The sequence below is a fragment of the Rhineura floridana genome, chromosome 10, assembly GCF_030035675.1.
Source record: "Rhineura floridana isolate rRhiFlo1 chromosome 10, rRhiFlo1.hap2, whole genome shotgun sequence".
Lineage (NCBI taxonomy): Eukaryota > Metazoa > Chordata > Lepidosauria > Squamata > Rhineuridae > Rhineura > Rhineura floridana.
In genome coordinates, this window is record NC_084489.1 from 35,559,933 (window position 1) to 35,629,755 (window position 69,823).

At 41.5% G+C, this 69,823-nt stretch overlaps 1 protein-coding gene across 5 annotated transcripts; it reads left to right on the forward strand.

The window, feature by feature from the left end:
• The first annotated feature begins 15,933 nt into the window (after window positions 1-15,933).
• Window positions 15,934-38,776, forward strand: DAZL (deleted in azoospermia like). 5 transcript variants are annotated; one of them, XM_061587281.1, is made up of 11 exons: window positions 15,936-16,158; window positions 17,616-17,750; window positions 19,202-19,293; window positions 20,186-20,237; window positions 21,099-21,165; window positions 22,051-22,181; window positions 26,864-26,941; window positions 27,850-27,900; window positions 35,842-35,946; window positions 37,148-37,246; window positions 37,841-38,776. In XM_061587281.1, the coding sequence occupies exons 1-11, from the start codon at window positions 16,156-16,158 to the stop codon at window positions 37,892-37,894; spliced, it is 867 nt and encodes a 288-aa protein (XP_061443265.1). In that variant the 5' UTR covers window positions 15,936-16,155; the 3' UTR covers window positions 37,895-38,776. The 5 variants fall into 5 exon arrangements, with proteins under 5 accessions (XP_061443266.1, XP_061443265.1, XP_061443264.1 ...); XM_061587280.1 differs by lacking the exon at window positions 15,936-16,158 and adding an exon at window positions 16,442-16,586; XM_061587284.1 differs by lacking the exon at window positions 15,936-16,158 and adding an exon at window positions 16,590-16,667.
• Window positions 38,777-69,823: the final 31,047 nt, after the last annotated feature.

The following is a 69,823-nucleotide window of genomic DNA, read 5'->3' on the forward strand; positions in this document are numbered from 1 at the left end:
AAAGGATGGCTAGATACTTGAAAGGAACTATGGACTTTAAGCTGAGATTGCCAGCTAATAGTGATCCCAAGCTTGTGTGTTATACTGATGCTGACTGGGCTGGAGATAGCTCAGACTCCAAGTCAACTAGTGGCTTTCTGTTTATGTATGGAGATGGACTCCTGGGCTAGTCACAAGCAAGACATAACAGCATTTTCTTCCACATAATCTGAATATATAGCTGCTGCAGAAGCATGCAAAGAAGCCATTTGGCTCAACAGACTACTAAAGGACTTTGGAATAAGAGTGCAGAGTGTCAGCTCTGCACTGAGACAGCAGTGCCGGTGGGGGCTGGAAATTCCTGGGTGGAATTCCTGGGCGGGAAAGTCCTTAGCTGGCAGTCTGGTCGTAAATCTGCCAGGCTAACGAGGATGAAGCATGATAAGGGCAAGGCCCTTCCTAAGCTTACGTGCCAAGCCAGAAGTCCAGAAGCGAGGTCAGTAGAGGTCTGGGTTCAATTGCCAAGGGATCAGTCCAAGATAAGATTCAGGGAAACTAGAAACACACAAAGCCACGCCTGACATTGTAGTCAGCAACAAGCTGAAGCCAAGGTTTGACTTTTAAGGAGCAGGTTTGTCAGCAGGTGTGAGCCCTCAGCATTTTGGCCTTAAGTGGACAGGCCTGCCCCTCTTCTGCCTGACCTTCTGCTGTCTACGTTCTGCAGGTGAGGGGGGAGTATCCTGTTCACTGGCTGCGTCTGGCTGAAGGGCTTCAGCTGTGTCTGGGGTGCTCTGCAGCTGAGGGGGAGAAGGAGCTGGGTTCTCAGGAGTTTTCTCCGTTTCTCCTTCTGGGTCTGCTGCTTCTGGGTCTGCTGCTGTTACTCCCAAGTCATCCTCGTCTGATGAGTCCTCTGACGGGGCCATGACACAGAGACCCATCCAGATGATGGAAGACAACCAAAGTTGTATTAGACTTTCTCAGACTGAGAGAATCACAGCATGTACTAAACATATAGCTATAAAATTCCATATTATACGTGAGTTGACAGAGAAAGGATTCATCAAGATGAACTACTGTCCAACTGCAGAGATGGCAGCTGGCATCTTGACAAAGCCATTACCAAGAGAATGTTTCCAGAGACTTCATGTCAAAATGGGCCTGTTAGATTAATGCATGCAAATTTGAGGAGGAGTGTTGGAATAGGCAACTGTTGCATGTTCACTTTAAGGGATATTTGGGGAATATCCCATGTACCTGTTTTACCATGATGTAACTTCCTAGTGGGTGAGGTTAGTTACCTGGTTTCCTCTTCCTTTGTCCTGGGGGATTTCTTGCATATTCTCCATTGCTGATCAATCCACCATTGAGAGAGGCAATACCAAACAATAAAATGGACTGAATACCTTCTATTTTCTTTCATCTAAGCTACAGCCTATGTTTCTAACATATGAGGAGGTTGTGAGTAAATGTTTTTATTTTTTACCTAAGAAGATTGTGTCTGTTGTTATTTTGCATAGAGAAAGATGGGGCTGGTTACATTCTCACTCTGCTGCTTGTGTTTTTTATATCTCTGCTAAGAAATAGGACCAACCAAATTAGTTCCTATTTCTCTCTGGTATTTCTCGCATTCTAAAATTTCTGGTTCTTTATCATATGGTTCTTCCATGAATTAATCTGTCGTCCTGGTATCTCTTTTATAGAGTTCTTCAGTGTATTGCTTCCATTTTCCTTTTATTTCATCTCGGTCAGTCAGTGTGTTCCCCTGTTGATTATTCAACATCCTACCCTTGGTTTAAATTTTCCTTTCATTTCTCTAATATTTTGGAACAGGGCTCTTGTTCTACCCTTTTTGTTGTCCTCTTCTGTTTCTATACAGTAACTATTGTAATAGTTCTTTGTCCCTATGTACTAGTCGCTGTATTGTTGCATTTAGGGTTCTGACTGTGTTTCTATCTGCTGTTGCTTTCCTTCTCTCTTTAACCATTTTAAGAGTTTCTTCAGTCATCCATTGAGGTCTTTCTCTCTTTTTAACTAGAGGTATTGTCTTTTTGCATTCTTCTCTGATAACGTCTCTGACTTCATTCCATAGTACTTCTGGTTCTCTGTCAACTAAGTTTAAAGCCTCAAACCTGTTCCTTAATTGATCTTTATATGCTTCTGGGATGTTATTTAAATTGTATTTTGGCATTATGATTGCTTTGTTGGTCATCTTTAGCTTTACTCTGATTTTCGATATGACCAGTTCATGATCTGTACCGCAGTCTGCTCCTGGTCTTGTTTTTGCAGAAAGTATGGAACTTCTCTATCTTCTGCCAGCAATTATATACTCAATTTGATTCCTATATTGACCATTTGGTGATGTCCACATGTACAGTTGTCTTTTCGGTTGTTCTTAAAATGTGTTTGCAAGAAGCAAATTATTGGCTTCACAGAATTCAATAAGTCTGTCTCCTGCTTCATTTCTGTCTCCTAGGCCCCATTTCCCCACAATTCCTAATTCTTCTCTGTTCCCTACTTTTGCATTCCAATCCTCCATGATTATCAGCACATCTTGTTTTGGTGTGTGTCATGAATTTGAATGTTTTTATGACATGTTATATTGATTGTTAATATCATGGCTCAGTGCAAAGAACTCTAGGAGTTACATCTTGTCAGAAGACAGGCCTCCGGAAAGGCAAAAATGTTAAGTTTCGTTTTCCAGCTGAAGTCAGTTAGGGAGGCCTGTATAGAAACACCTGGTTATCTGTGCTAATAAGTGAGAGCCTGGTACTCAAGGCCATGCAGGCCTGTGAAGGTTGAGAACACCGCTGGGAGGGGGGCCTGCAAGGTGTGAAAAAGTGAAGAAGCATGGAGAAGTGATTACATCAGTAAGCCCCTGATTGCTTAATTAATCCTGGACCGTTGGGTTTCTTTTTCCTTAAGTATAGGGCTTGAGACCCATAGCCTTTGTTCCCTCTGGAAGGTTTCCCTGGATGATGCCTATGGGTTATGATGGTGGTTACCTAAGTAGGGTTCCATTGCTTTGTACCTGATGCTATTCTCTCTGAGGAGAGATGAGATTACAACCAACTACCTTATAAGTAAGTAGATAGGTTAGCTAAGTTGTTATTTTCTTGTTGTGTGTATGAATTCTCTTATGTTTACCTGAACCCTGATTGGGTGTGTGGTTTTGAGGAATTGTTTTGCTGCTGTATTTTAATGTGCACTTATATTTTGAATAAAGCAACTTTTATTTAACTTGGTGTGTTCATTGAGGGTAAGGGTAGTTCTGAATTCAGCACCTTGACCATTCGTCTACACAACTACCAAAGGGAAAAGGAGTTAAGCCTAATTCTAATTTGTGGGGTTTTACCAGAGGTTTCTTGACAAGGAGTGTAAGTTTGGCTCTTGTCTTTTAGGACCTTGGTTTACCTATTTTCTGGGCTCAGAGTTCCCCTAACTCTGAGTTGAACCAGTAAAGGGGTGGGTGGCAGCCTACTTTCTACCTTGCAGGGTTGGTGTTAGTTTGCACAGCCTTGGCAAGGGGAATTTGGTGTTTGGGTTCCAGAACAATTGCCCTAAGGGTGGGAATTGGGTCTGAAGCATGGTCCCCGTGCCTTGTGGGGGCGGTGGTCCATGACAGTGTGTGATCAATTTCTTCCTGTACTTCTGCGTAAAATCTCTCCAATTCCTCCTCTTCTGCATTTGCCGCCAGAGCATAGACTTGGATGATGGTTATGTTGATAGGTTTCCCATTTAATCTCACTGATATCACTCGCTCAGACCTTGCGTTTTAGCTCCTAATTGCTCTTGCTACATCACTTCTCACTATTAAAGCAACCCCATTTCTTCTTAATTTTTCATTTCCTGCATAAAATATCTTGTAGTTGCCCGATTGGAAATGTCCCATTCCTGTCCATTTAGTTCGTTCACACCAAGTATTGTAATGTTGATGTGTTCCATTTCTTGCTTGACAATTTCTTTTTCCTGGTTCATGCTTCTCACATTCCATGTTCCTATTGTGTGCATTGTACAGCTCCGGACTCTCCTTTCGCATCTGTGCGCATCAGCCTCTGGGCTTCCTTTCGGCTTTGACCCAGCTGCATCCTTAGTCACAACGCTACTCGTACTTGTCCTTTGTTCTTCCCCAGTAGCTCTGTGAGTGCCTTCTGACCTGGGGGTCTCATCTTCCAGCACTATCTCGTTTTGCATTTTGAATACTCTGTTCATAGGGTTTTCGTGGTAAAAGATATTCAGAGGTGGTTTACCATTGCCTATCCATCCGGAAGACCCTAGCCCTATCTTCCCTCTGGAGCTTAAACAAAAGAACAAAACAGGAGTTGCTCTTCCCTCACGTCCAACAGACACCAGGTGCAGACCCCCACAGGCAGCTCCAAGACAGAGTAGTTTCCTGGTGACAGAGATGGAAGTTCTGTAGACCATAGCAACTCCTCCCCCCCCCGTCCCTGCAGCCTGTGCTGGTGTTGTACCAAGTATCCAAGTAGGCAAAGCTGGGTTAGTTCAACTCCTCCCGGCTCACCCACCCAGGTCTTGGTAACGCACATCAAATTAGCACCTTCATCCATGAGCAAATCATGGATGAGTGAGGACTTATTGTGTACTGATCTGCTGTTAAGGAACAGCACACAAAGGCCAGTGGGCACAGCAGATGAGCAACGAGAAACCTGTCCTGCCTGAACTCGAAGAACACAGACGGGGCTGCATTTTTTTCTTTTATTGTAGTAAGTTTCAATTCAGTGCATTTCATGAATCTATGTTCCAACGTTTACCTGCTGTTTTTTCTACCAGTTAACTCAAACAAGATTTTCATATATCTATTTAGGGAGACCACCTCAACCACCTTTTAAAGATAGTAGAAAAGGCACATCTCCCAGTGCTGTCATTTATCCTAAAAACAAGCAACTTGTATGAAGAATATAACCTGAAAGCAGCAAAATAAATTTCACTTGCATCTTAAACATTATGCAGTTGTTCTCCCATCCACCTGTCTACTCTCTCCAACACATGAACATTATTGTCTGACACACACAAACAAATATTTCTGTCTATATATATCCTCTCCTTTTGTTTGACTTGACACCTCTAGCTGACTTTTAAGCCACCAAGAAGTGATGTCAAAAAGGATGGTGTTTCTTTGAGAACCTATGTACCTTGACACTGGTCATTGTTCCTTCTGAATTTAGAAGTTTCTTCTGCTTGTTCTTTTTACCAGGTTACTTAAACAGCTCTATTAATCTTCATATTTCCATTTAGGGAGACTATCCTTCCCAACCTCCTTTAAAGACAGTAGAAAAGTCACAACTCCTCATGTTGTCATGTATCTTAAAAGCAAGGAACATAACATTCTCCACAGTATATGAGGAGACGTTGCTGTCATAAAATGCCTTATAGAGAAGTCCTTTTTAAAATAATAATACAAGTATAAACATTCTGAATATAAAGGGAAGAAAATCTCTATAATAAAATCACTGGTGGTGCAATATAATTTGCCTCTATACTAAATGAAATAAACCTTTTAAAAAATAGGAACAATGAATAGCACTGTGCATGGAAACAAATTGGAAGGCAGTATAATTTTTTACGATTGCTACCCTATGCATACTTTCTTGAGAGTTAAGTCCCACTGAACACAGTGGGACCTTCTTCTGAATCAATGTGCATAGGATTGTGTCTTAAGTTCTTAACCTGAGCCCCTGCCTGCTAGATCCTGCTCAGCACTGGCATAATATGCTGTCACGTGTTAAACATCATGCTGTATACAATATAAACAGATTTAAAAACATAATATTAAAACTTAACCCCCCCCCCAAAAAAGGAATAACTAAAACAATCCACATCAAGGATCAAAGGCCTGAGTGAAAAGGAAGGTCTCTGCCAGGCATCTAAAGATGAATAAAGTAGTGCCTCTCTGGGAAGAACATTTCACAGCTGGGGACCACCAGTGAAAAGGCCCAATCTTGTGTTTCCACCTCCTGTGGAGGGGCACAAGAAGAAGGGCCTCGAAGATTGCACTGAACAACTCAATTTTGCCAGTTGGAATGGCTTGGTTCGCCACTTCGCAGCTGCTTTCCTTTTATTACCTATCCATACATCCAGTGGTGGCTGGTAATAACTGAGGTTGGTAGGGCAGAAGGCAAGGATACCAACAGCAGGTGGAGCCAGAGCCAGTGACAGACAGAGCCAATTCATTCTAGTTTTGTCCCCATCCTCCTCCCTGCTGAATTCTACAAGGGCAACTGAAACTGACACCCAGGGCCACCCCAGACTGGTTGTATGTAAGAAGACTGGTGGGTGGGGCTAGCTGAGGGCAGACTGAGATTGGTGGGGCAGTGACCCGCTTGTCCTAGTGCACCAGCCTCTACTGCATGCATCTGACATACCCAGCCAGGAAATCTCAGTGGATTGTTCTGTCTACCAGGAGGAGACTAGACACATTCTTCTAACTCTCTTTCCTTTATTTCTTCCCCTCATTTTATACTTGGAGGGTGCTGATTGCCCATCTCCAAAGAGTCAAGTATGTATGCACATGGCATGTCCAGTCAAAACTCTGCCTCAGAAGTAAGCTCCAGCCTTTCCATTGATGATGTTTGGGTGGGGTAACCTGTAGTTGCTGGACTGTAACTCCCATAATCTCTGACCACACTGACCAGGGCTGAACTCAACAACACGTTCCTCTTATTAAGAGTTTGCCCACAGAGGAAACATCCACATATACTTTTTAACCTCTTACTGCATTTGTTTAGGTTACACAGTTCAAGCAAGCACATCAAGAGAAAATGTACCGACTGTAATCCAAAACATCACAAGATCCAAATTCTGGCCTTTCTATAAACACAAATCAAGCAACTGGCTCAGACGCCTTTATTTTAACCACCTAATAGACTAATACTTTACATCAGTTGGGAATATGGTTTCTTATTTTGGCAAAGAAAGCAAAACAGAAGAGGAGGGCAAGAGAGGTAGGAGTGTAGCATGGACTCTTATTTACACAGGGAGGAAAATGTGATCTAATTCAAATCACTTTTAATCCTGGCACTTCTCTCTGTTGGGCCTGGCAGCAAGGGAGGATGTCAACTGATAACATTGCTGATGGGGAATTTGGGGATATAGACTTCTGTCTGCTAAGAACAAGCAGGAGGGCTCACCCTTTACAAGGAAAGCTGAGCAGGTGTCAGATAGCAACAGCATATTCAAAAGCTGGGCCAGTTAATCTAAATCAATCCAGGTACAATTATCACCAGACAAAAGTTTATGAAATCTATTTGCTAGTTGGAGGCTCAGAGCATGAGGCAAGCAAGAAGAGCAATATGTAGTCTAAATAATATTTATAAGTCCCAACGAATTCTGTAGAACTTATGTCTGTGCAAACATGTTTGGATCGTGCTCTAAATCAGGAAATACCTAATGTGGTGCCCTTCAGATCATTCCTGACCATTGGCCTTGCTGGCTGGGACTCATTGGAGTTATTATTTAATTTGTATCCCACCCTTCCTCCCAGCAGGAGCCCAGGGCGGCAAACAAGGCACTAAAAACACTTTAAAAGTTATGATCCAACAACATCTGGAGGGCACTATGTGGGCTACCCCCACTATAAATCAGTGTTGTATCATAACAGTGATGGTTCCTTGGGGACAGGAGCTAGCGGATCTTATATTAAACCAACTTCTGGGACCAATTCAAGGTCTTGACTATGACATATAAAACCTTAAATGATCTGCGTTCTAAATACCTGAAAGTCCGCCTGGGAGTTAAAATTGGCAAAGGAAGCCTTGTTAGCAATTCCATCATTCTAAGAGGTTTGTGATGCACTGACAGTCTATTTTAGCTGTTCCTTGAAACGAGTTTTCCATGGTACAGATGAGGTACTCACATTATTCATCATATAGATCTTTTCATAAGTGACTTATACAACATCCATTCTAAGTGGCACAGTTTTCAGAAAATCATTCATTAAATGGTTAAATTTATTCTCCACTACTACTTCAGAGGTTGTAGATTTTATAGTGCCAGTATAACACATGTGACATTTTCTACCCAGCATGGCAGATGGTATCTGACATTAAAGACATGCCTATCCTCTGAGTTGATCTGCAGGGCTGTTTTTACTCTTCTTTACGGCTTCACTGAGATGAGGCTATGCATCATCAGCTAAAAGTTTCCAAAGATGTTTGTTGGGATATGAATGCCAGTGAGAAAAAAAAAATCCTATTTGCTTAAAAAGAACATAGGAGGAGCCCTGCTGGATCAAGCCAAAGGCCCATCTAGTCCAGCATACTGTTATCACAGTGGTAAATCAGATGCCTATTGAAAGCCTTCAAGCAGGACCTGATTCCAACAGCACTCTTCTCACTTGTGATTCCCAGCAAGTGGTATTCAGAGATATACTGCCTCTGACAGTGGATGTACAACATACCATCATGGCTAGTATGTTGATAGCCTCATTCTTCATGCATTTTTCTAACCCTCTTTTAAAACCATCCAAATTGGTGGGATGCACTGTGACTGTGGACTACAAGACTATGTTGTTGCCATCGATTAATTCTGGGTCTCGTTTCATCTAGCTGCCTTTACTGGTGACATCCTGATAACAGCTTCTCTTCCATATCTATCAGCATTTGCACAGGAATCCAAGCAGTTGTAGTTTCTGTGTATACATGATCCAGATAGTTAGCCAGCTCTCTGATGCCATCTAGAACCCATACATGGGCACTATGAATTAATAGAAAGAGAGTTTCTGTTGGCATATTATTATAGAGCCACAAGAGTGGCTGTATACTATAGCCAGTGTGGATCTTTCACATTCCGCAGTGTTAAATTGAAAATACCCCCATGCCATTCTGATGCTTCCCATAAGCTCATTTCAAAACAAAACCTTACAAAACGTATAGTCCTGAACTCAGAAACATTTGCTTAATAACCCTGTAAATTTTCATGGAGATACACAAACCAGTCAGAATAGAGAGTTCAAAGTCTAAAAAGAGAGAAAAAAAACCCAGAGCCCTTTTGCACTTTTTTCTGTCAGAGTTCTCATAATCTGTGGAAATTCATTAAAAATCAGCCATGGTCACAGAGTACCTGTAATCCTATTACTGACCCTGCCCCATACTCTGACCTTCATCTTCTGCAGTTTAAAAGTTAAAAAAATGCCTGGTTGATTTTTAATTAATTTAAGAAACTTTGGCTAGAATTCAATGATAACGTGGGGCATGCTCAGTAAGAACAAACTGTCAGTGTTTTAAAAGCCTCACAGCTGCTGGGCTTGCCTAATCAGGGGGCCGCACCCACACCAGAGATTGATTTCATGTGAGACAGTCATGGCTTCCCCCAGAGAATTCTGGGAAGTGTAGTTTGTGAAGGGTGCTGAGAGGAGACTCCTATTCCCCTGACAGAGCCCCAGTAGCCAGATGGTTTAACAGTCACCCTCTCTGATTGAAGCTCTGTGAGGGGAACAGGGCATCTCCTAGCAACTCTCAGCACCCTTCACTAACTACACTTCCCAGGATTCTTTGAGAGAAGCCATGACTCTCCAAAGCGAACTAAAGGCCTGGCGTGGATGTGGCCAGGGACAGCTTTGGTTTACATTTGGGTGAGAGACTACATGTGCCTTCTGTAGAATAAAAAGGTGGGGGAAACACGGAAAAATGATACTGTTCAGTGTTTTGTTTTTTTTTAAAGGGGCTTCCCCTCTTCCCAGAGCCAATCAAGGAGAAGACGAGAATGTAACTTTTGAAAAGCAAATTACCAATGTTACAAGGAGGCATGATGTAGTAGTAATGGGGGACTTCAATTATCCCAATATCTGTTGGGAGGCAAATTCTACCAAATACAGCCCCTCCAAGAAATGTCTGACTTTTGTTGGAGATAACTTTCTCCTGCAGAAAGTGGAGAAAGCAACCAGAGGATCAGCTATCCTGGACTTGATTCTAACCTATGGAACTGATTTGGTGGATGAAGTGGCAGTTACGGGAACTCTGGGGGAAAGTAACCACACCATACTTGAATTCTTCATTTTAACAGAAGCAAAAGCTGAGTAGCCATACGCGCACCCTGGACTTCAGGAAAGCTGATTTTAATAAACTCAGAACAATTGTAAATACGGTTCCATGGCAAGTAACCCTAATGAGAAAAGGTGTCCAAGATGAGTGGGAGTTTCTAAAAAAGGAAATTGTAAAAGCGCAATGGCAAGCAATTGCAATAAGGAAAAAAGGGGGGAAACAACAGAAGAAGCCAGTGTTGCTTCACAAAAAGCTTAGAGAGGACCTGAAAACAAAAAAGGAGACATACAGGAAGTTGAAAGAAGGCCAGGCCACAAAGGAAGAGTACAGGCAGGTATCACGAAATTGCAGGGCTGGTGTCAGGAAGGCTAAAGCTGAGAATGAGCTGAGGTTAGCGAGAGATGCTAAAAGCAACAAAAAAGCTTTCTTCAGGTATGTCCATAGTAAAAGACAGAGGAAGAAATGGTGGCACAACTACTCAATGAGGATGGCAAAATAACAGATGACAAAGAAAAGGCAGAAGTGGTCAATTCCTACTTTGGCTCAGTCTTCTCCCAAAAAAGGATATGTGACCCTCCCGGGAAACATGAAGTAGAAGGGGCAGGATTGGAACTTGAGATTGATAGACAAATGGTCAAGGAATACCTAATCACTTTGAACGAGTTCAAATCAGTAGGGCCCGATAAACTGCATCCTAGAGTATTGAAGGAACTGGCTGAAGAACTCTCAGAACCGCTGTCTATTATCTTTGCGAAATCATGGAGGACCGGTGAAGTGCCAGATGACTGGAGAAGAGCTAATGTTGTCCCTATCTTCAAAAAGGGCAAGAAGGAGGAACTGGGGAACTACAGACCAGTCAGCCTAACATCAATCCCTGGAAAACCCCTGGAGCAGATTATAAAGCAGTCAATCTGCAAGCAGTGGCGTCACTAGGGTTGGTGTCACCCAGTGCAGGAGGGAGGGAGGGGCGTGGTTGCCAGGCACCAAGGAGTGCTCTTCCTCCCTCCCTCCCTGCCCCCCCACTCTTTTTATCTCTGACACAGACCTTCCCGGGCGGGCCAGTGCGGGTATCCCTTCATCTTGGCGAAGATGAGGTCTCCGGCCTTGAAGCCGTGCGGCATCTCGGCAGGTGGCAAGTGGCAAGCAGGCCCCAGCCAGACCTCAGGCTTCACCAGGCAACCGGGAGGGGGCGTGGACGCCGGCCTCGCAGGGGGAGGGAAGGGAGACTGAAGGTAAAATGGGAGGGTACAGCCAATTGGCCCCGCAGACTGCCTCTCCTCTGGGGGCGGGCCCTCATGGCTTATTGGCTGGGGGTCACTTATCTCTCTCTCTCTCCCCCTCTCTGGCACGCCCTTCGTCGTTGCTGCTGCTGCTACTTCCCTGGGTCCCTGGGTCCCTTCCTGGTGCCTAGGGGCAGGGCAACTCTGGGTGTCACCCCCTCAGATGGTGTCACCAGGTGCGGTCCACACACCCCGCACCCCCCTAGTGACGCCACTGTCTGTAAGCACCTTGAAAACAATGCAGTGATTACTAGGAGCCAGCATGGATTTATGAAGAACAAATCCTGCCAAACTAATCTTATCTCATTTTTTGATCGGGTAACCTCCCTTGTAGACTGTGGGAATGCTGTGGACATAATATACCTCAACTTCAGCAAAGTTTTTGACAAAGTGCCCCATGATATTCTGATTAGCAAGCTAGCTAAATGTGGGCTGGATGGAACAACTATCAGGTGGATCCACAGTTGGCTCTAGAATTGTACTCAAAGAGTGCTTATCAACAGTTCCTTCTCAAAAACTGGGCAGAAGTAACAAGTGGGGTACCACAGGGCATGGTCCTAGGCCCAGTGCTCTTCAACATTTTTATTAACGACTTGGATGAAGAGGTACAGAGCATGCTTATCAAATTTGCAGATGATACAAAATTGGGGGGCATAGCTAATACCATGGAAGACAGAAACAAAATTCAAAGGGACCTTGATAGGCTGGAGAATTGGGCTGAAAAAAACAGAGTTAAATTCAACAGGAATAAATGCAAAGTTCTACACTTAGGAACAAGAAACCTAATGTACAGTTATAAGATGGGGAATACTTGGCTCAGCAATACGACATGTGAGAAAGATCTTGGAATTGTCGCTGATCACAAGCTGAATATGAGCCAACAGTGTGATGTGGCTGCAAAAAAGGCAAATGCTATATTAGGCTGCATTAACAGAAATATAGTATTAGTTCCCATCTATTCAGCACTGGTTAGGCCTCATCTTGAATACTGTGTCCAGTTCTGGTCTCCGCACTTCAAGAAGGATGCAGACAAACTGGAATGGGTTCAGGGGAGGGCAACGAAGATGATCAGGGGATCGGAAACAAAGACCTATGAGGAGAGACTGAAAGAACTGGGCATGTTTAGCCTGGAGAAGAGAAGACTGAGAGGAGATATGATGATAGGACTCTTCAGGTACATGAAAGGTTGTCACACAGAGGGCCAGAATCTCTTCTCAATCATCCCAGAGTGCAGGACATGAAATAATGGGCTCAAGTTGCAGGAAGCCAGATTTCGACTGGTCATCAGGAAAAACTTCCTAACAGTTAGAGCCATACGACAACGGAATCAATTACCTAGAGAGGTAATGGGCTCTCTGACACTGGAGGCATTCAAGAGGCAGCTGGCCAGCCATTTGTCAGGAATGCTTTGATTTGGATTCCTGCATTGTGCAGGGGTTTGGACTTGATGGCCTTATGGGCCCCTTCCAACTTTACTATTCTATGATTCTATCAAACTTTAAAAAGCAAGGAAATTGGGCAGCTATAGTGAATGCACCAGGGGAGGAGGAGACCTGACTTCCTCTCTGAGATATTGTACAGTCCCACAAATTGGTCAAAATGCAAACACAATTTGGGTTGGTCTTTCACAGTCCAATCTGCTTGCTGTGTAGTTTGGAAGAATTTGGAAACATGTGCCTCTGAGCATATGGTGAGTGGTGGCAACACCTGCAATCAGCCCAAATAGAAAGAAGACATGTGTGGTGCTGAACTTGTTTTAGCAGGGAGGAAGCAACATTATTAAGACAGTTGATATAGTTCAGATGGTCACTTTAAATATGTCTGATTTACTTTGCAATTTTAGTGACGTTTCCTATAGTAGAACATTCTTGTTTGCTTCTGTTTCTGTGAACATGGGAAGTACAGCAAGACTTTGCAACACTAAAAGAAGCTCCAAAAACAATTGGGGAATAATGGCACTGACTGTTCTGCAGAATAGTTTCCAATGGCCATAAGGAATGTCTCAGTTTGCACCGGATCAAACAGTGGGAGGTGAAATATATTCTAGCAAAGTTCTAGGTGTGCTCTATGTTTTTAATTGACCGTGCCCACCTTGCCTTAAATAACGTGGTTTAAACAGAGCAGGCTGAAAACATGCATCCTCTTTTTTCCAACAGCTAGAGTAATTGCTGAAGTAGCAACATATTGTAATCAGTCTGATTTTACATTAAACTGCAGGTTCAGATTCAGCTGTTAATGCACCCAAAATAAAAAAGAACATAACCTCCAATTTGAAACACAAAAGGCTGTCTTCACCATCATATGACATTGACCAATGAAAAGGCTTTGAAATTAATAAAAATAAATTTGACACAGATTTCTAGGATGAATAATGAGGGAAATAAATTTTTCTAGATTAGATTCTGTGTAGAAACATTAGTAACACAAGAAAGAAGCAATGTAAGAAGAACACCAACATACAAAAATATAATTCTCCATCTTTGGAGATGGTAGGTGTTGCCACCACTCACCATAAGCTCAGGGGCACGTTTCTAAATTCTAAATTCTAAGCTACACAGCAAGCAGATTGGACTGTGAAAGACCAACCCAAATTGTGTTTGCATTTTGACAAATTTGTGGGGCAGTCCAATATCTCAGAGAGGTGGTCAGGTCTCCTGCTCCCCTGGTGTATTCACTATAGCAGACCAATTTCCCTGCTTTTTAAAGTTTGATAGAAATATCTGTGGGCTATAGGTACGTTCTTAAACCGCAAGGTTTTTTGCCTATTAGTGAATACATACGCTATAGTCAGTATTCAGTCTTAAAAGCTTTTTGTTTGGCTCAGTTTCATCCATGGCAATCCTAAACTGATTACCTGTAACACAATGTCTACCATTCAGACCAATAAATAATAATTATTCTTATAATACACATTTGGTTAAGTTACATCTACAAAGGAATTTGTTCCTGGGATGCTTCAAAAAGAGTAAGCTGCCCTTAATACAATAAATGTAAGTTGGGGGGGGGGAATCCTCTTCCAACTCTCCTCAAACAGCTTCTAAAGTACCTCCCTCAAACAACCCCTTTCCCTGCAGAGATTCTCGAAGCAACCTAACTCACAGCATTATTTTTCTTTTCCACTGATTGACACAGTTGAGATGATATTTATAAAGAAACACTGCAAAAAACATGGGTTTTCACTGCATTGTTTTGCACTTAGCATCTTAACAACTGTTCTCATCAATCCAAACCTAGTGCAAAACTATAGAGCATAAACTTTTGATTAATGCAAGTTTTGAATGGCTGTTATACAATCATAAATATGGGAGATACAGTATTGCCAATTTTCTTGATGGATAGCCAGCTATTTTGAATGCCCCCTCCTCCCTCAGAAACATTTGTGAGGCAACATATGGCTTCTGAACTATGAAGGGGGAACATATTTTAAAAAAAAACATACCACAATATTGTACCACAAACTTCCCACAGAACCCACAAATAGAATGAATTGCTCTTTAATTAGTAACTAACTGCACAAACCTGTGCATGTCTGCAGAAAAGTTCCACTGAACTCTATGAGATTTACTAACTTGAGAGTATGCATAAGACTGCATCCTAAAGCTATAGTCTCTACCATTTACCTTAAAATACGCTATGGTGCTCAGTGGGACTTACTTTCCAGTAGACATGCATAGGATTCCACTTTTTTTTTTCAGAATCACAGATAATAATGCCACCTGAAACTATTAAGATTGACCAAAAAAAAGCACCAAGCCACATAACGAGGAATACAGAAAGATGCTGCCACATATAAATCAGGCCAGATTACGTAAGAGACTGCAGCCTTGCAAATGAGGTGATGTTGATTTTATTAGACTAATAGCAGAAGAAATACTACAGGGACCGCTGTATTTTACACAGAGGAAAGGACTGCAGCAAATCTCTTGCAGAATATATAATATATAATTGCTCTGCTTTTTATTTAATGCTTGAGGGTTCAAATAACCGTTTTTGTTACATGCAAAAGTATCGAAGAAAACCCAACTCACCTGTTTCATGCCTATTAAAACAGCTTTGAAAGGAATGATTTTGGGATAAGAAGTCAACTGAAGGGAGGGTGGTGCTTAACCCTTTCCCAGCCTACTATGTGATCTGCTTAATATGCAAACTAGGTCACCAGGATTTGGGGGACTGGGATATGGCAACCCTATTGTTAATTCGTTTAGTCTACTGGACTTTTACACAGAAGCTGTGAAATACACAAGGATGTTTTTAAAATCCAGAATAGTATCTGTGTATCACCCCTACTGCTTCTATGATCTCACGAGGATTAAAATTATGAAAGGTAAATTAAAATTGTCTCGTGCCCATAGACTACTGTTAAGTTGTTCTGTGAAGGTAAGTAAGGAACGGCAGTTGGTATCTGTAAGATAGCGTACCTGATGAAAAATGGCGAAAAGCCCACCCTCAACAAATGAAATATTCGCAAAAATTTACCTCAGCGTGGAAAGGTAGGAAGCAAAATAACTGTGGCATGTCTCAAATAATTTATTTTGGAATAACCCACTTATACCAATAAATGATACTACTTTGAAGACTAACCAAAGAAAGCCAGTAAAGTTAAAAACAAAGTCAGTAAAACAAAGAATACCTCCCACCTCTATTTAAAAGAAAGAAGTCCCGGCTTCTTCTCTTTCACGCAAGGAGATCTGGGTGTGGCAAAACCTCAGTCGATAGCGTCCTCTGGGTGGGGTCTGTTCAACCTTCTACTAAAGCAGCCGCTGAGGGCCTTGGGCGCAAGACATGTTTTAAGGGGAGGGGGGAAAATTTGTGGCTTTGTGTGTGTGTGTGTGTTTTAAAGGGAAAAAACACCCTTCTTAATTATTTTTAGGAGTGAAAGGTTGACTCTGACGTGTGGCAAGATGGTAAGTTTTCCCTTAGGGTAGCCGCGTTTTATTTTAGTGATGAAATTGCTTTTGTAGGATGCGTATATGTATATAAGGTGCGTAGAAACAAATAGAGGGTAATGCTAGGTTTCCCTTAGGAAAAGCAAATGAGGGAAAGAATCGAGTCATGGTCTGTGAGGCGACCTGAAGTTTGGCTTAAGTTTAACGCGCATAAATCTGTGCTTGAGGGAGAGGCCCATTTGACTGGAGTAGAAATATCGGCTAGAAGAAGGGCCCAGTGAGGGTGGTTTTTTTTGGGGGGGGGGTAGTGGCACGGATTGTGTTCGGACGACGTGAAGTGAAAAGGAAAAAAGGCGGGAAGTTGTTTCCACGCCTGTGATTTGGGGTAGAAGGCGTGCATGAAGGTTTCTGGGCGCGTCGAAAGACTTATGTACAGCGCGTGTGGGGTGAGGAGGCCAAGCGACTGGCTTGTAAAAAACACTCCAGAGGCGCGGAGGAGAGGCTCACTCGACACAATTTGTCGTGCGGTAATTTTAACGGAAGGTGTTCATCTCGCACGATCAATATAAGGGGAGGGGAGAGGCATTCCTTGTAATGGAATGTTTATGGTCGAACACGATATTCTACTCCGCATTAGTTGACTGTATGGAAGCGAAGGTTCTTAACGGATCAACTAACACTGAATTCGTTTGACTGTAAATCAAGCAAACAGCTCCAAATTTGCAGGACTATGTGGCGCGGGCGGCCGCATGCCTATATGTTCCTGTAACTTTGGAACTAAGAGAACGGCATTGCCAACTCTTCATTTGTGTTCACTTGTAATACGATGGTTAGAGGTTAGTGAAGTATGTTCACTTTAGCATAGTTTGGTAACACATGGAAGGGGGGAGAGGAAGGGACGACTCTTCCCGTGATTATATGGGTTTCTCTAATGTATACTGAATTAAATTGGACTACTAGGTAAGGAGACAGACATATTTGATGTTGTAAAAACCCTGTGAGAACGACAGAATCACTGAAATGTAAGAGTTCTTAAATCGGGACACCAACGTTTAAAGAGTTTTCAAATCACTTATTTTATACCTGGATTGGCATGTGCGGCTTTGAGCCTCGATACTAGGTGAATCTACAACATGACCATAATTTTTATCTTTACATTCCATTACTTAAAGTTATGTATTGGTGTCTGGTTCTAAGTTTCTCATGCGATATGCAACTTCATAAAGCAGTAAAGATAATTAGTGCAGTTCTTTACATTCGTGTTACAGACAAACTTGACCTTCAAGGGGGGTAAAAAACCTGATATTAGCTGGAAAATGAACACTATTTCCCTTTGTATTCTGTAATCCATTTGTTCTGCATGTTAAACTTATCCACATAGAAGAGAAGCTCAAATGTGTTTTCAACACAAGTGTGAAAATGCCTTAAGTTGGAAGAGGAACAATTACAAAACAGTACATATAATTTGTTTGTAGTCTGCTGCAAATCAAGACTCTCAAAACATTACTCGGGAGGAAAGTGCTCAGTTGCCTGCAACGAGCCAAGGATATGTTCTGCCTGAAGGAAAAATCATGCCAAATACCATTTTTGTGGGTGGAATAGATATAAGGGTATGTACTCTTTTTATATTGAATTTATTAAGATTTGTGTCCTGGTCTATCCTGAGGGCTTGGGGCAGATGAGTTTATGCACAATAAAGGTTGCAATCCTATAAATGCTTACTTGGAATAAGTCTGTTTGAACTTAGTGGGACTGACTTCTTATATATGCATAGGATTGCTTTGAAAAACAACTCTTTATTTAATTACTTTATTATTTGATTTATATCCCGCCCTTTCTCCCACCAGGAGCCCAGGGCAGCAAACAAAAGAACTAAAAACACTTTAAAACATCATAAAAACAGACTTTAAAATACATTACAACAAAACAACTTTAAAACATTTTTTAAAAAGCTTTGAAGACATTTTAAAAAAAAGGTTTAAAAACAGTTTTAAAAAAAGTTTAAAAACAGAGGTTTTAAAAAAGAGTTTAAAAGCTCTGCCCAAATATTGAATCAAAATTAAGCTTTCCCATTTGGTTGTCTTACAAAGAGGGAAGAGAAGTGTTGTCATTCAGGTACCATTTTTTTTGCTTTCTAAGACCTCAGAATTTTCATCTCACCACAAGAAAAAAACTTCAGTAGTTGTCCATTGTGTTAGACAAATATATTTGGCACATTGTGATCACAAAATCTTTGAGGGAGTTTGGGGAGTGAGTAATTTCAGTAAAAACATTTCTGACTAGGTGTTCAAAAAACTGCTCAGCCTTTAAAAATGATTTTGTTTAACCCTTTTTTATCCATGAGAAAGGTCGTGTGTTCAAGATGCACTGGGAAAATCTATCTGTAATAAGCAATTGGATACCTCTTCGGAATTTTTCAGAGTGGTACTCCATCCACCTCCCCCCAATTCATAGCCTTAACTTGCTAAAGATAATTCCAATTACTTAACCATTTAAGCATTTCCCCATTACCTTCTTTTCTGGTTCTCTTATTTACTAAATCTAGCTATATAGATCTCCTTGTTTCAGTTTTAAGATACCCTCAGTCAGCATATTGTTTATCTGAACTGTTACCACATAAACATAATGTTTCATATGTCAATCTCCTACAATGGTCTCAAGGCGATATACAACAAAAATAGGAAAAACAGTTTAAAAACAAAAATAGCAGAAATAGTTAAAACAAAATTGACACCGTAGCAGAGACCCATTCATCCAGCTTGGAAAGCCTGTCGGAACAAAAATGTCTTCAGTTATTTCCGGAAAATAGAGGTAGTGGGTGCAGGCTGTATCTCGACAGGAATGCTATTCCACAGAACAGAGGCAGCTTGAATATTTGCTCTATTCAGCTTCTTTCATTTTTTAGAGCAACAAGAATGTATTAATGCTGGGGAAATATACTCTTCTGAGAGTTCACTATTTTGCTGCAAACACTTCTAAATAGGTTCGAAGCCTTACTTGTGAGATGATATTTGAATAATTTTCACTATGCGTTTGCTTGTATGGTATAATTTATCCATAGATGGATGAGACAGAAATTAAAACCTTCTTTGCAAGATATGGCACTGTTAAAGAAGTTAAAATAATTACGGATAGAACGGGTGTGTCCAAAGGGTAAGTAGTGCTTAGGTTGCCTAAGTAGAAATGACCATTAATAAGGTGTTAGTCGTATAATAACATATTAGAAGATATAGTAAATGTGGATATAGGAAGATGTACATGACAAGAATCAATTGCTTGTTAGGGATATTGATGTAACATAGTGTGAGCCGCGAACCTGTAAGTCACAGCCATGAACTTGCTCCTTGCTGCTGTAAATGGTTCAGTGTTGCTCTGATTTTCAGTTCTTTTGTATTTTACCGTGATGCTACTATGATTTTATATTGTGTGACTTTATATAGTATAAATATATTTGCCCAGGCCTTTTGAGAAGGATAAGTGTGGGTTGAAAGTAGCCAACTCCTTTATAGAATGCTGTTCAATTCTTTGTTTTTTAATGATGGTTTTAACTATTATGTTTGATGCTGTTGTGTGTATTCTGTTATATTTTATGTATGTGTCTCTCCCTGGACCATTTGGTTAAGGGTGGACTGTAATGCAATAAAGTAAGCAATATATATGTGCATCAATATTGTAAGCTACCTTGTGAGATCTTGTAGCCAAAAGGTGGGAGATGAATCTTCAAAATAAATGAATTGATATAGAAGTTTGGTGGCCAGCAGCGGGCCCACCTGTCTTTGGCTTTGCTTCTGACTGGTCTCTTTAATACTCATTACAAGAAGTGGCTATCTAGTTTAAGAGTTGAGCAATATGTTTTCTCCCCCCCCCCCCAAAAAAAAGCTTTCATGAACTGATCTCCTGTTTGGTTTCTTCATCTCTGTAATCCTGTTTGGCTTGGAATTCTACTTGCCTAGATACATTTTTCTTCTAGTATATGAAGTTCAGTTTAGGTTTGGTAATTCCGAAAGGTTACACTAGTGTATCTAATTTTGATTTACCTTTGTAGATACGGATTTGTGTCATTTTTGGACAACGTTGATGTACAGAAAATAGTAGAAGTAAGTTGTTAGTTTTGGGTTCTCTTAGTATGGTAATTCAATATCCAAGGGTTCCATTCTTGTTTGATATGGGAATTGTAAGGAAAGGGGTTGACCGTTTTGATAATACATTGGATTAGAGTGGGTGATTTTGGAGTCTGACAATGCAAATTGACTTTTTTCCCTAGTCTCCTCTATACTAAAGAGGACTTCTATTTCTAGATGTTCATATGTCAGAAAACACTTTTCTTCCTGTGCTGTGTTCCATTTGTTATACATCTGATTATAAATTGTTTACTCATAGCTTTTCAGCCTATGTAAAAATGGCTGTAGTATCAAACAATGCTTAGAGGTTTTAAACTTTTATAGAAAAATAACGATTTATTGATATACATACTTCATCCCTGAAGGTCTTGCCTTGATTTAAACATTAGAATTGTTCTTGAAGAAATGTGTAAGCTTCTATAGCTGATTTGCCACATCAAGGCACACCAAAATTCTTTGCCTCAAAGATTTGTTTTTAAAAAATAAACTCATTTTGGGAAATCTGTGTTCAGTGTATCAATAAATCATGATGTCTTAAGTACCAGTGTGAGGCTTTGTCTCTTTAAATCATTTTATGGTGCAGTTCCTCCCTTTTGCTTATTTTAATACTCTTATAAAGTTTTGAGGTTATAACAGGAAAAATACTAACTAGAATGTCATACAATGAAACGTGCATGCAGCTTCAAAAGCAATTGCAGATGTTTGTGGCCGTATGTATGTGTATGCATGTAGCTTGCACTGTTTAAAATAATTTAAATTTGATTTAAAGTATTGGTAATATGTTTACCAGTTCAGAAAATATATGGCTCAAACTTGCACATATGACTCTTTTTCCAGTCACAAATAAACTTTCATGGGAAGAAACTCAAACTAGGACCTGCAATAAGAAAACACCCAAACTTATGTGAGTACTGATAAACTTGCTCAACTGTATGAAGGGAAACTTTAAGCAATAGCAAACTTTAATGTTGTTACTCTAAAATAAGTTACCATGGCATTTAAATATAAGTAACTATTGCTATTTTGCACCATAGTGTATTGCTAGCTTGCTTATAAAACTGAATACTCTTACAGACCAATCTTAATTCTTCCCAGGGGACAGCAAGGCAGAGCTGCAGCTCTGCCATTGCATCCCAAGCCCTGCTGGCTTGTGCTGGCCATGGGAGAAGGTATGTGGGTGTTTCCTGGCTTTATTGGTAAATTAGGTCCAGGTTGGCATACGTGAAGGGTGCAAGGATCCATAGAGCTTTGAATTCAGAAGATCTCCAATGGCAACTTGTCCTAAAACACACCACTTCAGAGCTTTCTGATGGCAGGAGAACCATAAGTGATACTCTCTCCCCAGATGGTAGTGCTCCTCTCCACTAATAAGGCCAGTGGAGAGGTAACTATATGCCATCCTAGCCCTCTCCCCACCATTCACAAAGGAAGGGGTTATGATTGTTACTTAAGTACATAATCCTAAACATACTTAAAAGGAAGTAAGCCTCATTGAAGACAGTGAGACTTGCTATTTGACGAACATGTATCAGACCGCAGAGTAACTCTTGTGAATGGTGTAGTTCAGGTGCATGTCTGTCAGTACTAGCTGTGATTTATATGGAACTAGAAAAAATATTCTGTTTTGTACACTGCCCAGAGAGCTACTAGCTATGGGCGGTCTAGAAATGAAATAAATAAATAAATAAATAAATTCCAGTACTAGCTCTACAATTCCTTTGAGGTAAAAGTACCTAAATTTGTATTTTAAAATATATGAAAACTCTCAATAATTCCCTCGTCTCCCAAGGTACTTATCATGTGCCACCCAGACCGGTGCTGATTAATTCACCTACGCCTCAGTTCCACAGCGTTTGGAGTAACCAAGAGACATATATGCAGCCTCCAGCTGTAATGAGCCCTGTCACGCAATATGTTCAGGTAATGTTTTCTGAAGTGGGGTGTCGTTAATACTACTGAACAGCAGTCTATACCTAATCTTTTATGTTTCAGATGACTAAATAAAATCACATGATTCGATTTGGAGATTATAGTCAAGTATCTGACTTAATTTGGTCTTTTGTAACCTGTGATGCTTTAACTACTGTCTTCTGCATTAGTGGACTAATGTTGCTCTAAGTAGTTCTGTCATACAAGAATCTTGTATGTGTGTCATAACCATTATTCCTTGCTTACTGGTCTATCACAAATGCTTGGAATGGATTACAGTTAGCCATATTCAAATATTGCTGAGAATTATATGAGAACTGGCAAAAATAAAATAGACTGCTACCCATTTATTCATCCTCTGAGTATCAGTCACTGAAAGGCAGCCTGAATATATCTTACACCATCTCAAAGTTGCTCATGCTTTGAGTCTCAAGATGAGCAAGTATCACAACTGTATAGCAGCCCCTAAGAATAACTAACGTCTCTGTTCTCTTGAGTTGACAAGGTTTGGAATAGTAAAGAGTTATAAAACAAAGAAGGAGTATTCTAGGAATGCTGATCTAAAGCTATTAGAATATTAAGGATTACAACTGGATACAGAGGTATAAATTTTCTCGGTCTGTTTTTATCTACATTCAGCAAGCACACCTGTCCTGTCCAAGCCCCCTTCTCTTTTTCATATCATGTTTCTAGTATCTCTTTGTACTGACTGTAAGCCTGCAGATGTTGTATATGCAATTCTGTTTGTACGGTGCCTATTGTGTACATTAGGCACCTTTCAAGTACCACGTCATAAAAGGAATGATGCTGGGGAACTAATAGGGTGTTCTAGAGATTCTCTTTTTGGATACAGAGTAGCACTATTCTCTGCCGTGTACATCTTTGGGATAGTCTTCCATGAAAGTCCTATTTAAACTGTATTGCACCAACTGAACATTTGCATTACAAATTTTTAAATCTGAAAGTCTCAGCCTTCTCATAAGCCAAAGCTGGTAATAAGTTCTCCAGGGTTCTGCTGCAACAAGAAGGGTGTAGAACTCTGACCAAACAAAGTCAAACCTTGTCTCTTGAGCTCTCTTACCCAGTCAAGGTCAGCAGGCTCAGTGGTGCCTGTTGCCTACTACACCTGGTGGAGCAGCTGAGAGGTCATGGGGGTGTGGCCAAGTTATTCTGATTTTCTTCCCATTCTCCCTTGCAGATATATTGTAGACACTTAAGCATCACTGTTTTACAAATAGCATCAAACGTAGCTGAAAAATGTCTTACTTTGATTCAGAAGGGGGCCCTGCTGTCATAGTTAATTTTCTGCTGTGAAGAAAGTTGTGTGGCCTCCACCTGTTCTGTTTCTCTCTCTATCCTCCTCCTTTGCAAAGTAACACTGGATACTTAAAACATGGCAGTTTTATTAATACTTAGCACCTAAGTGTCTTATCTTGGGTGAGAAGGGGTCCCTGCTGTCTCAATTTCTAGTGTGAATTCATGTCACAATAACCATACATTACTTGGAGGTAAGCCCCCGCTGAATTCCATGGCGATTGCTCCCTGGTCGGTATGTACAGGATTGAAGCCTGGATTGTTCAGTCGGAAAGGTGTCCCACAAAGGGACCCTGTACATTTCCAGATCTATGGGGAAATAATACTCCTCTGCTAGCATTCCTACATTTTTATAGAATGTTGAATAAAATGCAGGGAGGTTTAATGGACTAGGCCCTGGGGAACCAGAATTAAAATCACCACTCAGCTATGAAAGTCACTATGTGACCTAGGGCCAGTCACTGTCTGTCAGCCTAACCTACCGCATAGGGTTGTTGTGAGGATAACATGGAGAAAAGAAGACCTATGAATGCTACTGTAAGCTCCTTGGAAGAAGGGTGGATATAAATACAATACTGATAAATAAGGAATAATCAAAATAAAAAAACAATCTATTTCTGACCTGCTTAACCCATGCTTGGAACCATAAAAAAAAACAAGTTACAAGCTCATTGTGTAATCCTAACCATATATACCCAAAAGTACAGCCATGAAGCTCACTGGGTGACCTTGGGCTAGTCACTGCCTCTTGGCCTCAGAGGAAGACAGTGGTAAACCCCCACTGAATACCGCCTACCATGAAAACCCTATTCATAGGGTCGCCGTAAGTCGGAATCAATTTGAAGTCAGTCTATTTCATTTTCATTTCTATAGGGAGTTACTCCTGAGGAAATGGGATTAGTATTGCAACCCTAGCAAGGGGAACAAAAACTGGACTGTAACAGTGATTCACCACCTCCCAACTTTCCAACAGCTCTGCTGGATAAACAAACTTACAGGGGAGGAAGGCAGCTAACCCCACCCTCCAAAAAATCTCAGGGCAAACAAACTTGACAAAGAGGAAGGTGATAAGACATGGGGAGCAGAGATTTCTGACCATAATATACTACCCCTTCCAACTTTATAAAAGCCCATGTAAGCTAACAAACATGCAGGAAGAAGAGTCCTGGTATTTACTGCAACCTCCTCCGACTAACTTCACAGAAGCTTTTGTAGGCAAATAAGCTTACAGAAGAGTCTTTAGTTCAGCAAGTCACCACCTTACAGTGAAACCCATGTCTACTTCATTCTAAGTCCTATTGAATTCAGTGGGGCTTACTTACATATATGCGGGATTCAGATTGCAACTTCAGTAAGGGAACAAAAGCTGGATTGGAACAATGGTCCGTCACCACCTCCTATCACCTTTCTATGTGGATAAGATTGCTGCCTGAAAGGTGGGTGGGGCATTAGGAGCTTCCTGCTCCCAACTTTACAAAACCTTTGGGAGTAAACACACTTGCAGAAGAGGACAACTGCCAAGCACATGGAGGATGAGCATGGAGGGAATTTGGATGATAACTCACCTTGACCAGCTAGCTCCTTCCCAACAGTCCATCAAGGGCTACAGTTCACCATTTATCCCAATTGTCCCTATAGTATTCCCCAGCCCATTCACAAAAGTAAATAAAATTAGCTTAAGAAATAAAAAATGGATAAAATTTGCTCTCTCTGTGTTTAATTAATTAATGGATTGATTGATTAGATTAGATTTATATCCCACCCTTTCTCCCAGCAGGAGCCCCAGGGCAACAAACAAAAACACAAAAAACACTTTAACACATCATAAAAACAGACTTTAAAATCTATTAACACAACCATTTAAAACATAACTTTTTTAAAAAAATAGTTTTAAAAGCTTTAAAAACATCTATTTTTAAAAAAAGTTTTCAAAACATTAAAAAGCAATTCCAGCACAAACGCAGACTGGGATAAAGTCTCTACTTAAAAGGCTTGTTGAAAGAGGAAGGTCTTCAGTAGGCACCAAAAAGATAACACAGATGGCACCTGTCTAATATTTAAGAGGAGGGAGTTCCAAAGGGTAGGTGCCACTGGGCTAAAGGTCCATTTCCTATGTTGTGCAGAACGGACAGGAGGTCCTCACCTGCAGAGTGCAGTGGTCTGTTAAATACTCATTGAAAAACACTAACTCACTCCCCACCCTAGTCTTCCAAGCAAAACAAGCTGTTGCAGCAAAGCATGCACAGATAGGCTGACATTTTTTCTTATCAACTGTTTCTCCATCCGTTCCCAAACAAAAATGGAAATAAAATAAAAAGTCTCATATTACAGAAAGACAAGATTTGAGAGTCCCACTGTTCAGTGTTTTACTCTCACAACTAAGAGCAGCTCAGCATCTATGTATGATTCTGATGTAGGCTAAGTCTACCAAATGGGATTATTCTTGAAGCAGCCTAGAATCCTCCCTGGGACCTCCCTAATTTGCTATAGTGCCTGTTTTAGATGGGGCTCATAACAACAGGTGGAGTAAGTGCTTTCCTCAGACGACTGACAAGCAAGCAGATGAAGTTGGGTGTTTTTTTTGCCATAGCTACACTTTTTAATTAAGATTGACTGAGTGATATACAGAGCTAATTGGCCAGAGAGCAGTAGATTGACAGAAATGTTTGCAGAGCTCCTCTGAGTTTAAATAGTATAAAATGTGTGTGAAATGAGAAAAGAGTGTGTGGTTTTGAGATTTTTGAGGATTTATTTTGGTTACTCTTAACTAAATTTGCTCAAGAAGGCTGTATTCTGGTGTGGTGTCTTGCTGTGAGACCTACAGATGTTTGCAGGTTCTTTCCACTTTAAGCCTGGTTTACCTAAGTTTATATTAGACATGTTCAGACATATACTGGGTTCAAACATAAATCCAGCATGGCTTCGGGCTCACACTCTCCTCCTGTTCACATGCAAGGGGAAAAGATTGAAAGCTTCCTGGCTTGTTGAGAAAACTTTTAGCAAATCATAATTTGCTGAGTTTGGACGCAGCAGTAACTAGCAAGTTTTAAATAGAAACACAAGAAGAACCTTGCTAGTATGGGCCAAAGGCAATATCATTCTCTCCTCTAGTGGTTCCCAGCAACTGGTATTTAGAGGCATACTGCCTCCTTTCTTCACGGATGATGGTGAGAGGGATGCATGAACCAGAGGCTCTGCCATAGTTAACCAGCCATGGTTTACTGTTGTGCATGCACCAAACCATGCAGCTAGACATTTACTGGCTGCATCTAGCTTTTTGCCTATGAGATTAGCCATGTAAGGATATACAACTAGTTGGAGAATGTGTCTAACAATACCTTTTTCTTTTTTACTTTTAGGCATATCCTTATGGTTCTCCAGCTTTATTAATTCAACAGCAAGTTCCTGTTGGATATCAAGCAACTTACAATTATCAGGTTGTGTTAAATATATCACAAGTCTAATATTTAAATATGGAAGCCAAATTTTGACCTTGATGTCTAATTTTAGCTGAATATTTTACTTTGTTTAAATAAGTCTGGCAGATTGCTCGCATTGATTTAGATAAAATAAAAGTAATAACCAAAAGGAAAGTAGTCTTAAGTGTTGTGGTGATAATATGTCTTAATGAATATATGATTGAATTTACCCTTGTGGTCACTGAGATGTTTAGATATGGGACTTTTTTTTCCTATTGGTAATAACCCTGGAAATACTTACATTAAAGAGTAGTATACATACTTTAAAAAATAAAATGCTAGCTACAGGGATGGATGTTTTTTAAGTAACTGAACCCAATTTCATAGTATTTTTTTCAGCACTTGGGATTGTAGCCAACAAAGTTATCCCGTTAGCTCAAACATGTCTGCCTGCATAATGGAACTTTTTTTCCTCTTCCTATACACCCCCAAATCTGTTCTAGAGGTTTCCAAAGCCTTTTGTAGCAGATTTGGGGGAGGTCACTCAACTCAGGGAGAGAAAGTCCCATTATGGAGGTGGAAATCCTTGCACTAACAAGGCAACTTAATTGGATACAACCCTTGGTGCTCTATTTTATTGTGCAACTCTATCGCTGAGATGGCTTCTCTCTTTTCTCTCTTCCTCCCCCCTGCCCCTTTAAGAGTGATTGATTATCCATTCTGCTCATAGCATCCTATCTTGTATAAGTGGTCTTCGTTGTTAATCTTGGTGCAATAGAATCTCATAAACTTGGTGGAAAAACGTTCAGACTTATAAAAACTATTTTCATACATGGCATTATTCTGAACCTTAGTATTTAACTTGTTGAACTGTCCTCTGCTAAAAGTGTTTGCATGTTGAAGCATCATCTTATTTATTTTTTAAGGTCCCACCACAATGGCCACCTGGAGAGCCCAGAAATTACATTGTGCCTCCGGTAAGAGAGTCACATTTTATTTAATCTTTATTGCTCACAGCTAAATTGTCAAAGAAGAATTCAGATGATGAAGTACTGCCCCAGTAGTGGCTCATTAAAAATGGAAGAACTTTTACAGTGGAAGTGAACCCTGGAAAATTTCCCTCTTCTATTTTTTTGGAGCAGCTGCTGAATTTGTGCATCTGTACACATTAAGGTTAGAAGTTCATTTTAGATCCCATCCTATATGCTAAATAGAAATTAAAATAAATCCATAAAATCTATGAACTCAACTACCAAATTAAACATATTCTTAAATGCAATTAAAACAACAATAATTAAATAAAATCATGGAAATGAAAGGTAAAAATATGATCCACTGTTACCATCAAGATAACGGCTAACAACTTTGGCACTGAAAATAAAAGAAAAATGGAACCAAGCAAACATATCTCAGGAGGGGTTCTGTCATAGGGCCTGTAGTAGTTGGGCCTTGATATTGGTCAGATGTGCACAACACAATAAGCCAAACTGGCTTACTGTAACACCGTGCGAACATTCAGGCTCACAGAGAGGCGCTTGCAGTTGCTTTGTTCCTGGTTCTTTTTATTCTGCTACACTAAACTAAGCCAAGATTAACAATGCAGGCTTGTTAACCATGAGCTGTAGCCAAGGGTTGATTCTTGGCTACAGCTCATGAATAATATGGAGAGAGCTTACCCATGGGTTCAGACAACACATTAAGCCAAACCTTGGCTTAACTCAGTGCAACATAGGAGTAAAAAAGTTTGGTGAGGAGCAAAGCAACTGCGAGTTTTTTTGGGAGGGCACATGTTTGCAAAGTACCAATAAGTCATACTTTGGCTTTTACCATCTTGTGTAAATGAGAATACTGGCTAGCAACCTCATCTGGTGGGGAGCACCTGGCAAAAGGCCTCTGATAAATACCTTGGCTTCCTCTGTTTTAGGTTTAATCCTTTAGGCAAGGTTTTACTGAAGTGTATTGTTTTCTTTCCTGTTCCATAATAAATACTTCAGCAGGCAGGTTTGTATGAGTGACGGTGGTTCTTTAGCCTGATTCTACACTGTTCAGAAGGAAGAACTGCTACAGAGTTAAACATAGCTTGGAGGATCTTGCTGAAATTCTGGAAAACTCAACACACAAATTCATGCCTTTGCCTTCTAAAAGGGAAAAGTTTTGTCCTGTTGGGAGAGCTCAGCTTTACTGCAGACTGCCACAGTTAGACTGTGTCATAAAGGAAGCAACAGCTGTAATGACCTCATGCCGATTGTCCATGTAGTCCTAAATACTTTGTGTGTATTTTCCCAAGTGGGTGGGTTGGTATAAAATGAAACTTAGAAAACATAATAAGCGGCAGTGGTGAAAAATCAGATTCCATGCTAGAAGTTACTAGGCACGACATTGAAAATAAAGACTGCCGGTATTGTAATGCCTTTGTATATCTGATTTAGTTACACTTTGAATACTTTATACAGCTGTGGTTTCTGCATCTATTCTACAGTTTGAATAGGTTCAGAAATTATAATTGAGGGGTTAGGATGCTTTACCTTTTGAGGAAAGGATAGTGTTTGGGGCTTGAAAAGACAACCAAGGTGAGACATGGTTGATGCTTATTCAATTATTCATGGTGTGGAGAATGTTGATGGAAGAGGTAGAAAAAATATTAGGGCTTTGGATAAATGAATTAAACTGATTGGTAGTAGAATCAGGACAAAAAGTACTTCACACAGTGCAGAATTAATTTGTGTAATTCATTGCCAAAGCATATAGTGATTACCACTGATTTAAACAGGTTTGAATGGGATTAGATAAATTCAGGGAGGATAGGTCTGTCAATGGCTATTGCTGCCAGTTGGAGCTAACCCTCCTCAGCTTTTAGCAACTGGTGAGGGGATTTTCATCAGCTTGTAGCAGGAGAGGAAAAGGTTAAGCTTTCCCTCCCTGTGTGCTATAATCCCAATGAAAATCTGCCCCCTACCTGTTAATGGGAAACTGTCTAAAGTGGAGTTGGTCTCTCAGCCTTCCTAGTTGGGGAGTGCTGCAGAATGTCCCATGTTGGCATCAGTTGCTTCCTCTTACTAGGCTTGGATGTCTTTGTTACCTTGGATGCTGCTATCAGGAGGAGAGTTCTGTAATAAATTATGCCATAATTGTTTCTCCAGCCAGAGCCATTTAGGGATGACATCCTGTTGCAGCTTGATATCTCTCAGCTGAAAACTACTGAAAGAGAAATGTTGAATATCATGTGAAAGTTGATTTTTTTATATTGGTAGCCTCGCTGATGGATTAGGCCGTGCATCTACAGCCACTTGCAAAAGTAATGAGACACCTGACCAGTGCTCTCATATTACTGAATTACAAATGGTACATTGTAATTTCGTTCTGTATGATATTTTATTTTGAAACACAAACTCAAAAATCAATTATTGTAAGGTGACACTGGTTTTTTGTTGGGAAGTGTTTGTAAGAAATATAAAAAACTAAAACATGTTCGTTGTATAAAGTATTCAGTCCCCACACATTAATATTTGGTAGAGCCACCTTTGACTGCAATAACAGCTTTAAGTCTTTTGGGGTAGGTATGTACCAGATTTGCACATAGTGTCAGAGGGATTTTGGCCCATTCTTCTTGGCAGATGTCACTTGTGGACCATAATTTTCAAAGATCGCCACAGATTCTGAATGGGGTTGAGATCAGGACTTTGACTGGGCCATTCTAGGATATTCACCTTTTTGTTCTTGAGCCACTCCAATGTTGCTTTGGCCTTGTGCTTGGGATCATTGTCCTGCTGAAAAATGAATTTCCTCCCAAGCTTCAGTTTTTTAATGGACTAAACCAGGTTTTCGTGCAGTATTTCCCTGTATTTTGCTCCATCAGTTCTTCCATTTTAACAAGATGCCCAGTCCCTGCTGATGAGAAGCATCCCCACAGCATGATACTGCCACCACCATACTTAACTGTAGGAATGATGTGTCCTGAGGCATGAGCATGTTAGGTTTGCACCACACTTAGCACTTTGAGTTTTGGCCAAAAAGCTCTATGTTAGTCTCATCTGACCACAAAACCTTTGCCCACATGGCAGCTGGGCACTCTCATGCTTTCTGGCAAACTCCAGACGTGCTTTCAGATGGTGCTTTTTGAGTAACGGCTTCTTTCTTGTCACCCTCCCATACAGGCCAGTGTTATGCATAGCACTTGATGTGGTTGTCTTGTGCAGCATTACTCCACTCTCAGCCACTGAACTCCATAGGTCTTTCAAAGTGGTTGTTGGCCTGTCTGTGGCTTCTCTTGCAAGTCTTCTTGTTTGAGTGCTGAGTTTTGAGGGACAGACATGTTGCGTGTGTGCGTGTATAGATCATACAAGGATGGAATCCAAGAGTTGCATAGAACAGGAATAAGCCAGGCCAGGCAAGTTTCTTGTAAGAGTCTTTACTAGGCAAAGACATTAGACACAGTTCTCTTCACAGACAGCCATTTCCCCCACTCTGAGCCTCAACAAGATGTTCCCTTATCTACTTCCCAGCCAGCTTCTGACCTTGGCAAACCTGGCGCTCTGTTCTCACAGCTTAACCCTTCTGCTTCAGGTTTCACTCTCTCTGCTAAAAACCCTGTCTGTGAGTCTCACAGCAAGCCTCACTGACCAACAAGACATGTTTCAGTTTTTTGTTTCTTATGAAACATTTCCCAACATAAAACCAACGTCACTTTACAATAATTGATTTTGAGTTTCAGTGTTGCAAAATAAAATATACAGAACGAAATTACAATTTGTAATTCTGTGATATGAAAGCATTTGTCAGGGGTCTATCATCCAGGAGAAATTTATTTCAGATAAGAACCAAAGTCTCCATCTTATTTCAGAGGCTGTGATTTACAGAGCTTGAGAATTCATAAATTATATCATCACTGTATTTAAATCTTTCTTTGGTCTTCCTAATACAGTGGTTCTCAATCTTTTTGGGTTTGCGGCGCACTGTAAAACATATATAAATTTTCTGGCGCACTTTGTGTACAAAATTAAAAATATATTAATATATTTTAAACTATGAACAAAAATAACTTAATAATATACTTTCATAATATTCACGGCACACCTAGCCACCTCTTGCGGCGCACCAGTGTGCTGCGGAGAACCGTTTGAGAATCACTGTCCTAATACAAGATATTGACGTGCATTCCCTCTTTACTTTTTTTGGATAATAGTTTTTTATCTCCTTCAAATGGTTTTGTTTCATAAACAACATTTCTTTGTATATTTTGTATGTATCTATAATGTCATGTGCTCATTGCTTCTTTATTGTATCCTAATTGCTTCAATTTTCTTTTTGATGTCTCCATTCCAGTTATTGTGTTTCTTTTATATAAGCGCACATCTTTTTTTCTTTGTTGTGGCACATTTTGATACTTATTAACTGATCCTGGACATACACCTTGCTGACATTCTTTACTCTTGACCAGAGCTTGGAAAAGTTACTGTTTTGAACTACAGCTCCCATCAGCCCCAGCTAGCATGGCCACTGGATTGGGCTGATGGGAGTTGTAGTTCAAAAAAGTAACTTTTCCAAGCTCTGCTGTTGACACATCTTTAGTATTTTACTTAGTTGGTCAGGTGCACTTTCATTTGCTGTACTAGTTTGGGGCCTTTCAGTGATAACTCACTTAACCTCTAGTTGTTCATGTTTGCACCGAAAATATTTCTAATGCTAAAACTGGAATGATGGTCAGCATGTAGACTGGGTTGTATTTGCACATTTTTTTACGTAGCACAGTACGTTAGACATAAGAAAAATCTGCTCTTGAATACTTTTTGTCTGGAGCAGAATTGAATAGCTTTATTTACTTAGGGTTGTATTCCAGTGATGTCATTGTGTGAGTGGAACCTTCTTAGGAAATCCTCTGAAGCATATTCCGGGATTCATGGGAGGGGGCTGCAGAGGTGAGGAGAGGAAGATGAAGTCCTTTGAGGGGAACTCTGGTCACACAGCATTGGTTACAACCTTTAGTCTATAACATATTTGTATGGCTGCATATCAATAAACATTTGCAGGGCAGTTTACAAAAGAGATAATACTTAAAATACAGCATATAATAACTAAACTAAATAATATATAATAAAATAGAATAATCTCTCCTGCCTTGCTGTGCAGGATTGCAGGCTGGTGGAATCTAATGGGGCACCTATGAAGTCATCCAGGCAGAGGTCTTGAGAACATAGTGGAGGTCACTTCTCAGTAAAATGAATAGGACTGCTTTAGTAACCACATCTAAGTCATACCTCATCAGTGGTGCACGCAAACTTAGATTTTTGTTCAGTAGTCTCTTTCAATCCTGCAAAATAACAAAAAGAAAAACCATTAGCTAGTGAGTGATTTCTTGTAATACAAAGTCAACCATTTTGTGGCTTGTTTCGAGGGCCGGCACCAGACTGCAGCAGGCCCTGGCCCCCCTGCAAGCACAGGTTGTGCCACCTCCTGTGTCATCATGTCAGTGCACATACCTGCCATCACCCAAGATGGCGGTGGGAGTGTATTGATGCCCAGCCACCATTTTTGGTGAGGGTAGTCATATGGGCACAGCACACTGCTGCAGCAACACAAGAGGTGGTGTAACCAGGTGTATTCCTCCATGCGCATGCAAGGGTGATGTTCCCTGAGAGAGGAGCTGCATAAGCTGCACCATCTGGTTGTGATTTGTAATCATGCACTGCAACCTGATGCTGGTACGGATAATGGAGTAGGAGCTGCACCCGTCCAGCCCCAGCTGCAGAGTCCCTCAGCTAGTGCCCAACCTGACCACCCACGAGTGCTGGATCTGCTCATTTTCTTACTCAATTATGGAAGTAGCTGGATGAACTTACTTTCAGGTAACTGGACAGTGGACTGCAGGCAGCATACCTCATTCACCAAGATAAAATTATAGCAGTTATCCCAATGTCATATAGTGTGCTTCATGGCTAAGCAGGGATTTGAACCCTGGTCTCAGGTCCTAGTCCAAAACCCTAACCATTACACTGTACTACCATGTGACATGGCTAGGATTACGCTTAATGAAACACTATAGGTTGGCAACGTTATCAAGGACTTCAACTGGTTTAACCAGCTTATTTCCAATGCAAAACATTCCGAACAATGAAGGTTTAATCCCATGTACATTTATATACATGTTTTATATTCACCGCCCAGAGAGCTATTGCTAGTCGGGCGGTATATAAATTTAATAAATAAATAAATAAATAAATATTAATAACGATGATAACAGTTGCTGTGCGCGCAAGCCCTGGAGCAGTGGTAGGCCTGGTCAGAGGGGTACCATTTCTGGGGTTGCTGGATCAAGTTAAAGGTCAATCTAGTCCAGCATTTTGCTTCCCACAGTGAAAACTAGGTGAAACTTGCAAGCAGTCAATAAGGTTTTTCTATTGTTTGCCTCCTTCAGCATAAACAGAGATAGACTGCCTCTGAACCTGGAGGTTCCATATAGTTTCTTCTCCAGGTTCAGAGGCAATCTGTCTCAGAATATGCTGAAGTTTGGGAGAATATACCAAAGTTTTGTGAGGGGTGGGTGCTTGAAGGCAGAGGTTGTTGTAGATTGTGTGTGTTTTGAGACACACACACCTTCCAAGCAGCCTCCCCAATTGCATTTCAACGTAAACCTCCAGAATTCTCTTGTCATCCAACAAAGCAATGAATGCACACATACCTCTGCTCTCCCCACAGCCTCCCCTTATAGGCTCCAGACTTTAAGAAAGCGCATAGAAGGAAGACGAGCACTTCTCCCAGTGCAAGCAAGCAACCTACCTCTCTCAAACCCTGATTTACACAAGGAGGAAATATGTGCTGCTACTGTGTAAATTCAGCAGCCACATCATTCTCTCATCCACCACATCCAATTTTTTTCAAGAAAAACAAGGGCTAACCTCCTCACCCAAGGAAACCTGAGTTGTCTGTTCCTCTTCTCATACACACAAAATAAGTAAAATCAGTGGTGCTGTCACACCCATTTTTGAGCTTGGCTGCAAGTGTGTGCAGTGAGTTCTGAAGGAGAGAAGGGAACAATGTAGCAGAACAGATTTTGAAAGAGCAGCCAACATCTATAGGAACAATGCATGGTCCTGATTGGTGGGGGGACGTTCACATGCCCTCCTTTCTTTTTATTTTCGGTGTCTTTTGATATACGAATGAATCCATTAGCTACTTGGGGGGGGAATGAATTAGTGTTTTGTCCACAGCCTTCCTTAACTAAGCCTCTGTAAACATGGTTGGTTTTTTAACTGTTTCCCATCCAGGAGATAAAGGGTAAGAGCACCTAGGAAGCCTCTCAGTTAGTGGAAATGTATTAATATTACTGTGGGTGTCAGAGAAAGACTGGCCTATCGCTTTGGAGGTTTGGGAAGTTCAGAATCTTGGGAGGGCACTGTCCCACTTTACCCAACAAAGCAGTCTTCCCTGCTGTGTTGTAATCTCCACATATCCCTTAATAAATTGTCCCCAGTAAATTTAAGGTTAACTTGTTTGTGCTGGAGGATGATTGATAACCTGGTTCATATCACCAGCTATTATCCAATCCTCATTGCCAAAATTGTTGGGTTTTTTAAATTAAGCTTTTTATAAAACTTGTTGATACTGGGAGCATACATCCTACTAATATTAACATTTTCTGTTAAATGTTAGTATTACGTGGATGAGCAGGGTAGAATAGCATTTCTTTATTCCGGGTTTTTTTGTATATGAACAGTGCTCCTTGATTTGGGAGTAATGTTGGGAGTAAAAGGTCTCAATACTACAGTACACAATGTAACTTGATACATTTTTCTGACTTGTAATTTTGGATTGCTTTCTGTTGCTAGCTTGCATACAATACCTCTGTTTTAAACTGCTTTCTTCTTCTCCTAGGATGGACAACGTTGATTTGTATTAATTCTTAAACTTAATATTTTACATAGGCTTACACCACAGTGAACTATGGATGTGAAATGGATGCAGGAACAGATCAGGCAGAGTGTTCTATGGCTGAGACTGCACAATCCAGTGCAAACAGTCCACAAAAGGTACACATGATTTCTTTTAAAAAACCCAGAGAGAAACACGAGGAATTACAGAGTGTGAGAATGTGGTACATGTATTGCTTCTATCTCTTCCTGGAGCATTTGTGATAAGTGATTAATATTTTCTTGAGTTAATTTAGGCCGCTTTCTTGCTTCATTCAACATCTTGCTCCATGTTTGATAAAATGTCCCTATTAAATATTCTCTGCACAAGTTCATTGTTAGGGGAAGTAGCATGACAAAGATAATGAAAGTAATGTGTATTGTATTTGTATTGCTGGTGTTGGAAGGCTCTAGCTAAATCAGGATCCTGCTTGCCTCCTATTACACAAGATGGAAATTATATGCCCCAAGTGTGTGAACAGCTAAAATAGTATTCTGCCAAGTAGAAAGTTCTATGGCTGAGACATACAATAGTTTTTTAATGAATTATGGCTGATTGCTAGAACTTTTGATCCAGGTGCAAGAGGTTTGTTGGCCTCTTAATATTTGCCATGTTGAGGTTCTTTTCTGTGTTTGCATGTGTTAATAACTTGTAAATGGAGAAGTCTTATAGAGATGGGGAAGGTTTCCTTCACATCTGTCTTCTGGAGAGGTAGGAAGACTTCACAGGGAGGCTGCTTGTACTAGGTTTGTGTATATATATTCACAGAAGGTCAGCAGTACACTATTTTGTTATCTCTACATGGCCATGGCATTCCAGGTCAGTCATTATATTCATGTAACTTAACAGAAAAACTGGTTTCATTCTGTCCAAACTCGTATCCTATGCAAAGGATATATTGGGCTTGAGAGCAGTTTCTTCTGTTTTCTCCCCTCTCCCTTTCTCTTTCCTGGTTGCTAATAGTAGAATGCAGCTATCAACCAAAAATTGATTTTGATAAACTTACAGTATAACACGTAGTAGGTAAAGTGACTGTCGGTAAGCTCCAGGAAGTCTTAACAAGAAGACTTTCAAGACTGCTGTTGGGACATACCCTGTTTAAATATAGAGAAGGAATTGCTTTAATACATTTTTCTCTTGAGTTACTGATGAGGTGCCTTCCAAAGTGACTACTAGAAAGTTTGCCACTAAAGATGTTGCCTTCGAATTGATTTTGGAGATAGTGACTTTTGCAGCAGATGTCTTGGTGTATCCAATTTTATGCTTTTACCTATCGGGTGCATGCAGTATTGACAATAAACTAATAAAACTTTATTTTAGAAATCTGTGGACCGAAGCATACAGACAGTAGTGTCATGTCTATGTAATCCAGACAACCGGTTGAGGAACAATATTGTAACTCAAGAGGACTATCTTAAGGTATGAATATGACTGTGAACTATTAGGAGTTCAAATCAAGTAGGCAGTAGTTTTTAATCACTAGAATGACAGAATTTTATGAGTTTGTAGAAGCCTTAAATCTTACTGCTGCTCCCATTTGGAACTTAAAGAAATTAAGAAAATTAAGCGTTTTGACTACAGATTTGACAGTGATGACTACACTCACCTCCTTCATAGCGTTATTGATACATTTTAATTTGGCATTGAAATGATGTTCTTACTAAATGTAACTGTTTAGTTGATGCATAACTGAGAGCAGCAACATCCATCACAAGGAAGCCGTAATAGAGAGGGCACAAGTTACTTTGCATCCACTCTTCAGATAGTGTATGAAGGAGGAACTTGCTGTCTCCATGGACAAATGTGTGTTACAGCAATGCAGTTTTCCGTCTCTGTACAATGGCCATAAACCGAAAGAGGATGAACCTCATTTGTGCATTCTCTATATCCTTTGCATTAACAAAGTTGCCTTAAAAGTGGATTATTTTTGAAGGCAGGAGAGTATCTTCAAGACATTATTATGAAAAGTAAAATTGTACTTTAATTTCTCTCTCCCCCCCCCCACCTATGTAGGAGAAGAGGGCACATCATTTTAGAAGAAGCAGAGCTGTACTTAAAACTGTTTGATTTAATGACACTGACTTAGAAGACCAGAAATGCTTCATGTTTTGTGTTAAAAAAGAGAAAATATAGCTAGCAGAATGTACTTGACAATTATGTAGCCTTATTGGCAAATGTCATTTCAAGTTGGAGTTTGTTTGAAGTTTGTATGTTATCTATTTCTAGACGGTTTTTGAGTTCTGTATGTTACCTATTTCTAGACTTGTTTGAATTCTGTATGTTATCTATTCTAGAACTGTTTATATGTTTTACCTAGTCTAGATGTTTAAATATTGTAATTTCTAACTAGAAAAGGTCTAATAGTTTTGAGTTCAGTTTTAAGAAATATTTAAAGTTTTGCTTAGCTTTAAAGTATATTTCTGCATGTTTCTGCATGTTGGCAGTTTTCTAACATTTTAACTTGTACCTTCAGTACTTTTACTTACTCCCAGCTCACACGTAAAAAATCAAAGTGTTTTTTTGCCAGAGGTATTTTTAAAACTGTACTTGAATCAGGTAAAGAGACAGACATCCAGTTGCAACTCAATTAGTGCCTTAAGTATATAGTCAGTACAGTGTTGCCTTAAAAATTCAATCAGTGGGGACTTCATTCACTAGCTGTGTGTGCTGCTTAGTTTTATCAGTTTGAGAACTGATAATTAAAAGTGTACTCAAGAATATAACTAACGGTATTAATTATACTTGGTGAGTTACACTTTTTTTTATACTGGGCCATCTTGGCTAATAACCATACCTTAAAATTGTGGAAAGAATGAGTACTACAATGTGATCTTGTGATTTTTAAAACTGGTCACCAACTTTAAATCAAAGAATTTCTAAAACCGTTTAATTATGTAGAATTTAGTTTTGTATCAGTAGAATTCCACAAAATAAACTCTTTGAGGTGGATTGCTTTTGTGATTGGATATTTATTTATTATTTGAGTGATATCCCAGGGCCGCGAATATCTATTATACTATATCTGGAAAGCCAAAGATAACTACAACATGCAAAAGAAGTTCAACTAAATATCAGCAGTATTTATGCTTTAAGTGTGTTCATCCTTGTCCTTAGCTGGGTATGTCAGAAACAACTATACATATTCTGTCTGTACCATAGACTATGAACTTGTCTCCATGCTTACCAAGTTCTACCCCTTGTATAAGACTTTAGGTTCAAATAACTAAATACTTTTGCATGAAAACATATTGTGTAATGATGAGAGCTTGAAATATTTTTGAAGAGCAAAGTTCTCTGTCTAAAAGATTCCCTGCCACAGGTTTGGTTCTGCTTGCATAGCAACAGGGAACAGCTGCAGCACTGGGGGACTGCAGAAGACTTCCCTGGGAATGAGTATCTGAGTATCTGTGTGCTTGCTTGCTTGCTTGGTCCTCTGGGTTGCTGTCTCTTGAGACAGCTGAAGTCCCTGGTAAGTACTGCAAGGACTGGGATGCCCTGCCGGACCCTGACTCCAGAGAGAGGCTGCAGTCAACATTGCAGCCTCTTGCATCAGCTCCTGGCTAGGTTAGGGGTATAAAAGCCTGCTGCCCTTAGGTAGCAGGGTTGCCACTGAAGGGGGTGCACCTTGGGGAATCCCGAGGGCAAGGATGCCACCCCTTGCTATTTTTTTTAACCAATGTAGAGGAGATTGGTAGTGGGAAGGGCGTATGGCGCATGTGTAGTTCCTGCACAGAGTGAGAGCCAGATGCCTTCAGAGTGAGAGTCTGCATCTGTCAGAAGGTTGGCCCTTCCCGAGTGTGAGACTAAGGTGGAGTAATGTGCCCTGTGTGAAAGATAATTGAGCGAGCCTGACTGTTGCAAATTCTCTCAGAGGCCTACTGGGATAACTGGTTCAGGTTGGTTTTGTTGGTGGGCTCTTGTTGGGTCCATATCAGGTGTTTAGGAGGAGTCTCAGTAAGGAGGAAGATGGGTGCCACCCCAATTTCAATGATCGCTGGTAGAGGGATGTATAGCCATAGGGAAGTGGTGAACTACTATTGAAGATGAGGGCAAGGCTATCTACACTTTGTTCCTTGCTCCCACTCCTCTCATGGATGGGTACCTCGTTGCTCATCTGCTGTGCTCACTGGCCTGTGTGTGTTGTTTAACGCCAGATCAGAACACAGTAAGTTCACACTCATCCATGATGTGATCATGGATGAAGGTGCCGATTTGGTGTACATTACCGAGACCTGGGTGGGTGATCTGGGACGAGTTGATCTGACCCAGCTTGCCCACCTGGATATTCAGTGCAACACCAGCACAGGCTGCAGGGACGGGAGGAAGGAGTTGCTGTGGTCTACTGGACTCCCACCTCTGTCACCAGGAAAGCACTCTGTCTTGGACCTGGCTGTGAGAGCCTGCTCCTGGTGTTGGGCCAAGGAGACAGTAAACTAGGATTGCTGCTGGTGTACTGTCTACCCTGCTGCCCAGCAGCTTCTCTGACTGAGTAGGTGGAGGCCATCTCAGCTATGGTTTTGGAGGAGCCCAGGACAATAGTCCTGGGTGATTTCAATGTCCATGCTGAGGCTGCCTCTAGTGTTCCTGCTCAGGACTTCATGGCATCCATGATGACCATGGGGCTGTCTCAAGTTGTCATCAGCCCAACTCATAGGGCAGGGCACACCCTCTATTTGGTTTTTGCTCAAGATGGAGGAAGGGATGGTCTGGAGATAGAGGGAGTAGATGTTACCCCATTGTCATGGTCACACCACTTCCTGGTGAAACTTAGACTTATGGCTCCGATCCTCCCCTGCAGGAGTGATGTCAGATTTAAGATGGTCCACCCCCAGAGACTGATTGAATCCTCAGGGTTCCTGAATGCCCTGGGGGGTTCCCAGTAGATAGAGCAGGTGACCCTGTTGAAGCCAATGTCACGCTGTGGAACATCGAGGCACATCGGGGTCTTGACTTGATTGCCCCCGAGTGCCCTCTCCGGCATTGCAGAGTCTGGTTTGCACCTTGGTACACCAGTGAGCTAAAGGCAATGAAACAGGCTCGATGACGGCTAGAGCGCAAGTGGCGAAAGACATCCTGTGAGGCTGATTTGGCACGAGTAAAACATAACTGTGCCTACTGTGTGGCAGTGAGGGCAGCAAAGAAGGGCCACCATTGCATCCTCAATTAGCTGTCCAGTGGAGCTTTTCTCTATTTTCGGGGGTCTGTTGACATCAGCTCCAGGAAATGAAGTTTTAGACCCTTTGGAGCCCCACTTTGAATTGTTTGCAAGGCACTTGGAGAGTAAAGTTGCAGCAAACTTGATGCCCCATCCACATCTACTGTAGTCCCCAGTGTAATGTCTGCTGCAACTTGGGAATGGTTTCAGTTGATTTGGCCTGATGACGTGGACAAAGTGTTTGCGATTATGCAGCCAGCAACATATCCTCTTGACCCTTCCCTCCTTGGCTTATTAAAGCTTGCAGAGGGGGTTTGACCGAGTGGATCCAGGATGTGGTCAGTGCATCGTTGTGGGAAACAATGGTTCCAGCTGCCCTGAAAGAGGCTGTGATCTGACGAGTCCTGAAAAAGCCCACCCTGGACCCATTGGTTTGTGACATTTACTGACCAGTCGCAAATATCCCGTTTCTTAGGGAAGGTGATTGAGAGGGTTGTGGTGCAGCAATTGCAAGTAATATTGGATGGAACAGATTATCTTGACCCATTCTAGTCTGGCTTCAGGCCTGGTTATGGAACTGAATCAGCCTTGGTCGCTCAGATGGATGATCTTTATCGGGAGAAGGGCGGGGGAGTGTGACCCTGTTACTCTTACTTGATCTTAGTGGCTTTTGATACCATTGACCATGGTATCCTTCTGGGCTGACTTGGTAAGATGGGTGCTGGAGACAGTATTTTACAGTGGTTCAGATCCTACCTCCAAGGTCATTTTCACAGAATAGCATTAGGTGATTGTCTTTCAGCCCCTTGGCAGTTGTACTGTGGGGTGTCACAGGGTACCATCTTGTCCTTCATGCTGTTTAACATCTAAATGAATCCCTTAGAAGCTGTCACCAGGCCGATTCAGTCAGATAACCTGAACCCAGATTTCAATTGGTGTGGATAATCTTTCATCTAAGAGAACTTGCTCTGCTCTCTGCTAGTTGATTCATTTATTCTCCTACTAACACTGAGCTTCTGCCCAAATTTTTGTCAAATATGGAAAACTAAACAATGGCCCACAGACTGGAAGTGTTCAATATATATCCCAATTCCAAAGAAAGGGGATCCCAGGGAATGCAGTAATTATTGAACTATTGCCTTAATATGCAAGTAAAATAATGCTCACGATTCTACAACAAAGGCTCTTACCATATATGGAGCGAGAAATGCCAGGCTTCCAAGCTGGATTTAGAAAGGGAAGAGGCACCAGATATCGCAAACATACGTTGGATAATGGAACGGGGAATTTCAGAAGAAAATTACCCTGTGCTTTATAGATTACAGCCTTTGACTGTGTAGATCATGAAAAACTATGGAATGCTTTAAAAGCAATGAGGTGCCACAGAATCTGATTGTCCTGATGTGCAACCTATACTCTGGACAAGAGGCTACTGTAAAGACAGAATATGGAGAAACCGATTGGTTCTCAATAGAAAAGGGTGTGAGATGGGTGTATTTTATCACCCTATTTGTTTAATCTGTATGCAGAAATATCATGCGGAAAGCGGGATTGGACCAAGATGAAGGAGGTGTGAAAATTGGAGGGAGAAATACCAATAATTTAAGGTATGCAGATGATACCATACTATTAGCAGAAACCAGTAATGATTTGAAATGAATGCTGATGAAAGTTCAAGAGGAAAGCACAAAAGCAGGAGTACAGCTCAACATCAAAAAGAGTAAAGTAATGACAACAGAAGATTTCTGGAACTGTAAAGTTGACAATGAGGACATTGAACTGGTCAAAGATTATCAATACGTCGGCACAGTCATTAACCAAAGTGGAGACGATAGTCAAGAAATCAGAAAAAGTCTAGGACTGGGGAGGGCATCTGTGAGAGAATTAGAAAAGGTCCTTAAATGCAAAGTTGTATCACTGAACACCAAAGTCAGGATCATTCAGACCATGGTATTCCCGATCTCTTTGTATGGATGTGAAAGTTGAACAGTGTTGCACTGCAGCCAACTCAGAAGGGACAGGAAGGGGGGAGGCATGAGTTTCAGGCACCTCCGCAGCCAGAAGAAACCGAGTTAGGGATTGTTGTGTCTGAGCAGGATCGTGCGGGAGGGGGGCAGCCTGCTCTTCAGCCAGTTCCCACAAGTAACACCCTTTCTGAGGAGCCGAGCGCACTGCCCCCAGTTGATGCAGAGGACTTGTGGGAGGAAGCTTCAGAGTCAGTGCCAGCTCCTCCTTTTCCAAGCAGTTCCCAGGAGGATTCCAGTGTGGCACCGCCCCCTGACCTGGAGCCTGTTACTCGGGAGCAGGTGTCTTCAAATGAGCTGTTGGATGCGCGTCCCCTGTCTCCTTGTTCCCATCGCCGCGATAAACGGACAGGGCAAAGACAGGAATTACAAAGGAGTCAGAGATTACATTCAAAAACATTTCCTATATAAACCTGCCGCTCCCAGTGGGGGGTCGTTGAGTCAACTTCCTTCACACGCTGCAGAGCATGTCTAGAGTATAGTTAGGGACTTTAGTGAGTTAGTGTAGGGTTTCCTATGAAGTGCAATGCCTTTGATGTAACCATTACTCTAATAAAATGAGATTTACTTGCACACACACTCCAGCCTCATTCTTTCGGCTCTGAACGGGACAGTTTGACTCAACCACCATCCCTACTTGAACCTGTTCCCATGGCGGATGACATGGACCAGAACGGAGCCGGAGGGGGAGTACCTATCACCATGGAAGCCTTGTATGTCGAGATCCAGAACCTCCGAGTGACTACGCAAGCCCTACAAGCCGAGAATCAAAATCTCAGAGCCGCAACGCAAACCTTGCAAGTGGATAACCAGAATCTCCCATGCCTTGGTCGCCCAAGTCCAGGCGGTGCCTCCCGGGGCGGCCGCCCCTGTGAAGTCTCCAGTGGGGCTACCCGTGCGATACGGGGGCCAGAGTGAACAGTTTGCCACGTTTCTAGCCCAATGTGAATTGTACATTCAAGTACGCAGAGCTGAGTTCCCAACTGATGATGCGAAGGTGGCGTTCATCATCAGTTTATTGGAAGGGGAAGCGGCAAAATGGGCCACCCCGTATTTGATTCGCAACGACCAGATATTGCGCCAGTTTGACGCCTTCAAGAATGCGATGGGGGACATGTTCCGAGACCCCCAGAGGAAGGAGATGGTTGCCCGCCAGTTAGGGACCCTGAGACAGGGAAAGGGTCCTGTAGGGCAATACACAAATGATTTTCGTGTTTTGTCTCAGGAGACGGAGTACAATGACCCAGCCTTGATGTACTTCTACAGAAATGGACTGAGTCCAGAAGTGTTGGATGAACTGGCGCGCTCCATACACCCTGACTCACTGAGGGGTTTGATTCAACTGAGTTTGCAGATAGACAGTGGCTTAGAAGGAAGGAAGTTGGAGCGAAGAATGGAGCCTTCCCAGAGTCAGGTTGCTGCTCCGCTGCCCCGTGCGCGCCCCGTGCCCAATCCTGGCATCCCTACTGTCTCGGGAGAGGAGCCCATGCAGATTGGGGGGGCTAGACCGCGATTGACAGAGGAGGAGAGGGAAAGACGCCAGAGGGAAGGACTGTGTCTCTATTGCGGAAAGTCTGGACACCTCGCCAGAAATTGTGCAGCCAAAGCGGGAAGATCCCAGCCGCCGGAAAACTTCACATCCCAGCTCTCGTAGAGGCTAGAGAGTTGGGGGGTGCTACAGACACTGAGCTTCTGTTACGACCCCTTCCCTCCCAAGGGGCCCTTCTGTTGTCCATTCGCATTACCCCATCCTCAGGCGAGAGCTTCTTAGCCAAGGCTATGATCGACAGCGGAGCATCCTCTTCTTTCATAGACCGGGAGTTGGCGCTACACCACGCTATTCCCACAAGAGAACTGAGCCAGCCGTTGGCAGTGGAAACTATAGATGGCCGGCCTCTGAAGTCTGGGGGGGTGACTCGGGTGACCAAGTCCGTGGAAGTGAAGGTCCCTGGGCATCGGGAAGACCTGTCGTTCTATGTGGCGTCCTTGCCGCGTTTCCTGGTGTTGTTAGGTATGCCTTGGCTGGTTAGACACAACCCCACAATCTTTTGGGATGAAGCTGTGGTGGTTTTTACCTCCAAGTACCGCCATCAACATTGCCAGCCTGACGAGGAGCCACAGGTGTTGGCAGGAGCGTCTCCCCCAAGGGAGATAACCTTGCTTGCCAAGTATGGGAGTTTTCGGGACGTCTTTGATAAAAAGGAAGCGGAGCAACTCCCTCCTCACCGGCCCTGTGATTGTGCCATCGATTTCGTGCCTTGAACACACATCCCCGCCGGGCGGATCTACTGTCTATCTGAACCAGAGTTGGCAGCGTTAAGGGAGTTTCTGGACGCCAATTTGAAGAAAGGCTTCATTCGCCATTCGCAGTCCCCCGCTGGTGCACCCCTGCTGTTTGTCAAGAAAAAAGGGGGGGAGCTCCATCCCTGTAATGATTATCGGGCCCTAAACCAGCTCACTATCCCCAATAGTTACCCGCTGCCGCTCATTAGGGAAATGTTGGAGAGGTTGCGTTCCGCCAAAATTTTCACGAAACTGGACTTGAGAGGAGCTTACAACTTGGTGAGGATTAATTTATTATTTATTTATTTAATTTAATTTATATACCGCCCTAAGCCCGAAGGCTCTCTGGGCGGTGTACAAAAAGATAAAAAACAAGCAATGTATAAATACAATAAAAACAATAAATCAAGAAAACAAAACAAACAAACAAAGAACCAAACAACATCCAAAAATACAAATAATGATGAAAATACCATTAAAACACACATTAAAATGCCTGGGAGTATAAAAAGGTTTTCACCTGGCGCCGAAAAGATAGTAGCGTCGGCGCCAGGTGCACTTCATTGGGGGGGCTGTTCCACAGTTCGGGGGCCACCACAGAAAAGGCCATGAATGGAAGACGGCGTTTAAGACCCGTTATGGTCAGTTTGAGTATTTAGTAATGCCATATGGGTTGTCGGGAGCACCTGGAGTCTTCCAAAGTTTCATGAATGACATCTTCCGGGACTTTGTGGACCGCTTCATGATAGTTTATCTGGATGATATTTTGATTTACTCAGATACACCCGAGGAACATGACTCACATGTGCGTGCAGTGCTGCAGAAGTTACGGGAACACCATCTTTACACAAAACTGGAAAAGTGTGGGTTTGACCTAACCACGTTGGACTTTCTGGGGTATCGGATATCGCCAGCAGGAGTAGAAATGGACCCAGATAAAGTTCGTTGTGTACTCACGTGGCAACCCCCCAAGACCAAAAAGGATTTGCAGCGCTTCTTGGGCTTCGCGAATTACTACCATCGTTTCATAGCCAACTACTCCCATCAGACCGCACCGCTCACGGATTGCCTGAAGGGCTCAGGACCTTTCCACTGGACTGAAGCTGCACAAGAGGCTTTCGAGACCCTGAAGCGAAGGTTTGCTGCCGAACCCATACTACAGCATGCCGACCCGGTGCTTCCTTTTGTGGTAGAGACGGATGCGTCGGACGTCGCGATCGGAGGGGTTCTTTTGCAACCGGCTCAGAAAGGGGGAGAACTGATGCCTTGTGGTTACTTTTCCAGAAAACTAACCACTCTGAACAAAATTACACTGTGTGGGAAAAGGAGCTATTAGCCATTAGGGATGCCTTTGAAGCCTGGAGACACCATCTGGAAGGGGCGCAGCATGAAATTGAGGCGTGCACAGACCATCGTGATCTAGAGAGTCTTCATACCGCCCGTAAACTCAACCAGAGGCAAGTGTACTGGGCTCAGTTCTTCGCACAGTTCCATTTTAAAATTCATTATATCTCCCAAGCACAGAATAAGCGGGCTGATGCCCTCTCGAGGAAGCCAGAATTTCTGAGGGATCCCACCCAAGACCGTTACAATACATAATCCCTCCCGAGCAGGGAGTAGTAGGGGCCTGCCAAGATTCTTGGGAAGCTGAAGTGCGTGATGCGCAACAACAGGATCCTTTCGTGCAGGGGCAGCGGGTCGTAGAGGGCGCGTCACCCCAGGCAGAACAGAAGGACCTTATATGGAAGGATGGCATACTGCACCATCAGGAAGCTGTTTATGTGCCCCCCTGGAGAACTGTGAGGGAGAGTACTACGTCAGTGCCATGACGCCCCCACGGCAGGCCCCTTTGGGGTTTTTAAGACCATTCAAGCTGTCATTCGGGAGTTCTGGTGACCCAAGGTGAAGAAGGACGTAGAGCATTACGTTCGCTCTTGCCCCACTTGCATGAGGGCTAAACATGCCACTGGGGCTACTGGAACCCCTCCCTACCCCAGGAGGACCTTGGCGAATGATTACTATGGATTTTATAACAGACCTTCCACCTTCGCAGGGGAAAACCACAGTTTTGGTGGTCGTTGATGCCTTCTTGAAAATGGCTCACTTCATTCCGTGCGCAGGGCTTCCAAGCGCTCAAGACACTGCCAAGTTGTACGTGCAAAATGTGTATTGGCTTCACTGTCTGCCAGACAACCTGGTTTCCGATCAGGGCACACAATTCACCTCACGTTTTTGGCAAGCGTTGTGGAAGTTGCTGCAAAGTGAGTTGAGACTGTCGTCCGCCCATCATCCCCAAACGGATGGGCAGTCTGAGAGGGTCAACACAGTGTTGCAACAATATTTACGTTGTTTTGTGGGATATCAGCAGGACAACTGGATGTCCTACCTGCATTAAGCAGAATCTGCCTATAATAATGCTGTGCATTCGCACACGCAACAGACTCGTTTGTTCGCCAATTTTGGCTACCACCCCCAAGCCTTCCCTGCCCCAAAGGACAGTCTTTTCAGTCCCAGCTGCTGAGGATTACTTGCAGGAACTCCACGCTATGCAACAGCTACTCCAAGAGCAACTAGAACAGGCCAAAGCGGATTACAAATGCGCAGCTGACCAGCATCGGAGAGAGGGGGACCTCATACGAGTGGGAGGCCAGGTCTGGATCTCTACACGTTTCCTAGCTATGCCTGGCCGGTGTCGTAAACTGCAGGATCGGCGTGTAGGGTCCTTTGAGGTGGAGGCTCAGATTAACCCCGTGGTTTACAGACTAAAATTGCCACCCACCTTCAAGATGCACCCAGTCTTCCACAGGGCATTGTTGACCAAGGACGCTGCCCCCGGCCCTCACCGTCCGCGAGTGGAGCCTGCACTGCCGTTGTTGGTGGAGGGGGAGGAGGAATACGAAGTAGAACAGATATTGGACTCGCGAAAACGCCGAGGACGTCTTCAGTACCTGATTCATTGGAAGGGGTACAATCCAACTGAACGTTCCTGGGAAATGGAGGAGAATGTCCACGCTCCGACTTTGGTGAGAGAATTCCATGAGGCTTATCCAGAGAAACCTAGATCTCAGGGGTGGGAAGGGTTAAAGCATGGGGGGGGGATGATGTTGCGCTGCAGCCAACTCAGAAGGGACAGGAAGGGGGGAGGCATGAGTTTCAGGCACCTCTGCAGCCAGAAGAAGCCGAGTTAGGGATTGCTGTGTCGGAGCAGGATCGTGCGGGAGGGGGGCAGCCTGCTTTTCAGCCAGTTCCCACGAGTAACACCCTTTCTGAGGAGCCAAGCGCACCACCCCCAGTTGATGCAGAGGACTTGTGGGGGGAACCTTCAGAGTCAGTGCCAGCTCCTCCTTTACCAAGCAGTTCCCAGGAGGATTCCAGTGTGGCACCGCCCCCTGACCTCGAGCCCGTTGCTGGGGAGCAGGTGTCTTCAGATGAGCTGTTGGATGCGTGTCCCTGTCTCCTCGTTCCCGTCGCCGCGAGAAACGGACAGGGCAAAGACAGGAATTACGAAGGAGTCAGAGATTATGTTCGAAAACATTTCCTATATAAGCCTGCCGCTCCCAGTGGGGGGTCGTTGAGTCAACTTCCTTCACACGCTGCAGACCATGTCTAGAGTATAGTTAGGGACTCTAGTGAGTTAGTGTAGGGTTTCCTATGAAGTGCAATGCCTTTGATGTATCCATTACTCTAAGAAAATAAAAGGGCTTAGTCATTAGCTGCTATTGGATAGGAAGTGCTTGTGGAACACTCAGAATTTTACCAACAGGAGAAAATGATTGAGAGAAAAAAAGGCATGGATTCATGTGGGAAAGAGATGGAATGAACACATACAAAAGTAACAGACTGATTTGCCCATCCCTACTAAGCAGTCAAGGTCAACACTTAGATCAGTCCAGTCATCTTGTGTAAGAAAGTGTGGGGTGTGGTTTTGTAATTGCAGCTCACCACTTTCAGCTGCAGTCTTGACATACATAGTCTGCATCTGAAATCATATGACTGGTAACAATGGGCTTGATTATGGGAGTCTGGAACAAAGGGCTGATCCTGGGACACCATGGTTAGGACAGATTGATTTAAGTGAGCTGAAGGCCATCAGGCAGTCAGATGAGGAAGGCCCTGGGCAGTGGGCTACACTGGAAGCAGAGGTCTTGATGAAGGGCCATGAGGTCTGTGGCAAAAAAACCCAACATCTCATAAGATTTTGTTGGATACAGGATTTGAGTTACCTTTTGGTGAGTGTAACCGGCCAGTTGGAGCACCCCCAAATTCTCTGCAAAGCTCAAACACACATCTGTTTTCTTTGTTCTCTAATAAGAACATAAGAAGAGCCTGCTGGATCAGGCCAGTGGCCCATCTAGTCCAGCATCCTGTTCTCACAGTGGCCAACCAGGTGCCTGGGGGAAGCCCGCAAGCAGGACCCGAGTGCAATAACACTCTCCCCCCTGAGGCTTCTAAGCATGCTGCCTCTGACTAGGGTGGCAGAGCACAGCCATCATGGCTAGTAGCCATTGATAGCCCTGTCCTCCATGAATTTGTTTAATCTTCTTTTAAAGCCATCCAAGCTGGTGGCCATTACTGCATCTTGTGGGAGCAAATTCCATAGTTTAACTATGCGCTGAGTAAAGAAATACTTCCTTTTGTGTGTCCTGAATCTTCCAACATTCAGCTTCTTTGAATGTCCACGAGTTCTTGTATTATGAGAGAGGGAGAAGAACTTTTCTCTATCCACTTTCTCAGTGCCATGCATAATTTTATACACTTCTATCATGTCTCCTCTGACCCGCCTTTTCTCTAAACTAAAAAGCCCCAAATGCTGCAACCTTTCCTCGTAAGGGAGTCGCTCCATCCCCTTGATCATTCTGGTTGCCCTCCTCTGAACCTTTTCCAACTCTATAATATCCTTTTTGAGATGAGGCGACCAGAACTGTACACAGTATTCCAAATGCGGCCGCACCATAGATTTATACAATGGCATTATGATATCGGCTGTTTTATTTTCAATACCTTTCCTAATTATCGCTAGCATGGAATTTGCCTTTTTCACAGCTGCCACACACTGGGTCGACATTTTCATCGTGCTGTCCACTACAACCCCGAGGTCTCCTGGTCGGTCACCGCCAGTTCAGACCACATGAGCGCATATGTGAAATTCAGATTTTTTGCTCCAATATGCATAATTTTACACTTGTTTATATTGAATTGCATTTGCCATTTTCCCGCCCATTCACTCAGTTTGGAGAGGTCTCTTTGAAGCTCTTCGCAATCCCTTTTTGTTTTAACAACCCTGAACAATTTAGTGTCGTCAGCAAACTTGGCCACTACACTGCTCACTCCTAATTCTAGGTCATTAATGAACAAATTGAAAAGTACAGGTCCCAATACCGATCCTTGAGGGACTCCACTTTCTACAGCCCTCCATTGGAAGAACTGTCCATTTATTCCTACTCTCTGCTTTCTGCTTCTTAACCAATCCCTTATCCACAAGAGGACCTCTCCTCTTATTCCATGACTGCTAAGCTTCCTCAGAAGTCTTTGGGGAGGTACCTTGTCAAACGCTTTTTGAAAGTCTAAGTACACTATGTCCACTGTATCACCTCTATCTATATGCTTGTTGACACTCTCAAAGAATTCTAGTAGGTTACTGAGACCGGACTTTCCCTTGCAGAAGCCATGCTGGCTCTGCTTCAGCAAGGCTTGTTCTTCTATGTGCTTAGTTAATCTAGCTTTAATAATACTTTCTACCAGTTTCCCAGGGACAGAGGTTAAGCTAACTGGCCTGTAATTTCCGGGATCCCCTCTGGATCCCTTTTTGAAGATTGGCGTTACATTTGCCACTTTCCAGTCCTCAGGCACAGAGGAGGACCCGAGTTACATACTTTAGTTAGCAGATCAGCAATTTCACATTTGAGTTCTTTGAGAACTCTCCGGTGGATGCCATCCGGGCCCGGTGATTTGTCAGTTTTTATATTGTCGATTAAGCCTAGAACTTCCTCTCTCGTTACCACTATTTGTCTCAGTTCCTCAGAATCCCTTCCTGCAAGTGTTAGTTCAGGTTCAGGGATCTGCCCTATATCTTCCACTGTGAAGACAGATGCAAAGAATTCATTTAGCTTCTCTGCAATCTCCTTATCGTTCTTTAGTACACCTTTGACTCCCTTATCATCCAAGGGTCCAATCGCCTCCCTAGATGGTCTCCTGTTTTGAATGTATTTATAGAATTTTTTGTTGTTGGTTTTTATGTGCTTAGCAATGTGCTCCTCAAATTCTTTTTTAGCATCCCTTATTGTCTTCTTGCATTTCTTTTGCCAGAGTTTGTGTTCTTTTTTATTTTCTTCATTCGGACAAGACTTCCATTTTCTGAAGGAAGACTTTTTGCCTCTAAGAGCTTCCTTGACTTTGCTCGTTAACCATGCTGGCATCTTCTTGGCCCTGGCGGTACCTTTTCTGATCTGCGGTATGCACTCCAGTTGAGCTTCTAATATAGTGTTTTTAAACAACTTCCAAGCATTTTCGAGTGATGTGACCCTCTGGACTTTGTTTTTCAGCTTTCTTTTTACCAATTCCCTCATTTTTGTGAAGTTTCCTCTCTTGAAGTCAAAAGTGACCGTGTTGGATTTTCTTGGCAATTGGCCATTTACATGTATGTTTGTAATGTAATGCTGGTGTCCACTGTATGGGTCCATTTTTAGTAGTGGTTTCCTTTCAATACTTAATTCCAATTAAAACAGGCTTAAGATACTGCATACATGCTTTTATTGTGAATTCATGTGAATTTTTAGATATATTTTATAATTGTTATTTTTTTCTTTTGTATATGATTCATTTTGTTTTCATTTTATGTATATTGTTTAGAGATTTATTGCTCAATTATGTTACTTAAAATGTGGATTATTGTTTTTCTTACTATTAGCAACTGTATTGAATGTAGAATTTATATTGATTTTTGTTGAAATTTTTTGAAATATAAAGAGGTATGCAAGTTAAATAAATAAATAAAATTGTTGGACCACTGCGCTCTGGATCACCTTCCCCAAAAGGAATATTTACAACTAGGCAGTATTTGCCAAGAATCAATGGGTCCAGGGTGGTCTTTTTCAGGGGTGGTCAAATCACCAACTTTTTCAGGGCAGCTGGTATCACTCCCTCCTGCAAAGACACGTTGACCATACCCCGGACCTCCACTCAGTCATGCCCTTTCTGCAAACTAATAAGTGAAGAATGTCAATGGTTGAGAGCATGTTACTGGCCAAACTTGATAAAATATAAACATGGATATATTGTTTTGATTTCGGGGAAGTTATTATGCATGGGAAAAAACTAATTAATAGCATTTTAGAGACTGCCACCAAAAATTAGGATATTAAGTTATTTTTGGGGAAAAAAAACATTTCTATCCCAAACTCAGCTGTATCCATAAAGCTTGTCTTCTATCATGCATTGGTTGAAGGAGATAAATGTTTCTTGTGCAAACCCGGCAAAGCAGAGTGGGTAAAAAACAGGTGTTTTTTTTTTTTAAATAACCTTTTATTTAAAGAGGGGTCTTTTTTTAAAAAAAAGAATTGAATGAGAGATAAATCAATACAAACATGCTAAACCTCCACTTGCAGACTCATTAAAATTATTTCTGGCTCTATCACATGTACATTGAGTTATCTACCAATCAAACACAGGCATTCATTTTAGTTTTTCATCTCATGAAAATGGTTCTGCTCATCCTAACTACAAACTCTTGCTTCTTGGAAGTTCTGGACTTGGAGTTTGAATGACTAAAGTTAGATGTGCAAAGCCACAAACTGGATGGGAATGGGATTGTTGTTTTGAGCTCTGGTGATGATAGAGCTGGGCAATGCAAGGCAAAGGAATTAGGACAGAGACAGTACAGTATAGAAAAGGACGGTTGGAGGCAGAGTAGAAAGGACTGGAAAGAAAGGGAAGACACTGTAGTATAGACATAGCTTCCTGTTCCTGTATTCCCCCACACTTTTGCCACAGAAGAACTGTGATGGCTTCTGGGTATAAGAAAGACCCTATCTTTAGGTGGCTCTAGCTGCCTGCAGAGGCAAAATGTAATATAGCTGCTTTAGGAGGAGAATGAGTTAGTCAGCAAGGTGTCCTTGGATATATTCAAGATCCTGTTCTTGTCTCCTCTCAACTTTGTGTTTGATCTTGGAAGCTTTTATTTACATTTCATGAGAAGCTCTTGTTGGTGTTAACAACAACTTCCCTTGAATATACTGGGGAGACAGAAGGCTTGTGAACTCTCCAGTGCTTCTTGCATCAGCCACCAGGAGCCAGAAATGGAATTGGCCTTGTACTGAGTCAGACCACTGGTCAATCTAGATCAATATTGTCTATGCTGACTAGCAGTGGCTCTCCAGGGTTTCAGGCAGGGGTTCTTCCTAGCGGCCTACCTGGAGAGGGACCTTCTGTATGCAAAGCAGATCCTCTACTGCTAAGCTACCGCCAAGCTGCGACCTTTCAGCCGACTCCCTTCACTCTTCCTCTGGGACACACAATGGGGATACACCCCCCTGTTCTTCCTGTCACATGACGCAGACAACCCTCACTTCATGCCAACAGCACTCCACCATCTTGGAGTTGGGACTGATGCCAGTGAGAATCAGTCGCCAGTGAAATGTTTCGGCCATCTTGCTTGTGGGCTGCGCCTCAACTCGCAATAGTGGAGGCAGCCATTTTTGAGCCCGGTGCCTCCTGCCCAACAACAGCCTGGTGTGGAGCCTCCCAGCATGGGGCCTCCCAACACGGGGCCTCCTGCTCAGCAACAGCTGCTGCTGCCGTGTCCTCCTCCAGGCAAGGCCCAGGTCCCTGAGCCCGAGCTCCCGCAGCCGCCCCCTGACATAAACCATCACCACCAGCAGCAGCAGAAGCCCGGGGAGCAGCAGCTGAGCAAGCCCGGGGACATAGAGAGGAAGACAACATTGAGACAGCAAACAGCTTCGCTGTAACAAATGCCTGTCACCCTTCTGCCTCTCGGGAGCTGCCACCCCCGCTAACACCACCTCCTCTTTCTTGGCAGTGCCGATAATGATAATGTTATTTGTTATTTAATTTAATTTTAGTAAATTGTATTGCTTTTATTGTATTTTTATTGTATTTTATATTGTATTTTTATACCTGTGTTTATTTTTCTTTGTAAGCCGCCTTGAGGGCCTTTGGCCAAAAGGCGGGGTATAAATAATAATAATAATAATAATATCTGGGAATATTTTGAAGAGGTTCCTTTCCTGGGCAAAAAAAAAAAGGTAAATGTGCAAAGTGTAAACAATGCAAGAAGGAGATGCAAAATGATGAAACAAAATCCGCTTATTGGGAGAAAATGATGTTGATGAAGATGTGTATATGTCTGAAGAACAATGTGGATCAACTTGGTAAATTGAATAATTCACTTTGGAATGCATAATTTGTCAGTACACTATGACTTCAAGTATATTAGTGTTATTCAACAAGCTGTTTGCTCCGTTGGATGTTAATAGGAAAAAAAACCGTTGCTCCTTATGGCTTGTTTAATCATGTTTAGAATCTAACACCGAAGGTCACAGTGCAGAAGAGTACAGTAACAGTTGCCACTGGGTGTACTGTTCCTCTATAATGCTAAATTGAGTTGTAAATAAACATGCTTTAGTAATAAGATTTGCACCATTATTTAAGAAATAGGTGAGGAACTATCAGTGACAAGTCTGATTTAAATCAAGGATTTTAGTGATTTATATCATTTAAATCAAGGATTAAAATTGCCTTGATTTAAATCAATATACCCTGCTGAAAAGCAAAGAGCAGTTATTGGGTAGCCCATTATAGGTTGAACAAACATTTCTACTAAATAACTTGTAATTTGGCTGCTACTTCAGTTACCAATTAGTGTTAAGGCTGTAAAAATTGCTGTCCTATCCCTTGTATTTGTGAGGTCCCCATTCTTCCTGTTTTGCTGGCTGTAGGAAATGAACCCAGGGGAGGGAAGGCACCAGTAGCAAGGGGAAAGGGATATGGAATCTTAAGTATGCATACAACCCAATGCCCTTAAAAAAATTATTCAGGGACACTACAACTAAGAACAAATAACATATATATTAAAACAACTAATATTAAAATATCAAAATAAAAGAAAGGACAACAAATCTTGCACTTCAATAATGTGTATAGATGCTAAAAACATGCAAATACTTGATACAAATAACTAAACAAACTAGATATGTTTTTAAAAAAACTCATACTACCATGAAATAATTAATTTCAAAATTGTTATCTTTATCCCGCTTTTTTTCCAAGGACTGGAACTCAAGGCGGCTTCCAAATATAAAAGTACATATAATTACAAGCAAACAAAAAATCTACATTAAAATACAATTAAACTATGTGCAATAATAAAACCATTTAACTATACAATTGGAGTAATTCAAAACTCACTTTAAGATAGTATAGATAAAACAGTAAAACAATACAACATCCTCTTCAACCCTATCCTTAGGAACCAACAGTTCCAAAAGCCTTTCGGAATAAAAAAGTTTTCACCTGCTGACAGACTGCAGGGGGGGAGCCATTCTTGCCTCCCTAGGGAGGGAATTCCAAAGCCTAGGGGCAGCCACCGAAAATGCCCTATCTCGTGTCCCCACCAATCGTGCTTGTGAGGGTGTTGGGATTGAGAGAAGGGCCTCTCCTGCGGATCTCAAAGCCTGGGCAGGTTCATATAGGGAGATACGGTCTAACAGACAAAAAGCAAATTACAGTTCTGCCATGGGCTCTGTAACATAATGAATACATGATTTGGGTATAATGGACCTTTGTAACCTACTTTAGGTATTGGTGCAGTGTTGTAGGGACGTTTAGGTACATCTTCAGGTTTCCGTGGGCTTATATAAAGACTAGTATCAAGTAGTAAAGACCCCACCTTCTCTAACCCTGTCCAGATAGGCAACAACACCATCAGGCTAATGAGATTTCAAACCTGCAGAAGTGGGGTATCGAGTAGGATGGATAACCCTCAGATTGGATTCCAGGTTGTTCAAGAGTGGTTTGTGTTGGCATGATGGTAATCTTGTCAAAGCCCTGGTTGATCTCTGAATTTGAGTAATGGCCCAAGCAATTAACAAGATTGTTCCTGGATGTTTGCACCTGCTGCTTAGAACCCTGTTGACTTCTTGGTTTATTTTTTTTTTTTATCAATAATTTTTATTCAAATTTTCAAAGACAAAAAACAAAACAAAAACAATTAAACAATAAAATAAAATGTTGACTTCCGATTTGTCGCAGATCAGTTATAGGTCTACAATATATAACAATCCTGTCTCTAAAATTATATTATAAAATCACTTTCCTCCAGTAGTTATCTTAATTAATCATCAAATCTCATAAACATTATTTTATTCTTTCCACAAAAAGTCAAAGAGAGGTTTCAATTCCTTGAGAGATATATCTTTCAATTTTTCTCCAAATAAACATGTCGCTTAATCCATCTGATTCAAATCTCTTAGGCCCAATAATTTCAATAGCCATTCTTCCATTATCTGTATTAATTCCATCTTCCATCTTCAATAATCCTGTTAAGTCCAGTAATTTCAGTAGCCATTCTTCCATTATCAGTATCCCATAATAATCTTGTTGTCATAGCCATAGTCCAAATAAACATATTGATTAATCCATCTCGTCAAATCTGTTAGGTCCAATAATTTCCATAACCATTCTTTCATTATCAATATTAATTCCATCTTCAATAGTCCTGTTAAATCCAGTGGTTTCAGTATCCATTCATCCATTATCAGTATCCCATGATGATCTTGCTGTCATAGCCATAGTCATATAACAAGAGTCTGATGGGAATTTCCCCCATCACAAATATGTCCTTGCCATCAATTCTGAATATGTTGCTGAAATATTGTTGTAAAGTCACATCTCTGCTCTTCTTTTTTACAAAATGCACTGGCTCATCTCTTAAAAGTTTTTCCATTGTCACATATTTGTAGTTAATTCCATAATTTTTTTCTATGTCAAGCCCCATCACATCATTCCAGTCAAGAATTCTGAATATGTTGCTGAAATATTGCTGCAAAGTCACATCTCTGTTCTTCTTTTTTACAAAATGCACTGGCTCATCTCTTAAGAGTTTCTCCACTGTCACATATCTGTAGCCAACTCCATCGATTTTTTCTATGTCAAGCTCCATCACATCATTCCAGTCCAGAAAATTATCCAAGACATTGATAACTTTACCACCAAAATCTTCATTAATTTCTTCAGAGACAACGTTGAATTCCAAACAGTAAACTTTATTTCTAACATCCATAAACTCCAAATCTTTTTCCAATTTCACATTTGTTCCAATCTCCAGGGCTTGTAGCTTCCCTTTAATTTTTCTTTTCTCATCTCTAATCTCATCAAACACCTCTCTCACAGAATCTCCTATTTCTTTAAGCTCCTGCGTCATTTTGTTAAATTCAATTTTCATCTCCTGTCTACCCTGTCTCAGGGTTTGTTTTGTTATCTCAATCTCACCCATTATTTTCTGAAACATAATTTCTTCCATGGTCTCAATCACTTTCCTGGTTGTCATTCTTAAAACCACAGAAACAAAAATTATTTCAGCCACAATTGGGTTAATATTACAGGCTTGCTGACATCAGTGTAGACAATACAGCCTGCCTTATCTTTTATGTGTTCAGGAATACAAAACAAACTTAGTTCCCAACATCAAAACAATTAGTGGCGTCATGAACAAGCAGATTCGTCAAAATGAAATAGACTAAAATAATAATAATTTTTTTCCCCTCCTCGGAATAGAAATCCCTCTTCCGTTGGTATCTTTAGAATGCACCTCCAGGACAGCTTTTTGCAATAAAAACAAATATAAGCTTTTTTGATTTCTTTCCTCCTTAATTTTGTGAGTGAAAGAGAAAAGCCATAACTCACCCAGAAGTTCTTCACAGCTGATTCATTGACAAATCTCTTTTTTGCTGCAACAATTTAAACCAAGTGAAAAAAGAAAATAGAAAGAAGGATGCTTATCTGCCTGTTAGAGTCCGTTTTTCTTTGAAGAAAAGATAAACGTGTCGCTGTAATCAGCTAGAGCTTGATGAAAGTCCGTCCGGCATTGCAGTTTGAACCTTCTCTCATAAATAAATGAAATCCAGTCCTCCCCACAAAAACAGGCTTTGTGGTTAATCTCTACGTTTCTCCCTGTCCGGGAGAAAATCTTTACCAATCAAAAAGAACGTTTTGACTGATTTTAAAGCTGAAAAAGCTTCTTCTGAGACGAGAGCTCGACTCAGAGGCAGCACAGGCAAAGCAACCCTTCCCGGAAGTCTTGACTTCTTGGTTTATTGAGAGGGGACAAACGAAACAGCAGGGATGATGGCTTGAGTATTGGTAGTGGGAAAACAATTCTTGCTTAATGTACTTATTAATGGTATTTCTATAGTGCCTTATAACCAAAGTTCTCTGGATGGTTTACATTGAAACACCATTAGCAATGGTGAACAATTATAGTACAAAATACCTTGGAAGCACTACAAATGTAAGATAAATGGATCAAATGGTAGTGATTCACACTATGAAGGGCATAAATATATATGTAATTGACCTAGTGAAACATTGTGTAAATATAGTGTGTTGAAGATACTATGAGAGTATAGATGGCTCCCACAATTGACCAGCAGGGAGGACTTTTGGAAGAGTCCACTTCCTGTGTTATCTTTGCAAACTCTTTCAATAAAACAACTTCATTATTTAATAATACACAGCATGTCAGGTGTGGTTGGTGGGATACTATGGTACAGTGGTTCTAGTTTTTTCTAGAGGATTCTAGAAGATAAGGAAAGACTGCTGCTCTACCCTGTGGCTGTTGGCTTTTGGGATGCTGCAGGTGTCCAACTTGTCTCTCATGGTGTTTGACAAATAAATGGAACCTCTGGGGGGATTGTGTGGAGATTTCAGATGTACCATGAATATGCTAATGACATTGACCTCAATCTTTTCCATATGTTCCTAGGGAAGCAGTGGAAGTTTTGAACCAATGTCTGGAGTCAGTGAGTAACCAGGCAAATAAACTTAAGCTTAATCCAAACAAAATAGAAGTGCTGTTGATTAGAGATACATCTGATCTGAGAAAGGTGTACCTTCAATGCAGGACAGACTTGCACTCCCCCTGAAGACTCAGGATTGCAGCTTGGGATGCTTTTGGATCTAACGATGCATCTGGATTTTCACTAGAAAATTATTGCCAGAAGTGCTTTTACCAGTTGAGGCTCTTTGCCAGTTGCATCATTTCCTTGAGAAGAAAGACCTAGCTGCTCTAATTCATACTTTACTGATATCCAGATTAGACTACTGTATTGCGTTCTGGGTCTAGGATGTGTTAATGACTGCCTTTTCTCATATTAATTTATTCATGTTTTATGATCTTAAGGGGCCCCTGCTTCTGGTATCTTCATTGGATGGTGGATAGTAGTGCAGGACAGAGCCTTTTGTGTTGGCACCAAAATTGAGGAACTGACTTTCTAGGGAGGTCCACTTCAGCCCCTCTCTGCTGCTTTTTAGGAACCCAGCCAGCATGGTCCTCTGAGAGCTTTTGTGGTGTACTGACAATTGCACTAATGGAATGCAGTTATATAATTTCATTGTTCTGTTGATAAATGCTGCTTTCATTGTGTTGCTGATACTGTGTTTTATGTCGGGGATGGGGAATATTTTGTCAGCTACATTACCTGCCAGTGGTGGGTGGGGCCGGAGACAAAAGTGGGTGGAGCAGCTAATCTAAATTTTACCATTGTACATTAGGGTAATTTTTACATAGACACCTCTGCTCTCTATTCTGACAAGCAAGAGGGATTATTAGAGTTCATGGGCACATTCCAACCAAGCAAGCAAGGTGAGTGAGGGATGTCACCTGGGGAGAATGCTGAGGGCTAGACAGGCTTGGAGGGCTGCATTCAGCCCCTGGGCCAAGGTTCCCCAACCCTGTTTCCTATAATCTAATACTATACTTGCATGTTGTTGCTAATTGCTGTTAGCTGTGCTGGAGAGTATTCTTTTTTTGTGACAGAATACAAATGTTTCAAACTACATGCATGTATTAGTAGAGCAGGGTTATTAATGGTAAAATATATATAGCCCCTTTAGTGGTAGAGATACAGATTTAGGTGTATCTAATTAGGCAGTTCCTCATAGACATAAAGGAATCGTACTAGTTGCCATGACAGCACATTGTGAAGTAAGTGACAGAATAGAATAGATGAATACTTTCTTGGAGCATGGGCTCTAGTACTTTCACTGCAACATAACAACTGGCCAGCAGGTGGGGTGTTAGGCTAGTGTTACTACAAATTTCAGAAGAGCACTCGCGTAGTCTAGCAACGAAGAGGGTTGCAGTGCATTAGTAATCAACTAGATTATTTTGACATGAGCTTCTTTATGCCTCAGCTTTATTTTATCTGGAAAGACAGACACACACGGGCTTAAATACATTAGATACAATTAAAATTAAATATAACTAATAAAGTAACCAAATCCTGATCTCTGAGGCATCTAAACACAAATGCAGTATACAACCACATGGAAAATAACTTCTAGTAAAAAGAACGACCTGTCTTATTTAAACCCTCTCTGAGAAATGCAAGTATACAGTCTAATTCTGCATCTTGTTTTCCAGTTGTTGGATGATTACAAGATACAAAGGAGATCAGCAACTGCCCTTTTAATAGCAATGTAGGTGAGATAAGGTACAGAGCTTTGAAATGTGTTGGGACTATTATATCTAACAAATTTGTAAATAGTCACAAAGACATTGGGGAAACACTTTTAAAATTATTAAGTATGGTATTCAGTATTCAGAAAATATACGTTTAAAATCATCATTTTACATGGAACGTGAGTGATCTTGTATGTTACATATAAAACATCTCTTAAATGTCTGACCTGCCTGAACTCCCTTTACTGTATAGCCAATGCTCTAGTATTTGGGGTGAGATCCAATAGAGTACGAGTGGGCAACCGCTGGCATGGCTGGGTTTCTCTTCTCTCCCTGCAGCTTCCCCTGCACCCCTAAAATCTCTAGAGGGTTGGTGGTCCCTTCACAGCAAATATTAAGGGCACACAGGCTGGTGGGGGAGAAAAGAGAACCCAGCAGCCTCATTCACAAGCAGATTACTGTTGTGCAAGCAGACATTAGATGAGGTGCTGGACCTGTGCTTAGAGGCGGTGATGGGCTGGATATGGGCCAGGAAATTGAGGCTGAATCCTGAAAAGACAGAGGTGTTAGGTGTTCAGAGTTCTCATGTCCAGGTGGTGGAGGAACTGCCTGTGCTGGACAGGGTTGCAGTCCTCTAGAAGGAGTAGGTCTGCAGCTTGGGGGTACTCCTGGATCCAGCATTGCCCCTGCAGGCCCAGGTGTCCTCAGTGGCTAGGAGTGCCTTTTCCCAGCTCCAGCTGGTTCACCAGCTTTGGCCCCTTGTGGACAGAGATGACTTGGCCACTGTATACCATGCTCTGGTAACTTCTATGCTGTGTTATTGCAATGCACTCTACGTGGGACTGCCCTTGAAGATGACTTGAAATCTTCAGCTGGTCCAAAATGCAACAGCCAGGTTACTGGCTGGGGTTGCTTTTAGATCTCATATAACTCCTGTTTTAAAAGAGCTGCATTGGTTGCCAGTTTGTGGCCCGGGAGAGAGCATTCTCTGTGGCAGCCTCTAAGTTGTGGAACTCCGTCCCTGCTTAGGTGCATCTGGCAACCTCACTGTATAGCTTTAGGCAAATGCTGAAGATGCACCTCTTTACCCTGGCCTTTGACACCCGAGATGTATATTTTTAGGACCCACCCTAATTTTGTGATTCTGGTTGTTTTGTTTTTAGCACTATTTAAAGGTTGTTGTAACCCATTCTGGGACTTCTGGGTGAAAGGCAGGCAATAGATGATGATTATGATGTTGCCCTTTGTCTTTATATCTCCTTACCCACCCAACTGTTATTTGTAGCAATTCTAAGGTCAGAGTACAGTAATTTTTTCCTATTTAGCTCTGAAAACATCTTTCCTAGCTTGCCCCTTAACTTGTAATTGTCTCTACCTGACTGCTATTTCCTGCTTCTAATATGCTAATAATCTCTCCTAAGGAAGTGGCCCTCTTTAGAAAGGTGTCTTTATTTTGTCCCCCCTCCTTTTTTCTCCTCTCTGTGCTTAGATTTCTCCCTGCTCTTTTATTTTGGAAGCCTGTGTGCTCTTCTAGCCCTGATAGTAGGCTTTTTTCTGGCTTGTAATTCCTATCTCTTACCTATTTCCCACGGAGCATAGATTTGTCGATGGCTATTAGCCATTATAATGAAATGTTCATTGGTAGTACATCTCTGAGTACTAGAAGCTGGACCCAAAATTTGGGGAGTGCTATTGCCTTCGTGCCACTATGCCTCCTGGTGGTGTCTGCCATGCCTGTCTTGGGAAAAGGTTGCTGGACTAGATGGGCCCTTGGTCTAAATTCCATCAAGACTTTTAAAATCCCCATTTCATTACATCTCCCTCTAATGTCCATTCAATCTGAGAAAACGCTGTACCTTCCTTTTTATTTCAGACTTTTTTTACCCAACAAGGTTAACGTTTTATTGTAGAGATGTTATCAAGAGCCAAAGGGGAAGGAAAAAGAACCCCATAACCAGTTTGATTTCTTATCTCCCTGCCCCCCTATCTGTGATTACCTGCTTAGGCATTTCAGCTTCCATGATATGACTAGCATTGGTTGACTCTAGATTCCAGTAATTTCCTTAAAACTCGAACCTTCAGTTCACTTGACTATATCCTTGATCTGGACCTTTCTGAACAATATTCTATTTTCTAATTTACCCAGTAAGACTCTATTATTTCTTCACTTTTATCTCTTGATCATTATTTGTGTGTTCTTTGCTACCTTTGAACTTTATTCTGTTATTTTTCTTGTTCCCTAACCCTTCCTTTCCTCTCCTCTTGTCCTTGCCTCAGTCAGTTTCCCGCTTTAATTGTATAGTCACCTCTTCCCTTGATACTCTAGTCAATCTGTCCTAGACATTCTATCTGCCTGGCTGATCTTTAGACCTAGTTTACTCTTGTTTGCTTCCTCTGCAGTTCATCACTCTATCAATTTCTTTATTTAACAGAGTTAATCAAGATATTTTAAACCACTGCATTAATTTTTCTTAAATAGCATTTTCATTAACTCCTGCAAAGTTCCCAGTTTCCACACTGTCCCACCACAGAAAGGACAACAATCCTTACAGAATAAGACTGATTTAAGGAAAGAAAGACAACCAGTGTGGTGTAGTGGTTAAGGTGTTGGACTACGACCTGGGAGACCAGGGTTTGAATCCCCACACAGCCATGAAGCTCACTGGGTGACCTTGGGCCAGTCACTGCCTCTCAGCCTCAGAGGAAGGCAATGGTAAACCCCCTCTGAATACTGCTTACCATGAAAACTCTAGTCATAGGGTCACCGTAAGTTGGAATCGACTTGAAGGCAGTCCATTTCCAAGGAAAGAAAGAGTGGGGAAAACATTTGTGGTTTGACACCCTTCTTCTACCATGCAATATTCCTCTTTTTTGTTGCAATATTGCAAAAAATATATACAACTGTTATCTTACATTTCTCTCCTAACTTTTCTGTTGAATCATTTGTTATTGCCATTTTTTTCAGATAACATACTCATTTATTACAATGTTTGTACCCTGAACATTGTAGAATATATAACTTTCAATCCCTTCTTTCTCTGATTCATCTGTCTATCCTTTTCCATTTTTTGTATGCAGCTTTGGCTAGTGTAGTATTATCTTGTGCTAGATATTTTTTATCCTGACAAGGGCAACAGTTGCATCAGAACTGTTATGCCATATAGTTTGCATACTCAGCTGCTTGGCCTAATTTTCCAACTGGAACCATCTTGCTTCAATGATGAGCTGCATTTTTACTCTTCCTGAGATAAAGAAATAGTTACATGTATTTTTGGCTTTTAGTATAGGATGTGCTTAATCCTGTATACGAAAACTTTGTATTGTTTAAATTTACTGTGTTATCTTAGATGGTAAAATGGTTTTTGGTTTATTATTTCTCAGATGTTATTATGTTTTGACTTTAAAAAACTGTTTTAGTATTGCAGGGAATGTTTATCAAATTTGCATATGATACAAAATTGGATGGTATAGCGAATACCTTGGAAGACGGAAGTAAAATTTGAAGTGAACTTGATAGGCTAGCTCATTGGGCTGAAAACAACAGAATGAATTTTATCAGGGATAAGTGCAAAGTTCTACACCTAGGAAAAATAAACCAAAAGCACAGTTATAAGATGATGGATACTTGACTCAGCAATACTACATGTGAAATGGATCTTGAAATTGTTGATCACAACCTGAATATGAGTCAACAATGCAATGTGGCTGCAAAAAGGCAAATGCTATTTCAGGTTGCATTATAGTTTCCAAATAATGTGAAGTACTAGTTCCCCTCTGTTTGGTACTAGTTAGGCCTTATCTTGAGTACTGCATCCAGTTCTGGACACCACACTTTAAAAAGGATGCGGACAGACTAGAACAGGTTCAGAGGAGAACAACAAGGATAACCAGGGGCTAAAAGCAAAGCCCTGTGAGCAGAGACTGAAAGAACTGGGCATGTTTAGCCCTGAGAAGAGAAAACTGAGGGGAGATAGGACAGCACTCTTCAAGTACTTGAAAGGTTGCCACACAGAGAAGGGCCAGGATCTCTTCTTGATCATCCCAGAGTGCATGACATGGAAAAATAGACTCAAGTTATGGCTGAATTTTGGCTGAATATCAGAAAAAACTTCCCAGCTGTTAGAGTGGTATGGCAATGGAGCCAATTACCTATGGAGGTGGTGGGCTCTCCAACACTGGAGGTGTTCAAGTGGAAGCTGGACAGCCACCTGTCGGGTATGCTTTGATTTGGATTCCTGCATTGAGCAGGTGGTTGGACTCATAGGTTTCTTCCAACTCTACTATACTATCATTCTGTTTTTTTTAATGTACCCTGTCTTGTAATCCATGTTTTGGATGAAGGTGTGGGTTAGACATTTTCAAAGTAAACAATTAGATATTTTTGCAGTCGGTCTTGGTGCTTTCTACTCATGTAAAATACATAAGAAGAGCCCTGTTGTATCAAGCCAAAGGCCCATCTAGACCAGTACCATTTCCTAAAGTGGCCAGCCAGATGCCTGTGGTAAGCCCACAAATAAATTGCCCTTTCTCACTGTTGTCCTCCAACAACTGGTATTCAGAGGTGTACTGCCTCTCATCCTGAAGGTAGCATACAATCATCATGACAAGTAGTCATCACTAGCCTCATCTTTCATGAATTTGTCTAATCCTCTTTTAAAACCATCCAGGTTGGTGTCCACCACTGTTTCTTGTGGGAGTGAATGTCATAGTTTAAATATGCAGCGAGTGATGTGAATAAGTACTTCCTTTTGTCTATCCTAAATCTTCCAACACTCAGCTTCATTGGATGATCTTGGGTTCTAGTACTAACACAAGAGCAAGAAAAACTTTTCTGTATCTACTTTCTCTACACTGTACCCAATTTTACACACCTTTATCATGTCCCCACCATAGTTACCTTTTTTTTCTAAACTGAAAAACCTAACATTTTGTAACCTTTTCTCATGGGGGAGTTGCTCCAGCTGCTTGATCATTTTGGTTCCCCTTTTCTGCACCTTTACAATAATCTTTTTGAAGGGTGACAGTCAGAACTGTACGCAGTGTTCAAATGTGGTTGCATCATAGATAACGGAGTTATGATAGTGACAGTTTTATTTTCAATCCCTTTCCTAATTATCCCTAACATGATTTCCCTCCCTTTTTCACAGCTGTCACATACTGAACTCTTCATTGAGCTATTTGCTACAGTGTATCTTTGATTTCGAGGATTTTGAATACAAAGAGAAGCAATAACATACAAAGATCCTTGATGTACTGACTCACTACTAGTATCAAACGGTTAAGGCAGTTCACTTTATTCTTTGTGGTTTCTGGTGCAGGCACATCTGAGATCTGCACCTGCTCAGAGTCACAACTAAAACACTTCTAGACCTAGAAAAAAAGTAGGACAGTTTGCTTGCATCCTCCCATCAAGGGGGATGTCCCAATGCTAGACATATGAACACAGGAAGATGCACTATACCGACTCAGACCATTGGTCCATCTAGCTTAGTATTGTCTACTATGCTGGCTGGTGACAACAGCTCTTTAGGTTTTTAGAGAGTCATCTTTCCCAGCCCAACCTGATTATGCTTGGGACTGAACATGGTCTTTTCATATTGTATACCCTTCAGGTTCTTGTTTGGATTACCAAAGATGAGATGCAGACGTGAGGTTTGCTTACAAAGAGTTAAAATTTATTGAGTTCACTTACAAAGCATACAGCCAAGTATCCCCAATAAAAGTGGATCAGCCACACATCTCTGCAGTAGCTGGTGTCAGACTGAACACTCATACTGGGCACAAGAGACACTTTTATAGCATAAAAGTTGGCATACAAACTGATATGATTACATACATGAGTGATGACTTTAAGGCATCAAAACATTACATCATGGCACCTGCTACATATAATTGGCTATTCTGACCTTTAACAGGACACCTTCAAAAGCAGACTAATTGCTAGAAAGCTATATTATCTTAAGATGGATAGCTAAAATATTCTGTCATCCTTCCTTGGCAAACTATGTGCCTGCCTTATCTTTATATCTTTGCTAACAAGCAACTGATACTATCTCACCATTGACCGGCCCTTGACCCATCCACCTGCTTAGGAATATGACATATTCCTAAGCAAAGTTACATCATACAACATAACAACAACTGATAGGCACAACCTCTAATTGCTTAACGGGGCATTAACTACTCCTACATCTATATCATCTTGGTTAACAAGGTACCTTTCCAGCATCACTCTTGGCAGGATATCACACCAAACGCTCATTAGGAACCCCAGATTAGACTCCAGGTGGCTCTGAGCTAATTCTCTAACATGCTTAAGAATTCTGGGGCCTTAAAGGGGATACAAACCTTTAGGCTAACAACACATTTACTGGCTATATTGGCTTAAAGCTATACTTTATATATTTTGCTGACACAAGGTATACGCATATGCAAAGAATGCGCTCTACCACTCAGCTATGGCTCTTCCAAGGGCCAAGTGACATACAGGAATCTTTGCAGTTTACTGATTCACTGTTAGGGGTGCAAAAATTGTGAAGGCAGTTTGACATTAGCTACAAAGCTAAATAAGGTACACATGTGGCCCCAAATGCACTGACAACTATAAATGTTTAGTCCAGCATTTCCCAACCAGGAGACCATATAAAGATCTCCGGAAGGACATGAGTGTTTCCAAATATATATTCAATATAAGTAAAAAATGTATTAAAATTTAAAAGTATTAAATGTTATGTTCAGAAGATGAGAAGATTGTATGCAGCTTTTTATATGATCTGCATGCCATCATGGGTGCACAGTAGGTCAGCTTTATCTCATGAGCATCATCTTGGAAGCTTGTGAGGAACCCTTTTATCACTGATGTTCAGTCCTTGCTAGAGCATCTCCAAGATCAGTTTTTGTTACTCAAGTTTGATTCAACTGGTATTGGAGAGCAAGTTTACCAGCATATGAGGTAAGGTGTCAGTCTATATAAGATGTGTTTCCCCAGCACACAGTTTAACCAGGTTTTTTCTGGAGGGGGGGGGAGGTTTACAGTAGTAGTCACAAACATATATCTACAAATATAGAATGCAAAATTTATTTGTATGTGTGAAGAAATACTGAATGTGATTTTTGTTAAAATGCCATTTTATGCGTGCTTATTAGGTTTTACGAATTGTTTGAAGTGGGGGCAGGATGAACTGTCTTCAAATTAACATAAGTATGTCTTGACTGGGAGTTATTGTTACTCAGCACAGACTACTAGGCAAGTGAATATTTACAAACCTTACATATAAATTATTTAGAAATACAAAAGTTCTGAAACTGTCTAACAGTACAATTACAGCTGCAAACTGGCCTCTTTTGAAAGGAACACTTTGCAAACATTAATGTTTTATGAAAATTAAATCTCAGTTTCTTCTCTTGGCTAAGTCTGCACTACAAATAACTCATCTCACAATAATAAAAAAATAATGTAAATTATCTACCCCTTAAACCATCCTTTTGTACTCATAAAAGCATGGATTTTATACTTTGCAGTGCTTGCTTATGGATAATGCATGGATTCTAATCAACTTTATTGATTTTGAATACAGAACATGAGATGTTCTTTTGGATTATTAATATAGACTAAAATTCAGAAGGTCCTGCAAGAAATAGAGAACCACTGCAAAAGTTCTTCCTTCAAATTTCTCTTCAAACTCAGCTTCTTTGGCTCACCCCCCTTGTTTCTATGTCCTTCTGCAACTAAGCCTGTAATAAACCTATTACTGAATCTATTGAAAATTCTTTCTGTTTACCCTTGCCTCCATTCCCCTATTCCTCTGTTGTTTTCCTTGTGTAGAGGTTTTTTTCACTGTAAGCTCTTTGGAGCAGGAACCTGTCCTCTTGTACTGTGTGATGTTGCATGCATTCTCATGGAGCTATATAAATAATAAATAAATGTGCATATACAAACAAGTGTTGTATCATATTGAATTACATGAGGCAGTGTAATAATCATACTTAGGAACATCGTGGTTACTCTTGTACCCGTGGAATACAGTCTTTTGAGTAGGTTTATTAGCACAATGCCCCACTCCAAGATGCATGCATGTCTTAAAAAAAACAATAACCCAAAAGTCTTGTGCAAGCAATTGGCAAGTAGTATAAGTGGAATACTATGGATCCTGGCTATGGAGTGCTAAAGCATGGTGGCATAGAATTTGATACCTAATCCCTCTTTGAATATTGTTACATTCTTTCCCACAATATATTCTTGTGGCAAGGAGTTCCATAATCAGCTTTTCTCAAGATAAGTACTTGGCTCTGGACGTATTGTGACTCAGCCTCCCCATTTTAGGCATTATATGCTGATCCATAGGTTCTAAGTGAAGAAAGCCTTTTACTTTATATTTCCCCTCTACATGCTTCCCAAAGTATTTTTTTCTCATTTCCTGTATTTTTTCTGTCCATCTCCTTTCACACTTAACTTGTTCTTATCCCTCTCCCCAAACTGCCAGCTCCTTTCCTCTCCCTGCTCCTGTTATTTGCACTTCTTCCTGTAACAGCTTTCCTCTCTTATCCTGTTCCTTTTTATTCCAGATTAATTTATTCATTTTAATCCACCTTTTATCTTTCTAATTCCCTCAACACGGTGCATCTTTTCTTCTCAAAAGAGGAAGACCTCCCTGTCTTCCTCTTTCCCCCTCCCCAAGATATCTCTGTCTCTTGGCCAGGGCTGGTGCCAGATATCGGGTGGGGGCTGCCCCTCAGCATGGTCTGGCCAACCCTTTCCTGCTGCCAATAACCCTCCTGCCACCCGTCCCCCTTTTGCAGTGGCAGGGGTGCTCTTCTCTCCCCCCCCTCACTCCCCTCTG

Coding starts and splice junctions, on each gene's coding strand:
- DAZL (XM_061587279.1), top strand. CDS start 16,890: ATGCCTATATGTTCCTGTAACTTTGGAACTAAGAGAACGGCATTGCCA. Junction 22,182..26,863: donor CTGTCACGCAATATGTTCAG/GTAATGTTTTCT, acceptor TTTTACTTTTAG/GCATATCCTTATGGTTCTCC. Junction 27,901..35,841: donor GAAATTACATTGTGCCTCCG/GTAAGAGAGTCA, acceptor TATTTTACATAG/GCTTACACCACAGTGAACTA.